Below are 72,089 nucleotides of genomic sequence, written 5' to 3'. Positions count from 1 at the left end.
GATCCTGCGTATTTTCTGAGTCTTAGAAAATACAACTTGGATGTACGTCTTAAGCATATTTCTGGTTACTGGTGCAAAAACAAAATGAAACAACAACAACAAACAACAACTACAGCAAAACCCCCAAAAAACAACCCAATAAACAAAACAGAATGATACCTATACTTAGCAGGCAATTGGTAGAATAAGAGTTTTATTTTTAAAGTCAACCATACTTTAAAACCTAAGGCCATTTTATCAATGCTTTATTATAGATGTAATCAATTCCGTTCAGAGATAAATGCCTAAAGAATTAGATCATAAATGAAGGAAAAACAATGTGGAACAAAACTGTAAGGATGCGAAGCATGACCGATGTCTTGTCCTTTCTGAAATTTGTGATACCCAAGCTCTGTTGTTTTTTGGAGAAGCCATGAACCAGCAGAGATGAAGATAAAACACAAGGGGAACAGCACAGAATCAATCACGAAATGCTGTCTTACCACAATTATTTTTCTAAATACTACCATAATTACACTTAACTGTTATTAGTTATATATCACAGTGATGTTAATGAAAATGACATATCAAAAAGGGAACATTTACATAAAGCTTTCTGTTGGAGGCCCGGGAAAGCTAGCTGCAAAAAAAAAAATAAGTCAAAACTTCAGTTTGGACATTTTCTAATTAGGTAATTGGCAGTGGAATCTTACTTATCTTTTTATCTTGAGAGTTTTTATTTTCAGATCAAAAGCTTTCCCCCTTATTAACGTTAAAGTAATAGGCAAGTGTCTGCCTAAAACTATTATTTTATGGGTAAAATGGTTCCATCTTTATACCAGTATTATGAAATTCTGGATTTAATAATTCAAAGTTATGGGGCTGACATAGAATTTCTTATGAGAAACGCACACAGAAATCCAGGATCTTACAAAATGATTTCTCTTTCATTCATGTTTTAATTCTATTTTTAGTAAAACTTGATTGTTAGTAGATACAAGCTACCGTGAAGCCTTGGTCATTTTGTAATAAATGATTTATCATTAGCTACAGCACTGGACACTCCTCACTTCTTAAAAATGAAAAATGCACGGCAGGCCCCAATTTTTGTCTTTTCTGAAATTGCTAAGCAAATCGGAATTGCCTGAATCCTCTGCGGGGTCACATTGAGCCCATTCTAATCTCCTGCGTGAACTCGGGGCTTGTGCTTTCAGACCCTGGGCGTGGCCTTCTGAGACCCCTGAGGAGCTGCGAGCAGGACATTCTCTGTCAGAAGCTTACCGTACGTATTTTATGCAGCCAAGCTATAGGAGTATCAGATTTACCTCTAACATCTTGGCTTTGTGGTTTTAAAAACCCCAAACAGGAATTCTTCTGAAATAGCTGTTGCAAGAGTCTTAGCTTGGCTGGTCTGACTCCCAAGGGTTATTTGTGGCAGGATAATCTCTCGTAAGGGTGAGAGGTTCTGTCTTATTTCACTTTAGGTTCAAGCTCTTTGCTGGCAACAGATGGTGTGATCATAGCCACTGTGATCTCTTAAAGGAATAGATGGGGTTTAAGACTAGCAGAAGGGCAAACTAAAATATCTAGGTGTGATTCAGAGGGGTAAGAGCATGCCAGTGTATGAAGAATAAGAGTAACATGAATTTAAAAAGTGACACCAACAGCTAGTAACACAAGCGTACGGGCTCCGTCATTACTGATGACCGTGGGGCCACGTTGCTCAGAAGGAGGGGCATGACGGGGCCGCATGAAGGACCCCTGAGGCCCTTGTCATGCTCTTGCCCAATGTCTGTTCAATCAGCACCATCCTTTGAGGATTTCTGTCTGCATGGGGAAGTGGGGGTGGTCAGCTCCCTGCTGCTCTGGAGCTCTCCATCCGCACGTTCCCTGACCATCACTGTCCGGAACAGAGTATAAACCTAGCAGATGAAGGCTTGGTCCATCACTGGTCCACTCACCCAATTCAGGAATTGGTTAAGTATCCTGACAGGGCTGGCAGGGCTGGCGAGGGATGTCCAGGCCTCTCCCTCAGCAGGTGTGAGTGACCCGTCCTTCATCTCTTCCCTGACAGCAGGGCTGCCCAAATACAGACGCTGGGCCACCTCCCTGCTGGAAGGGAGCATCTGGGGAGGTGTCTCGTGGCAGCCTCCAGAGGCTGGGCAAGACTCTCAGGCTTAGCAAACTGGGCTGACGAGATGGTGAAATATTTATTGTGATGCCTCCTCTTTTTTTTTTTTTTTTGAAGTTCAAAAATCCTTGTCATCCTTGGGCTGAAGTCCGTGGACATGAGAGGAATTCATAATCAGAGGTGGCCTGCTTCCACTTACTGATGACCTCAGCTTGCAGCAGGCAGAAGACAAGTGATGGTCTCTGCCTACTTGCTCCATGGAGTGGTTTTTTCCTAATAAAACAGAAAAGTCCGTGAAACAAAAGAAAGCAATCCAAAAAACTTGCCTGTTTGATGGTCTCTCACTAGTTCTCGGTGTGTGAAATATTTTCTCACATGGGTGAGAAAAGGGGCAAATAACTTTGCTATTTTAAAGTAGACATTTTATATGAATCATGTTTAGTCTTAAGGATACTTATTTCTTGGGACTTCCCTGGTGGTCCAGTGGCTAAGACTCTGTGCTCCCACAGCAGGGGGCCCAGGTTTGATCTCTGGTCAGGGAACTAGATCCCACAGGCTGCAACTAAGCATTTGCATGCTACAACTAAAGATCCTGCAAAAAAAAAAAAAAAAAAAAAGAGAGAGAGAGAGAGGGAAAAGATACTTACTTCTTATTTCCCTTGAGTGTCTATAAAAAGCAAAGGAAGGATTGTGGGATTCTTCAGATAATTCAGACCAAAATGCTGATTTTCCTTTAAATATATAGAGAATGGAAGAAAAATCTAGTTACATCTGACATGTGTTGTTTGAGTACTCTTTTGAGTTGGTGGATAAGGCCATGGCCTTACCCTTAAGCCAAGTCGCCTATCAGTGGAAAAATATTACATATTTGTTATAAAAGAGGGCTTCAAGTGTCTGCCAAAAGTGGACAATTGTTTTCATTCAGTGTACACACTAGTGAGTAATTTGGCATTTACCTGTTTCCATCAGCCATACTCTGATTGGTGTATGGATTACGGATTAAGATGCACTGATTACGGAGAAAGATGAAGGCTCCCCATCAGGGTATAAGGGGACTCCTGCTTTGGGTCTCCCTACCTGTCTAGTCCCAGCTCCTGCCATTCCCCAAGGAATCTCTTGCTCCAGGGAAGCCTCCTTGGTGTCCCCAGAGCCGTCCAGATCACCTCCTTCTCTGTGGCTCTACACCTGCTCTGCTCCTGACTCTGCTCTTTGTTTGTTTATTGATTGATTAATTGATAGATTCTTTCACTTATTTGGCTGCGTCAGGTCTTAGTTGCGGCATTTGGGCTCTCCGTTGCAGTGTGTGGGCTTCTCTCTAGTTGTGGTGCCTGGGTTCTGTAGTTTATGGCACGTGGGCTTAGTTGCTCTGCAGCATGTGGGATCTTAGTTCCCCGACCAGGGATCTAACCCACGTCCCCTGCATTGAAAAGTGGATTCTTAACCACTGGACCACCAGGGAAGTCCCTGACTCTGCTCTTTGGACAGCCTCCTCTTTGGTACCTTTCTGACCAATCTGCCTTCCATCCCATCCTCTGCTGAGAAGGGCGTCTCTTCTTTGGCCTCTCATTTTCTCTTCTTCACATCTCTAAAATACCACATTTCTCCTTTCAGCAGCCACAGATATTTACTGAGGGCCTCTCCTGCCATTGGCTCTGCTTGGATGGTGAGAAAACACAGTCCCTGCCCTTGTGGTGCTCACATTCTAGTGGAGAAGAAAGGTAATAAACACGCATATAAAATGACGCCAGGTAGTGTGATGACGAAGATATGCAGAGGCTTTCCTGTCTGACTTTCCCAGCACACTGTGAACCCTGAGAGCAGGTCTTGCGGGATCCAGCACAGAGTATTCACGTGGTGGTAGGTGGTGAATGAATGAACAGTTGAAAGGAGCATTCGTTGGACCTCTAACTATCTTCCCAGTCTTCCCAGCACTGGAGGATGTAAAAGAAATAAGAGCTAATTTTACTTGTTACAGCGGGAAAGTTTTCTCTTCTTGAAGAACATCTCTGTGGTATTTTCAGAGATAAAAAGGAGCCTTCCCTCTGACTAGAAGATCGCTGTTGGTTCATACAGGCAGACACTTCCCTATAAACATCTTCTCCCTGCCGTTAAGTCACTGTTCAAGTAGATTACCCCCCAGACACGTAAAAAATGATGGTTCTGTACTACAGGTTTTCATTCCTATTAAATTCTATGGCATGTGATCTTGAACAAACATTTGTAGTCAATATTTGATAAAAAGTCCGATTCCGTCAAGTAAACAAAGCATTAGAAAAATAATTTCATTCCTTTGCTAAACTAAATCCATTAAGACTCTAACACAAGTAGAACTGGGGCCAAAGGATATTGGAAACAAAACAAAACAAGTGAGACTCATTGCACATTTGCATTTTGAAATTAGTTGCTGCCCCAATTATTTGTCAGTAGAAGCATAAATTAGGCAAATAAAACTTAGAGTAAGCTTTTAGGCACCCACAGGATTCTCTCCTCAAGAGTAAATTGTCATAATGGTTCAGTGTGATGGTTTACTTTTGCTGTCTTTCTGTGATGGAGGAAAGACAGGAAATTGAAATGGAGCCCATGGAAATCAGACTCCAGAGAAAGATAGATGCAGGTGGGTCCTTGTGGTTTCCCCTGTAAGGTGTGGGTAGATAACAACAAATAAACCAAGCATGTTGGGACCAGGAGCTGCTTTGGAAATATTACCTATTAAGTGTGACTTCATGACTCCAACGTGGAACCAAAAGATGAAAGATGCAGTTAGCTTGGAGCTGTTGTTCATCTTGCTGACATAAATAGGATTGAATAATTGGAGTATTTGCTCTATCTGCTTTCCCATACACCACACCATGTCCATGGAGGCTTCTAATACAAATTCTACTAGAATGTAAACATTCTACTACAGCTGGAATGTTTCTTTCTGTTGCATAATTAGGCATACATTGTTGGTGGCCTCTCTCAAAGGCTATGAAACAGCACAATGATGCTAAGTAACAAACAGCTCCAAATCTCAGTGACTTAAATCAACCCCTAGTTTTGCTTGTGCTCCAGGGCTTCGGGTCAGTTGTGGCTCGGCTGATCTGGTCTGGGCTCTGTTGGGTGGCTCTCCTCCAGGTACGTTCCACAGGTGTGCGGGGCAGTTGGGACAACCCTGCGTCAGGCTGCAGGTGGAGCTCAGGTCTGTTTCATCTGCCTCTCATTCTGCAAGGATCGTCAGAGGGCTTAGAACTATCTGGCCCATGATCTTTCCAAGGTGGATGTGGGTGTTCTCAGAGGAGTGAGTGTAAACATGCACGCCTTAGGCCTGGACTCCAAATTGGCACGTGACGTGTCTGCCCACGTTTTATTGGCTAAGGGAAGTCCTGTCATCAAGCTCAACATCCGTGGGATATGAAAGCAAATTCGTCCTATGGAAGTCAGTGTTGTATGTGTTTGGGGCATGGAGTAAATGTTTGTTAAACAATAATTTAATCTACCATGACTACCTATATGTAAAAGAAGACCTTCATTTTCTGACTGGGACCTTTACACATGAATTGTTTAAAGTCTGCTCTTTTTTCCTTTTCTTTTTTTCCCTCTCATGAGTTTGTTAATTATAGATGTGTTAGATTAGCTAGAAAGACCTTCTTTCAATAAAACAGAAAATTTAGAAAGAAACATGGATTAACCTCCAGCAACAATGGCCTGGGGTGACACGGTGGAGTCTTCATCCTGTTGTTGGAAGGAGGGGTCCGTGGGATGTAGGTCTGCAGGTCTTACCTGGCTTCGGGGCCGTGCATGGAGCTGCCGGGTACAGGCCAGCCGGGCAGGAACCCCACCTCTGCAGATGCGTGCATGACTCTCCTGCTCCGATGACAGCACCCCTCTTCCCTGTCACCATTTGGCAACCCCCATGGCAGAGGATGTTTTTCTGATCATTTTGCACTCATTAAATGCAGCTGTCACAACACAGGATGCGAGGATGCATGCAAAACTTTTCTGCCACGTCAAAATAAAGCTGAAAAGCTTTTTAAAAAGGAGCTGAAATCTTTGAAGCTTATTCTCAAGGAATATAGGAAATATCGCCTTTTGTTGTTGACAATTGAAAGTGTTCCCTTGCAGCACAAATTAAATCTTGGCCCAGGCGAAAGAAATATTGTTCATCAAAAATTTGCAGCAGAAACTATTTGGCCAACCAGTTGGGGTTTGATTGTGCTATTCCTGGGGCTGAATGACCTAGAGGCTCCATACCCGTTGGCCTGACTGATCCCTGATAATGGTTCAATGGGGCAGAGTGGCTCCTTGACTCTCAAAGAAACATTATGAGAATGAAATCATCGCACACCTATTGTATACCTCATTAGAGAAGTAAAACAAACGAATGGATTCTGGGGCCATAACACACACCAACTGGACTGGACTCACTGAGTAGAGGTGAGGGCCTTCCAGGATCTTGGCACGGTCATCAGAATCCCTTTCTCCAATCCACGGACCTCCATGGGAACCAGCATAAAGGACTATATTTTCAGTAATGTGCTTACTGATGTAGCTAGTACCTCTTAATTCTTGCTGTTTGCTAAGTGTCACTGTTACCTTTTGACCAACTCAAAAGTTGATCCTGGCTTTTGCTCCTCTGAGAAGCCTTTCCCCTTGAGAAAAGAGGAAGAAAGAGGTCTTGCAAGCTGAAACGGGCCTGACCTCTAACACCTGATGTGATGGGTCCTCTCTAGGCAATTCTTCTCTCTCTACATCATGCTATGCACACAGAAAGGCCTGAAACGTATCCTTGAGGTACAGATTTTTATTTGTAATTTTGAAAGTCTATTTTACTATAAGCTTTCTTCGTGGTTAAAAATTATCATGGTCCTTTGGGAGATTGGGATTGACATATATACACTAATATGTATAAAATAGGTAACTAATAAGAACCTGCTATATAAAAACAAACAAATTAACACAGCTCTTTGTATTTTGAAGTATTCCCCAAAATATGAATATATTTATGCTGACTCTTAACTCCATCATGGCTGGTTCATTTTGTAGAGAAATGAAAAACTACAACCATCCACATGCTTTCAGTGCATTATACAGTGTGACACATATCTATCTTCTGTTTTTTATATGAAACTTTTATTAATAAAATATTTTGGAGCAAAAAAATAAACCTGGGCTGGGTAAGGGGGCCACTGGCCGTGATCCCTCGTCCACCCTGATTATGATCACAGTTGCGATGACTGTGCTCAGGAGTGTCCATCTTGTGTCCACCTGGCGCCCCCACTAGACTGGGATTTTGGGAGGAAGGAGAGTTTATCATCATATGTGTAGCCCTGATGGTGTAATGCAGGGCTGAGTCCAAAAAATGGTGTAGGGCAGAGGGGAGGAAGGAAGGAGCAAGGGGGTTCCTAGGGGTGGCCACACATCTACATCAGGGGACACAGCTACGGATGTTTAGACCCCTCCCCCCCGCCTCCCCCTCTTCTACCTCCAGGCACACACCACAGGTTCCTGGGCACATGGCAGGAATCATCAAATAACTGAGGAGCACTTTTCTCCTGGGGAGGGTCGCAGTCAGGGTCCAGGTAAGAAAATCCACCTCCCTACGCATTTCCTACCTCTCAGGCTCCACATGAGATCCCCTTTGGACAGATTCTAAAGGGAGTGGGAGGATGGATGTGGCTGGCTGAGTCCCAGTCCCACGGCCCTAGAGCAGACAGAGAAGGGCAGGGACACTGGCTTGGTGACCATGAGAGCCAGGGGGACACAAGATGGACACACGTTTAAGTGACCCACAGCCAGATGCAAGAGCTGTGGGTCTGACGGTTGCGTCCGCCTCGCCCTGCATTCTCATGCTTTGGGATGATCCCACGGAGGACCTGGAGGAAGCAAATGCAAGAAATTGAGAGGCTGGCTTCACCGTGATGCCACACTGATGAGAAAACCCAAAACCTGGACAGAAAGGAAGAACGTCAAGGAAGTGTGGGTGAGAACCTAGAATTCTCTAGTGTTTTGGTTGTCATGCTGGGCACTGAGCAGAGATCGGAAAGCAGATGTACGGGAGGAGAGTGGGGGCACAGAGCCTGGGGTGTGGTCCCCTGTCTCGGGTAAGCCTGGGAGGACCATCCTCCTGGAAAGTGAGGAATCCACCTACTGGATGCTTTTGCTTATACACAAGAATATTTTGGCTAGAATTTATCTGCATTCAGTAGAATCGATTAGATTTGAATTGATTAGATCTACTTTATCAACTCTTGGAGAGGCGTTGGTTGTGTCTCCTGCGGATAGGAGACCCCCGCCGGGATTGCCTTCCTCCCCTCTTGCGGTCCCCCTTCTTCCTTCTGGGCCCCTTCCCCCCACCCCGGAAGGCCCCCTCCTCAGGAGCTGTCCTTGGAGAACCAGTCTGAACCATTTTGAAGTTGGTCTCTTCCTCTGCATCAGTTCATATCTTAGGCTCTTGTTATGTTCCCTGCTAACACAAATGATAGTTTGTAGTTAGCTCCCTTCCCCGTTTCATTATTTGTTTGCCTCTTCCAGGAGGACAGGGTGATGCTCTGAAGGTAGAACAGAGTCTGTCACATAACGGAAGCGACACATGAGCAGGACCAAGGAAATATGCACAACGCACCGTGTAAAGCTGAATAAGATCCACGTCTTTTCTCCAAGACTTCAGACTATTGGGAGGAGCCCTATATACAGTCGAGGATCAGGGCATGGCAGAATAGTTCCTATGGTAGTGACACCACAGGGGCGCTAGTGGAAAGGGCTGCCGCCGTCTGGGCAGGTGTGTGGGGAGGGACCGCTCTTCCTCAGGTGAGAAGGGCGAGCAGGAAAGCAGACCGCGTTCGTGGTAGAAACAGGACCCGCCTCCACCGACACCTGAAAGATGCTCTTTGTACTCATGGTGTTCTGACCCACAGTCAGGGTGTGTGTGTGTGTGTGTGTGTGTGTGTGTGTGTGGCCTCAGTCTGGAGCAGCAGGTAACTCTGGTGTCGTGGGCAGGTGCCAGCCTGTTTGCAGTGAGTTGTCCCGCGTATCTTCTTGTCTGTCTCATCTTGTTTCTGTCCTATCAGCTGACTGTGCTGTGTGTCCCCTGTGATGGGGGCCCACGTGCTTGTCATCCCCACGGGGTGACAGTAGCTCACACCCATTCCAGAGGCGACACAGACAGTATTTAATTATACTATTCACGCCTCTCTTAACAGGGCTGTGTATATACCTTTCATTTTAATAAAAAAGGATTCACGATTCGGTATAATTGGGACCATTTTTGAGTATCCCTGAAAACTGTCGAGGATACTTCAGAGGGCTTTGGGGTTTGCTGAAACCAAGACTGGGTCTCTGAGGGTGAACAGCGCTGTCCTGGAAGAGGACCCGAGCACTGCCGCTCCTGGGAAGGACCGGGCTGACCCCAAGAATTAGGGTCGGCCACCACCTAGCATGGGGAAGACCACCCCGGACTTGGGAAGCTTTCGCATTTAGTTTTTCATTAATGAATGCTTCAGAAAGTGCACTGTCCCTAATTCGCTTTTGAAAGATGGAAACTTTAATGTGCAGTTAATTAAATGTTGTGTTGATTTGCAAACGCTGAGCTCTCAGAGGCCTCAGGGAGGTGGAAGCAAGTTTAGAAATCAAACAACGGGAGGACTGGCTGTCCCCATCTGACCACAGAGCGGGCGGCACTGTTTGCTCCAGATGCCCGGGAGGCGATGCATGCGCCCGCCCGGTGGCTGGGACCCGCGGAGAGGAGCAGGCCAAGCCCTGGGGGGAAGGAGGCTGGCCCACCCCTGCCTTTCTCTCCGCTGCTTTGCTTTCAGAAGCATTCTTTTTCCCCCTCCTAGTGCTTCAGCACTTCTTTGTACTGAGCAGAGCTGTGTCACGCTGGAATTCTTTTCACACAAACTAAAGAACCCAGCTGGGGTGCTGGATGCGGCCCGCAGAGCTGCAGGCTTCTTGTGCACCACCGTTGTTTCTGGGGGCAGGTCAGCCGCCCAGGTGGGCTCCCTGCATCCAGTGCAGTGTCAGGGGGCCGGGGGCTGAGGATGCTGCATGCGCGTGGGTAACAGTGGGCTTCTGGGGAAAGGGACTGGGGAGAGGGCTTGCTGGAAATCCAAGCCCTCAGGATAGGAGGCTGCGTGCGGCAGGTCCCCAGAGCCCACCTTCCCTCAGTCCCATCTTATGGATGGGGACATGCAGGCAAGAAATTCAGTAGCTTGATTTCACAGGAGAAAGCATGGTTTGCTCTAAAGAACAAGCACCTGTTAGCAGTGACAAACTTATCATCCTTTTGGCCCTGGCGAAAGGTACAACTTATGTAGTCACCAAATGACAACTTGCAGGGTTATCTGCCATCAGAGCACGCTTTCTTGAACCCCACGCCTGGCAAGAAACAAGCGCCAGGACCCGATGCACAGATGCTTGCCTACCATCTGGGCGTCTGAACTCCTTACCTGCCACCCTCCTGTGTGGTCATCTTGTTTGTGATGCCCCGAAGAGCTGGCCCAGCTTCCGGGACTGACTTTGGAAAGTGTTGGCAATGCAACTATATTCTTATTATGAATAAAAATTTTAAACCCAAGCTGATAAACATATTTTTTTTTCACACTGAATTCATCAGGAATACATTAACATTTTCTAAAAGGTAAAGACAGAAAAAAGAGAAAAAAACCCGAAAGAATTGTAAGGAGAACATTAGGACGTATTTGGCCATTAGGATTCCCGTTGCCATCAGCTCCGCTGCACAAGCCAGACTGTCACCCTGTAGAACTCAACGCCTGGGGAATTAGCCTGTGGAATAATTATCACCCCCGATGAAGAGAGTAAGAGCTTGTTCCCGTGTGCGCAGAGCCATTCATCCTAAGAAAGAAATCTGGAGTGAAAGCTCACAGCATATTTTGCACAGGTCCTGTAAAAGGATCCAGGCAAAACAGGCTTTGCAACATTAGTTATGATCATATATGGAAAAAGCAGTTACTTTCTGTGCTGACATATGGCTGAGTTGGTACCATGCCCAGGAATCTCAATGTCCCCCCCAGGAGGGTGAGCCCAGGCTTCGTCCTTCGCCCCGTTGTCGTCAGGACCCACAGCAGAGGCAGCTTGCAGAGAGATCACCGGCGAAGGCAAATTGCATCCACGTGTGCCAAGACCAGGCTGCTGTGGGCACCGGCAGTGTGGAGGTGCCGCTGTCCCCGACTGTGATGATGACTTTTCCCAAATCAAGGAAATTATGAATGGAGCCCAAACCCATCTGCTTAACATTCAAGCACAGTGACAGGCCCTAGTAAACAAGCACGGCAACAACAATGCAAAAGCACAAAAACGCTTTTACCGTGAGGGTGCTTCCAACCTTAGAGGATGGAAATCTAATCTTGTTCTGATAATATTCTATAACCCTTATTAACTCACTTCCAGAGTGTCTAACGTGGCAAAGCAAACACTTCGAGTTTTGTTATGGACGAGACAGAGGCGTGTGACCACTCGAGGTCGGGGGGTCGTCCATCCGCGCGCGCATTTACCTGACCCCCGCTTGGTTCATTGAAGCCTCCCTGCGCGTGGCTCCGTGCTCGGCCTTGGGGATGCAAAATTGACATTTGTCTTTAAGGAATCAGTCTTGTGGGGGGGGACAGACACAACAAGGCCACCGGGTGACACACGCTCTAGTGGTGGGGACTTCTCAGAGGGAGTGAGGAACATTTTGCAGTTGACCCTAGGAAGGTGGGGAGGACATAAACCTCCTAAGTGACACAGAGTGGAAATGGAGAGGGCAATGCCTTTGGGACAGAGCCCATCTGGCCGAGCCTCCTGGCTGGGCTGCTTCCTAGCTGCCTAAAATAAGGGACCCCTTCCAATCTCGACTTCCTCGCTGCTTGTAAATCCAAGATGGCAATGCTTCTTTCCAGTGGTATTGAAGGGTTTCAGTGGGGAATTTTGTGCAGAGCTGAGCGGGGCCCTGGGTGACGGTGGATGCAGATGGTGGTAATTGGTGTTACCAGGGGAAAGGGGGCCCCCCGGGGCTTTGAGGTCCCGGATGGTCTTCAGCATCGGGCAGACCCTCTGAGGTCTGTGTTTCGTAAGGGACACTTGGGAGGCATTTTGGGATCTGGATTAGGAGAGGGAAACGTGGAAGATGTAAACTGCCGGCTGCAAGAGCAGGAAGGGGTGCTGAGGCCACTGCACACGTGCTCCTGAAGCCGCCCTGTGCCAGGGAGGGGGCAGGGAAGAGATGGATTGGAAACACATTTGGGAAGTAAAACGGGCAGGGATGAGAAAAGAGAGAGAGAGAGAGAGACAGAGAAACAAAAGAGAGAGAGAGAGAGACAGAGAGACAGAGACGGAGTAGGGGAGGTGGGGGAATTTCCAAGAGGAGGTTGATGGTGATGACTCAGACTGAGATGAAGGATAAAGCGAGAAACAGATGGGGTGGGGAGGGCTTGAAAGAAGGGGCCCCTCCCTTTGCCCCAGGCTGGCAGCCACTGCTCCCCGACCCTGCATCCCTCTCAGCTCCCACGCCTTCCTGAGTGTGGCCTCAAAGAAGAGATGGGGTTCTGACATCTGCTGCACAGGCTGGTGCAGACCCTGTAGGAGTGGAAGCCAGTGACCTCCGGAGTCCGCAGCGTGACCTCAGCAGGTGCCCCTTCTGTCCTTTGCAAGCAGCATCCACCGAGCACTTTGGGCAGGGGTTTTTGAACCCTGATCTTTGGTTCTGAGAACGCAACTCGTTATAGTATGGCCTGTTGCCTCTTCCAGGTTTCTTGATTTGCAATGGTTTTCTTTTCCACTCTTGTTGGGCACTTCGGCAAAGGAATAGGAGTTTGGGAGAAGCTCAGTGAAGAAGTGCTGGGTGGAGGGCGGCTGGTGCTAAATTCACGGGCTCTTTGTAAATCAAACGAGCCCTCTTCTCACCGTCAAGGAGCATCCTCCGTGCACCTGGGCCTCTTTCTTCTAAATAATGACGAGCATCATGCAGCCCTCGAGCCACAGCAAGATACTCTCCATCTAGTAATTTCAGGAACAAAAACTTAGCTCAGGTTGTTGAACCCCAGGAACGCACACTCACTCTTTCAATTTGGAGCAGTAGCTGGTCTTCCAGTGGTGCTGACCCCAGCAGCATGGGGCACGGGAATCCACCACCAGCCCTGGGGGAGCTCTGGACGGGGGGCCAACCCAGAGAGGTCACCACACCAAGGCCAGGTGCAGGCAGTGTGTGCCCTAGTTTGGGGTAAAGAGTCAAAGAGATGTAGACCTTTCTCCCTGCTATACACTTCCTCAAGGAAGATGTTCCCTTTTCACTATTTTACAAGTAGTTGGTGAAGAAGGAAACCCCATCTAGAGAGCATTTTGTGACACTTCTGTCCCTGTGCTGTCACACTCCTTGGGATGCTCCTAAATCCCCACCTCAATGATGGGGTCCCTCCGTCTCATCCACTTCCCCAGAAACTAGGAACCAGCCGTGGATCTGTCTTTCGTGTCCCTGCTCTGGAGTTGGGCTCTGGTGCTTATTTATCGCTAATTTGTTTCTTCTTTAATATTTATTGAGTGAGAGGCCATTCCTCTCTAAAATCCTTCTGTCGATCCTCTTTCTTCACTAGTTCTTAGCGCACAAAAATGTATTCAAAACACGGAATTTTTCAGGCTTCCCTGGTGGCGCAGTGGTTGAGAGTCTGCCTGTCGATGCAGGGGACACGGATTCGTGCCCCGGTCCGGGAAGATCCCACATGCCGCGGAGTGGCTGGGCCCGTGAGCCATGGCCGCTGGGCCTGCACCTCTGGAGCCTGTGCTCCGCAACGGGAGAGGCCACAACAGTGAGAGGCCCGCATACCGCAAAAAACAAAACAAAACATGGAATTTTTCAGATTCTGTTTTTCATGCTACTTTTTGCTAAATTTCCCTCCTCCTCCACAAAAGCAGCCAACAAGTCCTTCATGAATGGGGCGATAGTGAAAGAGGGTTTGAGGCTTGAGGATATTTGTAGATTCTGAAAAATGCTGTCTCTATGTGTATGATATATGTAACTCATAAAATATGCAGACCACAAACATTTGTATTTTTCCTGAAGTGTGCTTCATGCAAAAGTACATTATACTTTAATTTCTTAATGACAAGAGTAAGATGAGCTACTGGTGAAGAAAGGTCACTTTGCAAGGCCTCCAGCTCTGGCCAGTTGTACTTGGATCCCAGACAAAATGGCTGGCCTGTGTCTGTGGATTAAGAGGTAGTGGGAAGGCTGTCGCTCCCCCCTGCACTGGGGCTGTGTCCCATGCCTCCTCCAATGGGAGAAGGTTCTTTGACATCTCAGGGTCCTGGGCCTCACGTGGCTGGAAGGCACCAGTGATTGTGACAGCGATGGTCAACAGAGGTGCCGACTTAAAAAAGATGCACAACGTGAGAGCTGTGAGTTAAGTTTTATTTGGGGCAAAATGAGGACTATAGCCCAGGAGACAGCATTTCAGGTAGCTCTGAGGAACTGCTCCAAAGAGGTAGGGGGGAAGGTCAGGGTATGTGTGATTTTGGTGAAGGGGGAGTCCACGCAATCAAGCACGTGTTTTTTGCAGAAGGTTGCTGCTCGTTTCGAGGAGCAGACGTCACCGTGAAGGATTTTAGTGCTTTTCTAGTTACGAGGAGATACAAGAATTGGACTCATAAAATCTTCCCCTGAAAATATCTAACTATCTGAAGGCCTGTCCTGCCCGTTTTCCCCAGAACACGGAGCACCTCATTCCTGATCTCCACCCTGAACTCCTTTCAGGGGTGTTGAAGGTCAGCAGCTGCAGCGGCTCATGATTCAATCCTTGTAGAGGTAGATGGCAAATGCCAATTTGTAGTCGACAGGGGACCCGGAACAGCTTCCTCCTTGGATCCGTCCTCAAGAGGGCCGCGGCTGGGTTCTTCTCCCTTCCTCATCTGCCTTCAGTGAGTTCTCCTCCAGATGTAATCTTAGCTCTGAGATCAGGTCTTTCAGCCGGTGATCAAAGGGGCTGTTGGGAAGAAATGCAGAAAGCGTTCAAAGGGAAGTTGGTGGTGGTCTTGAGGGCTGGTCTCTGCTGTGGGGGGGGGGGTGGTCACATCAGAGTTTACCAGGGAAGCCACGGAGCTCACTCTGCTCCGGCCCCTCAAGGCTCTGCCGGGCCTCTCTGAAGAGAGGGTACCCAGGTACTCGACCCAGGGGGCTGGTGGGGGGACCTCACTGATGCAGTTAGGGTGAAGGGCACGTGGGGGTCTTGGCCCTCAGTGGAGCGGATGGACACTGATTCCACGGCTACCTGGGACTACGGGTCTAGGACACTGTGGTCATTCTTAGAGCCTTGGTCATTCAAGATGGGTGTGTGCTGCTCTGGCCGTTGAATTGCCTATTTGGAGCAGTTAATGCCTTTCTCATATGTGGAAAAAACCTGCAATTCAGACCCAAAAACCTGGACACTTTATTATGGGTTGCTCTGCAGGTTTTTAATCCCCTGGGGTCAGGGATTGTGACCTCCAATCTGGGTGCTTCACACAGCATCCGATAAGGGCCAACACCTACAGGAGGCCCACACTCATGGGCATTTTACGCCTATTTTTCCCTTCACCCTAAGCCTAGGCGGGATGTATGCTATTATGTTTATTGTGAGGCTAAAAAATTGAGACAGAGGGCAATTAAGTGACCCTCCCAAGATTTCACAACTGGCAAAACTGGCAAGAGGCTGAGCTGACCGTGGGCCCTTGAGGGCCCTCCCTTGAGGGCATCTTCCTCCTGGGAAGATGTGGGATGCAGGGACTGGAGGAACTGTCTCCTTGCTTTCCTCTTAAGTGGACTCCTGGGAGAGGATGGCAAGCGTCAGCCCACCCAGAGAGACGAGGATCTGCAGGAATGGTGACACCCTCCCAGGAAGGACAATCTGCCCGCTTTGGCAACCTCCACCAGCGTCCTAACAATTGTCATTGTCGGGCCGCCTTTCTTCCTATTGAACTTAAATCCTTCTCACTCAAGTTTAAGCCACTGGCTTCTCATTCCCTGCTAGATGGTGGTGAAGAATGGCTGGCTACAGTATTCTGTGTGTAAATCCTCAGTTCTTTGAGAGATGAAAACACACACACACACACACACACACACACACCCAAACAATACAATTCCTCTCCATGCCTTCACTGCAACAGTTAAAAGCTCAGGGTTGTGTCTTTAGGATTATTATTTTTTCCCTTTGGAAAACATTCCAAAGAATGTAAAAATTTAACCTTTAATTTCTCAGAAATAATATTTCCTAGCTGATAGATACAATTTCCATATGTATATTTTACCGTGAAATATGGATCCTTAAATTATGGAGTTTCAGAGTCTAGCCAACAAACTTTTGAGATTATGAACTAGAACATCTTCCTATAGAAATACATGCCATAGATACTATGTTTTTGGAAAGAAAGCATCCATGAACTTAAGAGTTATGTGATATTGCCTCCCTGAATCTTAAGGCATCAAGACCTAGGTTTTTAAATTTGGGAAAATGTAGGCCACATTGCAGCTTCTACCACCTAAGAGAATAGGCTTCCATGTTTGTTCTATTTTTATTTCCATTGTGGATTACTTTTGTGCATTTTTATGAGAGTCTATTCAGAAAGAAACCAGGATTCTGCAATAAACAGTTGCTTTCCACCAGGACGACACCCGAAGCAATGGGTCTGGGGTAGGTGGGGCTGAGGATGGGTAGCAAGGCAGGGGCATCACTGGGAATGAAGCAAAACATCCCTGATCCTCCCGGCCACCCCGGCTCCCTTCCACTCTGGGCATTGACCTTGGCCGTCACGACTACCAGCAAAACGCAGGAGCCTGAGGCGGGTGGGAAGACCTCGGAGGGGCCTCTAAGGAGGGCACAGGTTTCTGGGGGCAGGAAATCATTTCTGATTTTGCTCCAGAGGAGAGAGGGTAAGAAGGAGAAAGACAAGGAGAGAGGAGGGGTGGAGAGCAGAGGAGAGGCCGGGGAGGGGCAGAGAGAAAGGGAGACAGAGGCCGGGCCACAGCTCTCAGTTTCTGGGAAAAGCGGCAGAAAATAACAGTGACATCTCAGGGCGGAGAAGCCCCTGGACGGCTAAAACCCTGATGGGTGGACTCAGCCCCTGACCCAGCTGCCCACCCACCCTGCCCTCCCACCTTGCTCTCCCCAGGCCCTGGGGGTGGCGTTCGCAGGGTCACACAGGACACTGCACTCATCGGGGGCCTTCACGTTTCCATTTTCTCCCTCTGTTCCCACCCTGATGGACTAGATCGGGATCTCCTCAGCCCTCCCCCAGCTGGCTCCATGTCAATGCGGCCCTGGGGTCCCTGGGCCCCGGAAGAACCCGACCCCCTGAAACACACAACAGGTGCCCCTGGCCGCCTCCCAGCTGCCTTTCCTGCCATGCTGACCTTGAACCCAGGGCTCTTGCCACCCAGGAGCAACTGTGATCTCCCCGAACACATCAAGCTTTCTCATGGAGTTGCACATGCTGCTTCTTCAATCTGGAATAAGACAAACAAGGCCACAGGTCTCACAGGAGCGCCAGGCACGGGCATGCCTTCGACCCTTGGAGGTGGGCTCTGGGATTGCTTCCACTTTCCAGAGAGGACTGAAGGGACATCTTGCCCATGTGGAAAAGTGTATTCGATAAGGAAAGAGAGAGAAAAAAAAGAAGCACACACATTTGGCACCTACTGTATACCAGGCTGCACCAGGCACAGGTGTGTGTTCCAGATCTAAGATGCTGTGATGTGAATGCCAAGCTGTCATATTTTCTAGAACAGACATTAAAAAAATTTTTATTTGATTTTATTTTTTAATTAATTTTTATGAACAGACTTTTTTTTTTTTTTTTTTTGCGGCACGCGGGCCTCTCACTGTTGTGGTCTCTCCCGTTGCGGAGCACAGGCTCCGGACGCGCAGGCTCAGCGGCCATGGCTCACGGGCCCAGCCGCTCCGCGGCATGTGGGATCCTCCCGGACCGGGGCATGAACCTGTGTCCCCTGCATTGGCAGGCAGACTCTCAACCACTGCGCCACCAGGGAGGCCCTGAACAGACATTTTTGATCAGTGTTTAGTTGGAGGAGAAGCATCCTGTCTCCCGCGGACTGTATTTATTTGTGTTTTCAGCTGCGGTGTTTCTGGTGTGATAAGGTAAAGGGGGGTCCCCTTACCTGTCTCCCCACCAGTGCTGTCCGTTGTTTTTGCTCCTTTGCATGTGGCTCTTGCCTGTCTTTGAGTCACGCAGATCCACCTGCAGGAAGAGCTCCAGAAAATTTGGGAAGAAAGGAGAGAGGAGAGATGAAAGGTACATTTTTTTCCCCAAGAAGCAGGAAAACAGAAGGAAAATAAAGGTCTTCTCAAGTGTGTCCCCTGCAGCCCCGTCAGGCGAGTTATGTTTCCTTGGATGCTTTGTTCCCTCGTGCCTCGCTGGTGCCTCCTCATTTTTTAGCATCTCTTGGGGAGAAGGCCATGAACGTGAACCGCAGGTCAGAGTCCGGAGTAGGGTTCTGGGTCCTTTGTCTGGTGGCCTCACTCCGCCTTTGTGTCTGAGCCTTTTCTGGGGGCAGGTGAGGCAGACTCGTCATTGCGGTCACATCGTCTGCTCCTGGATGAGACAGCATTGCGTCTTCCTCCATCCATTTACATTTCAAACTGACGCCTGCCTGCTCTGGATTCATTATTCAGGAATGCTGGTCACTTGCTCCTATTTCACGTAAAAAGTCCAATCCTTTTTTATCCGAATCTTCTCTCCCCGAGTCCTTGTGTAGTTTTCTAAATGAAATGCTGTGAATTCCCTCTGAGCCCCTGGAAGCGCTGCATCACTTCCTCGTTTGCAGAGCATGCCTGCCTGGACGATCCATTCCCAGGAGTGGAAGCCACCTGCCTCTAACCTTGGCCGGCACCGCTTGTGGGAGCTCCACTTAGAGAATGGACTTGAGGATATGGGGAGGGGGGAAGGGTAAGCTGTGACAAAGCGAGAGAGTGGCATGGACATATATGCACTACCAAACGTAAAATAGATAGCTAGTGGGAAGCAGCCGCATAGCACAGGGAGATCAGCTCCGTGCTTTGTGACCACCTAGAGGGGTGGGATAGGGAGGGTGGGAGGGAGGGAGACGCAAGAGGGAAGAGATATGGGAACATACATATAAGTATAACTGATTCACTTTGTTATAAAGCAGAAACTAACACACCATTGTAAAGCAATTATACTCCAATAAAGATGTTAAGAAAAAAAGTAAATAAAGGGGCTTGGAAGACTGCAGGGTCTTTTCTCTCCTTATGGATGGAATCATGAGACATAGTAGAAGGACACGGGCTTTGGAATTTAAGAGAATTTGGGGCACCTCCCCTGGCTCCGGCACTTACTTGCTGATTTGTGTGAGACACGGCATGAGTTATGGACTCTGTGAGCTCGACTTTCCTCGTCTCTACAATGGGTATGAATGTGGACAGGCGGCAGGGTGTTGGGGGGGTGCATGAGGAAGACCTCCACTAACACGATCTGAGTGTGGACGGTGAGGTCCCAGGTGCATCAAGGATTTAGTCTGGACCGTCAGTGCAAATAAGGCAGCTGGCACCGAATCAACCCTCAAGAACAGTTAGAAGGTTTTTTATGCTGTTACCTTTACCCTGCATAAGATTCTTCCCAATACTGACATGCGCCATAGGAGGACTAAAAAAAGCCCCAGCTCTCGGAGATGCTGACCTCGGCTTTGTCCTTCCAACTTTTGAATTCCAGATCTAACGCTTATGAGTTGTGTGATTTTAGAAAAATTATTTCATTTTTCCGGGCCTCAGTTTTCTCATCTGCAAAATGGTCCCAATTAAACCCACCTCAGGGGGAGTGAAGCAAAAAAATTAAATGCTAACGTAGTAAATTCCCAGCACTTAGTGGGCATCCAACAAACAATTCTGCTTTCTTAACATCATGATATGAATGTCTGTTCATAAATAAGCTCTGATCAATTCTCTCTAAAAAGAAACAAGGAAGATTCAGATTTTTCTATTTTGTTACCCAAAGTATTATTAGACTTTAAAAAAAACAGGGCATAGCCTTCATCCCATAAGACTGAATTGACTGTTTTTTTGGCAAGAAAAAAGGCATAAACACAACTGACATCAATTTTCTGTGCATATTGCATCTTGTCTCCTTGCTTTACAGTTTTCGAAAACCGGAAGTCCATCTGTCTCTAAAGACCTTTCTAGTTTCTAGAAGAGAAAACACTGCCTAGATGTGGTCATGCCGCTTAATCTGGCTGACTTAAAGGCGCCTCGCACGTTCTCCTTCTGCTGGCATGTGTGGCCGGGATGCTGATTTATGGATGCCTCTGCCCTGGCAGGTTAACCCCAACATGGGTCCCCTGCTCTGTTCATTTTATCACGATCTGTCCCCTGGCTCTTCAGCGCTGAAATCACAGCAGAGGCAAGCCTGCAGTTTGGTGCACGTTGCTTGTTTATGCCCACGTGGAAAGAACAGCCAGGATGTCCCGGACACCAGAGCACTTCCCTCTGCAGCGTTCATACAATCCTGCATCAGACTGTATTCCTTGATGGAGAGTCTTTTGTCTGAAAACAGTAAAATCTTGACTTATTTTTCCAGTCCTGGCTTTCTTGGTCCCCCTTTTCTCTTTATTTATTTATTTTTTTACATCTTTATTGGAGTATAATTGCTTTACAATGGTGTGTTAGTTTCTGCTTTATAACAAAGTGAATCAGTTATACTTATATGTATGTTCCCATATCTCTTCCCTCTTGCGTCTCCCTCCCTCCCACCCTCCCTATCCCACCCCTCTAGGTGGTCACAAAGCACAGAGCTGATCTCCCTGTGCTATGTGGCTGCTTCCCACTAGCTATCTATTTTACGTTTGGTAGTGTATATATGTCCATGCCACTCTCTCGCTTTGTCACAGCTTACCCTTCCCCCTCCCCATATCCTCAAGTCCATTCTCTAGTAGGTCTGTGTCTTTATTCTTGTCTTACTCCTAGGTTCTTCATGACATTTTTTTTCTTAAATTCCATATATATGTGTTAGCATACGGTATTTGTCTTTCTTCCCTTTTCTCTTTAGTTCTAAACAATACACTTCCTATTTCAGTGCAAATGTCCCCTTATTCGGGGAGAGGCAGACTCCCATACTTTTTGGCCATTTGTAGCATCTACCACTTGGACCGTAGAAAAAGAACAGAAGAAGAAATTGCATCTATTTCCCATCTTGAATGAACAAGCCATCGAATTACCAAAGTAAGACAGATCTAATTTGAATTTCAAGGAATTTCTGGGTCCACAGAGGGGCAGGAATGTGATGTGTCAGCCAGGGGTCTTGTCTTGGGTGGGGTTAGCTCTTCCTGTGGGAGCTTGGCCTCCAGCCCTGAGCCTCCACCCTGAGGTCAGCAGGCTTGAGGCAGGAGGCAGGTAGAGTGGAGGGGGCACCCTGGGAAACCCCTGCAGGCCTCTTCCCCCCGGGGGTGCATTGCAGCTCCCCAAGCTGGGCCGGGTCTCAGGTGCAGCCCCAATCTCCGTACACACGTCGGGTGATTTCCTTATAGAAGTGTGGTTGGCGGCTTTCCTTCAATTGAAACACCAAGAACGATATCTTCCATGGCTACTTCTACAAAGCGTTATGAAGAGTAAAATGCAATAGTACCTGTTAAGGCTGGTGAAAGAAGAAAACAGCATAAAGGTATAGGTGTTAAAAAATTCCTGCCAACTAAATAAGAGATGAGTTGGAATCCCTGGGCCAAACTCTGGGTGCTGGGCAGCGGTAGTCACAGAGGTAGGGGGCTGACCCCTGTCAGGTGACCTCCCTTCAGTCCCGGAGGATAACGGCCTCTGGACCAGCTGTGTGCTGAGTGCCACCTGCCTGGAGCTGTTCCCTGCCCTCCCCCCCATTCTCCTTTACTAGCCCAGGTGGCAGCATCCTTTGGGTCAGCTGTCCTATCTCCCAGCCCCGGTGTCTGGGGCGGAGCAGCATGTGACTGTGCAGGCTGGGTCCTTTCCCCCCTCCCGACCCCCGGCCCGCATCTCTCTGGATGGCTACAGAGAAGTAAATCTGTACCTTCGGGTGAGAGAGAGGGTGTGATGCCCCTGGAGGCTGGTGATGAGAAAGCCCTGCCTCCCACCCCCACTGTGGGCCTCGGGGTCTTGGTGAGCTCACTGTCCCCAAAGCAGTGGGACACACATCTTCAGCTGTGGCTATTGCTAACAAATTTGAAGACGGTTGTAATGAAAACACCTCTCCATACTGTACACCTCTGGTGTACACTTCCACCATTGGTGGAAGCTGAAGAGATGCTCAGTCAGTGCTTTCCACATCTGGTCTTCCCTCCTTCCTGAGCACAGGGCAAGACTCAAGCAGCCCTGAAAGTAGTTGGTGGCCATATGACTGGCACTGCCCAGTGGGCTCTGTGTGAAGAGATGGGACATTTTTGGTCAGAGGCAGTTAAGGGCTTTGCATGCTCTCTCTTCCCTGGGAGCCATGTCTTGACATCATAGCATCGAACGATGGGAGGAGCCTGGATCCCGGGGACACCAGGTGGGCGAGCACCCTGCTGACCTGCATCGGACTTTGCAGACACAAGATATAAACTTCTGTTAGGTGACAGGTACTGAATAGAATAGAAACACCAAGAGACAGAATAGCCCCTGCTATTTTGGCCTTTATTTGTTACAGTAGCAGAATATAGTATGTCCCAACAAACACAGATAATATGGAATTTATAGAGATTTTGCTCAGCTCTGCCACTGAGATGCTCCTGGGTGTCAAATAGATTCCAAAAGTTGGACAGTCAGGAATTAGAAGAAAGCAAGGCTTTTCTGTATCCATTATGTATTTTTTTTTTCTTAAGTGGCCATCATTTCAAAAGAAACTAGGTGATCAGGTGACAGTACCGAATAGAAACACAAACAGACAGAATTGGAGAGAAGACTTTGGAAGGATGGTTTCCAAACCCCATTCTCCCGCCAAGACTCTGCTTGCCTAATTGATATGCTGTTCTGGAACAATTCTGTCCACCTGACACGGGTGTCCTGGAGGTTAGTGGAAAGGAGAGTGTGATGCTGAATCCATGGCTACCACCCACCTTTCTCAGCAGAAGAGAGTCCAGGCTCTGCTTCCAGCAGTAATCGCCCAACAAACCAATTAAACACTTACTGCAGCAACAAGGAGACCCCTGGTCACCATGCGTCCATTCTGGTCAGGTCTGCGATCTGCTCTGAGTGTTGGCAAAGCAGGACTGCTGGTTGCAGAGGCAGGAGAGGGCAAGGCAGCCCCAAGGATGTCAGGGTAGCAGAGAATTCATGTATTTGCTCTTGGAAGCTTAAAGAGTGCCTAATACAGCACCTGATAAAGCGCTAAGTGAATATTTATTGATTAAACTGTGACTATGAGTTAAGAATGGACATGCCAATTGGTAGTGGCTATTGCTCTTTAGAAGCTCCTGCTGGCTATGGAGAAAAAGCATGTGCATCCTTGTGAACACTGTCTTCTCAGCACACGTCACCCCCTGGCACCAAGAACACCAAGGTCTGGGACGGCTCAACCTACATACCTTGCATGGGACTCCCCAGGGTGACCCACATTGAATTCTCTATCCTATATTCTCTGATGTTATTCCTGTGGACAGGAACTTTCTAGCCACAGAGGAGCAGCTGGCTGCATCTGAAGGCCTTCACTCTAGTGATGAATCTAAACTGCTGGTGAAAATGCATGTGGGCATCCTGCTCACGTGTACCATCTGTGCTGCTTCTAGAAAACCCCTTGGCTACCCAAGACTGAGGAACGGCGGGATGGAAGAGGATGTACTTCGTTAACAAGGAAACCGCTTTCTAACTGCCGGACAAAGAGCCGAGGGTTCTGTCTAACTAAATGCCACCTTTCTAAGCTGACTTTTGGCATTTCCTCTTCAAAGAAGGAGAGGACCATCCAGAGCTGACACCTCTCAGGGAGGGAAAGGCTTGCTTTGACCCCTCGACCAGGAGCTTCAGGCTCTGTCCGTGGGTCCGGTGACCTCGTCTTTAGCAGAAGAACGCTCACGGGACCTTGGGGCTATGACACCAGTTTTCCAGGGGGGTGGGCTGGAGATAAGACATTTACTTGTCTTATTGAGAAAGGAGAGAGCAAATAAAGTCGTTCCCGTTTTTCCTTCCTGGGAAGATCCGCAGTAGCTTGACTCTGAAAAGCAGCAGCCTTTGCGTGAGTCTGTGACCCCTGAGAATTTCCTCTTCCTCTGTCGTATCTTGTGACGGCCATATTTGCCGCTTGTGTGACTTCCTATCAGCTCTTTTTTTTTTTATTAGTTTCTGCTTTATAACAAAGTGAATCAGTTATACATATACATATGTTCCCATATCCCCTCCCTCTTGCATCTCCCTCCCTCCCACCCTCCCTATCCCACTCCTCCAGGAGGTCACAAAGCACCGAGCTGATCTCCCTGTGCTATGTGGCTGCTTCCCACTATCTATCTACCTTATGTTTGGTACTGTATATATGTCCATGCCTCTCTCTCGCTTTGTCACAGCTTACCCTCCCCCCTTCCCATATCCTCAAGTCCATTCTCAAGTAGGTCTGTGTCTTTATTCCTATCAGCTTTTGAAATGGTTGACTAGAAACTAAAGTTATTCTGGCATTGACTGTGTGGTCTCAGGCGTCCCACAGCGTGTTTTCCTCCAGATGTATATTGGGAGGAGATTGGCAACAAGCTCTATGGTGAGGAAGGAGCCCTGGAGTCCAAAGAGGTCGTAGGCTGGGGCGAGCCCTCCACCCCTCTGAACTTCATTCTCATTGACTACAGAGAAAATGCTCCTAACGGCTGGGTCCCAGAAGTCCTAAGAGACGGTGTTCTAGAAGAGAAAAACGTGCATTTGTCCACTCTTCCGCCATGCTTTTGTAGACTAGCTTGAGAGAGTTCTGAATTCACCCAGTAATTGCACTATCTTCATTTCATATGAAGACACAGCTTCAATAACTTGACTGTAAGACCTGCACACTGGCTGGCTTCCAGCCTTCTCCTAGCAAAGTAGATGAATTAATCCAGAAAATTACTGTCAAGCCTCCGTATCACAAAGCAAAGGAGCAAGGTTGGAAATTCTCTGAGAAATCCGGTTTTTGTACAACAAATATGGTTAATTTGAGAGGCCTCAGTGGAATATTTTCATTAAGGATTTCAGTAACTATTATATTTAGATAGTGCTGGTTGGGTAGAAATCTATTAAAATTATAAAGTGTTTGTCAATTTACCAATGGGAAAGACAAGCATCATTCTAGGCTTTTTTTTTTTTTTTTCTTGCTAGACCCATAGCAATTAGAGGAATCATATCATGACGCTGGGCCTATAAAATCAGCCAATTTCAGCCCAGAAGTAGTTGAGAATCAAACCATTAAAAACGTCCCCAAATCAAACAGAGGCTTACTGGAATGTAATCTGTTAATACAGCACATTTATGAAATAAAATAGACAGGATATAAAATTTCCATGTACAAAATCCCTCAGCAAGGACTCTTTTCTATATATGTCTCCATTACCTTGATAAAACTGAGAGGTGACCAGCAGCTTGCTGAATTTAGAACTAATAGAGACAATTAGGTCCCGAGGCTACATTCTCGTAACTCCTTTACTCAGTTTAGATTCACAATTTTAGATTTTTCTTTTAGATGTCCACGTTTATGGTCCTTAGGGGAGGCTGAGTACTGCCTTTTGACAGAGGAATCTGAAGGAACTACAATTCTAGATTCTATAAATTTTTCTTGACCAGACACGTGTCTTAGTTTTACCTTTGATCAGTGTTTCATTGGTCAACCTCTTTGGATGGAATACACATTTTATTGAAAGGTCAATCTCCCAAATTTGTGTTATTGAGGTATTTTTCATATGTTCAAATTATGGATGGCTTAGTTTATATACTTTATCCCCAGATGAAAATTCTGGCATTCTCATTATCCTGCTCACAAAGCAAGCCTTTATAGCTTCCCTAGCACATGTGAAAACCAAATTTTATGAGGATCCAAGACCAGCCAGGAAACTTTAACAAAGACTAGATTTTAGAACAGCAAACTTTAGTTGTGCAAAGGACATTGGGTTGGAAGGTATCCTGATCTACCTAATTCTATTTATGAAACTGCATATGTGCTTTGAAACTCCATTTAGATCCAGCTCCTTCAGCTGGAGATGGAAACCATATGTGTGTCTAAGGCCCGTATGTTTGGGCTTGGAGAGCCTCAGATTTTGTTTGGATTTCCAACTCAGCATCATTTGCAGATTTGGAGGCATCCTGGGTACATCCTCGACCCTCTGTGTCATGCAGCAATATTTTTATTATCCAATATTCTTCTTCTGAGATGAATTCCATTTCCATATGTTTAGAATGGCGCAGTCTTTTGTTCTTGAAAGGTTGTTGTAAGTGAAACAAAGATTTGCGGTACATAGGTGGAAAATTCAGGCTCACGATCTTATACTTGGGTAAAATAGCATGTTGTTTACTGTTTATTTGAATTCATGAGGTCTTCTTTCCTTGATTTCTTGTTTCTTTTGTGTAGGGTGGACTTCTGCTTCACATTCTTATACCCAAGAATTGTGGGTGTTCCCTGGTGTGAAGGTGATTGGCCACCCACTAAATCTATTTTCCCATTCTTTCATGGTGATAATCTAGTTGTAGGCGCTTGTGTGGTCTCTCGGCACAGGGCTGTATTTCAAGCCTCAGGCCTGTGTTTAAGTTCTTGCCAATGAAATGTGAGCAGAAGTGACAGGAGACATTTCTAGGTCGGTGTCCTAACACATAGCCTTTCTCTTTGGTTAGTACTAAAACACAGAATAGCCTACAATCCGCTCTGAATTCGCAGGTGATGGCAATGTCCCAGGGGATGGGGAAGGAACCGAAGTCCCCTAATATCTGCAAGGAGCAGAGACGCCTGCCAGATCACCTCAGACTGCTGGATTGGGAAAAGAATATTAAAACAAAGACTGTATACTTATGTATAACCGAGTCACTTTGCTGTACAGCAGAGATTGGACCAACATTGTAAATCAACTATACTTCAGGTAAAAAAATATATACCTGGGACTTCCCCGGTGGTCCAGTGGTAAAGAATCCATCTTCCAATGCAAAGGGACATGGGTTTGATTCCTGGCTGGGGAAATAAGATCCCACATGCCATGGGGCAACTAAGCCCACGTGCCACAACTACTGAGCCCGCACTCCTCAACTAGAGAGAGAGAAAACCCACATGCCACAACTAGAGAGAAGCCTGCACACTGCATCTAGACAGAGAACGGAAAATCCCGCATGCCACAACGAAGATTCCACATGCTGGGGCGAAGTGAGAGAGTACCACTGACATATAGACACTATCAAATGTAAAATGGATGGCTAATGGGAAGCTGCTGCATAACACAGGGAGATCAGCTCGGTGCTTTGTGACCACCTAGAGGGGTGGGATAGGTGGGAGGGAGATGCAAGAGGGAGCTGATATGGGGACATATGTGTGCATATAGCTGATTCACTTTGTTGTACAGCAGAAACTAAAATAACATGGTAAAGCAATTATACTCCAATAAAGATGTAAAAAAAAAAAAAAGCAGCCTAAAGAGACATGAGAAATGCAAAAAAGAAAAATCCCACATGCCACAACAAAGATTCCACATGCCACAACTAAGACCAAATGCAGCCAAATATATATATATATATATATATATATATATATATATATATATATATATGAAAAAAAGCTTCTTTGTCCGTAAAATTAAGTTTTTACCCTAAAATAATGTGTAGGTGTCAGGGCTTGTTCACCATAATGAAAGGAAAAGAAATCCTTCTCTGCGTAGAACCAAGAGAGACTCGTGGGTTGTGCTGACACAGATGCAACAGGAAATCAAATATATTGATTCATTCAGGAAAAAATGGCCACTCTGGTTATTTGGCTTCACTGTATTAGAGTCAGAAGGAATGTTTATTCAAAACAGGAAGTCTTTTTTCTTCTCCGTGTTGGTGGTGGTTTAAAACTTTACTCGATGAAAGTAAAAAATGTGAGATTAATGATGGAGGTCATAGTTGTTTAAAAGCATCTTTTTAGTGAAAGTGTGAATAGGTACGAATGCAAAGCGAAGCACGTCAGATCTTCCTGCGAGAAGACGGTCAGGAGCTGCTCTCTCTGGACGCCTCTCTGGGGGGACAGGCACTGGGGGGCAGCCCCTGGGCTCTGGCAGGGGAAATCTCAGGGGTCCTGGGTCTGTGCTTTCACCTGGCCCAGCCTCAGTTCCCTAAACTGTAAAATGGCAATGGTGATACCCACCTCATGCATTTTCATGCTTGACGGCTCAAGTGAAATAGCATCTGTGTGTTATCTGACACAGCACTTGCTCCAGAAACAGGACTACGTTCTGAGGTTGATGGCACCTTCTCATAGGTTCCCTCTGGGGATCGAGGTTCCCTGGTGAGGGCTGTGGAAGCAGAGTCAAGATCATGACTCCGAGAATGAAGGAGATGCAACTGGACTTTGAGGTTATCCCTCTGATTTTTTTTTTTTTTTTTTTTTTTTTTTTGCGGTACGCGGGCCTCTCACTGTTGTGGCCTCTTCCATTGCGCAGCACAGGCTCCGGACGCACAGGCTCAGCGGCCATGGCTCACGGGCCCAGCCGCTCCGCGGCATGTGGGATCTTCCCGGACCGGGGCACGAACCCGTCTCCCCTGCATCGGCAGGCGGACTCCCAACCACTGTACCACCAGGAAAGCCCCTATCCCTCTGATTTATCCAAGATTGGGGAGAACCAAGATGTGCTAAAGCTCTGAAAAATCTCAGAAAGTTAAGTTGTCTTTAAGCATAAAAGAAAAAAAAATGCTATCCTGGCATTTTTCACCTTATTATTTCAGGATTTTTATTTGACTCTGTGCATCATATTTGATTGACATGATGTAGTCCAAGGAAACATTTGAATAAACAAATGCATTGTTCAGTAGGACTGTCCATGTGGTATTGAATATTGCAAAAAAAAAGCACTGTTTGGGTGTTTTATAGACAGATTCCAGATGTCTTTTTTTCATATTGTGGAGTTTAATAAAATGGAGCAGTGGAGGACTTTATGCAAAGCCTGGGAAGTAGTTAGAAACAATAAATCATGTAAACTATGATGGTCAAGACAGTGATGGCTGTGATGAAATTTCTAGTTTCTAGTCCACGTACTTTGATTTTGAAGACAAATGATCATGACTAGACTTATATCTGTCTTAGAGCTGCCTTAGGTGTGGTTTTCAATCACAGTCTCTAGTCCACCTGAAAATTCGGGAATCACACATCTGGCCTGAATGATGTCAGGTGTGGTTTTAGGAGACCAGTTGATCAAGAAGATTTGGCAGTAGTTGAAATGAGCGTCCTCAGAACATAGTGGGCTCAATAATTGATTTTGGCAGTTAAATGATCAAGGTGGAAAAGTACATGATTGACTTACTACAGTGATCAGACTCAATTAAAAACTCAAAGAGAGGCATGGACATATATACACTACCAAACGTAAGGTAGATAGATAGTGGGAAGCAGCCGCAGAGCACAGGGAGATCAGCTTGGTGCTTTGTGACCGCCTGGAGGGGTGGGATGGGGAGGGTGGGAGGGAGGGAGATGCATGAGGGAAGGGATGTGGGAACAGATGTATATGTATGACTGATTCACTTTGTTATAAAGCAGAAACTAAAACAAAAAACAAAAAACAAAAAACCTCAAACGAAATGAATGGATGGCAGCAGGGCCCAGGGTGTTGGTTGTAGGAAGGCATTTTTACTTCTGTGGCTTGTTGTCTTCGTGAATATATATATATATATGTGAAATGGTTGTGTTTGTGTACAAAAATAAATAGCTGAAGCAATTATTCATAGAAGCCAAATTCCCACTCTTTACCTATCGCCTGAGTAATTTATATTAATATTCAGATTATTAAATAAAAATTGAACTGAATTATCTGAGTACAGAAATGAGTATATGAATTTGCAAATCTGTAAGTATGTACAGTCTAGCCTGAGGTGGATTTATTCATTTGATAGGACTAAGTTAAGCTTTGTAGATTTATTATCCATGGAGCAATTTGTTTCTGTGGCTCTGTGGCCACCAACTGTATCCAAAACTTGACCAACCATCTATGTACACGTCATTTGGCTGCAAGGAAGAACGGGAGAGAGGGAGAGAGAAAGGTGACATCAGCGATAGCATCTCTGTTATCATTCTGGTTAAGACCACCCAAGTTATATGCCCTTCTGATGCAGATCAAGATGCCGTGATCGTATTTGAAAGATACACCTCTCAGGTTTTCTCCTACATTTCAGGCTGCCTCTTCTGAGTCTCTTAGTCTTTGAAATGTGGGATTTCCTCATGATATCTTTGGGGCCATGACAGTTTTTTTTTTTTTTTTTTCTTTTTGCGGTATGCGGGCCTCTCACTGTTGTGGCCTCTCCCGTTGCGGAGCACAGGCTCCGGATGCGCAGGCCCAGCGGCCATGGCTCACGGGCCCAGCCGCTCCGCGGCATATGGGATCCTCCCAGACCGGGGCACGAACCCGTATCCCCTGCATCGGCAGGCGGACTCTCAACCACTGCGCCACCAGGGAGGCCCCATGACAGTTTTTTCACTAGACTCCTGTCCTAGGAAATCTCATCCATTCCTGTGGTTTTTGTTTCACTTATATTCCAGATCTGCCCCTTTCAGTGCAGAGCTTTCTGGTAAAATTCAGATGCATCTTCAGATTCCTTTATTTATTAAGATCTCCATTTGATTGTCTCATGTTCCCTCAAATCCAAAATCTGTCTTTATCACTTCATCTTCTTCTCTCTCTTCTAAATCCACACTTTCGACCATGCTCCCTCTCTGTCCCTTTTCTCAACTCCCCACACTAACTCACTCACTCACTCAATTGGTCACGTGTCAGTCAGATCCCCATCTCCCCTGAGATCACTTTATTTCAGGCCACCGTCATTTCCCACTTGGCCTTTCCTTCAGATTTCCCATGTCTCCTCTTGCGGGAGGATTCATGCAGTTCCCCTGCCCATACTTTTCCTCCGTAGTATTTATCTTAGTTTGTAATCGTAAACTTGGGTGACTAAGTGGCGCTTATCTCTTTCCATGAGAGCAGTCACTGGGTTCATTTTGGTTTTCATCATCTGGTTATCTGGTGTAGAATAGAAGGTAAGTTCATAGTTGCTGAAGGAATAATTGAATCAATCTGGCTTCTTGCTACAGCTTAATCACCATCTCTCTCTTGGGTCTTGCTCTTCTTGACCCCATTTGGCATTTTGCAAAACAGAATGAACTTTGAAAGCGCATCTAAGCTTGCCCTGTCCCTACGAATCATCCTTCAATGAATGATAGAGTCTGAACCTCTCCTGGTTGGGTCCCCACCAGTGTCTCCAGTTTCACTTTTATTTTTGCTGCCTGCCTCTTTCCCATGTAACCCTCCTAGTTTTGCTAACTTCTCGGCATCCTCCAGATCTCAACTGAAGTGTCACCTGCCAGGAGTCTTTTTGTGAATTTCCAGATGCTTCACGACCTGTTTTGTGCCTCTACCATAATTTGCATGTATCCCAGCACATTGAAGGATAACCCTGATTTGTTACATGTCTTTCTCCCCACTGGAAGCTTGAGGGTAGAGTCCAGTGCCCGGGGAAAAAGTAGATAGATGGATGTCTGGCTCATAGCGACGGGATGCACAGTGCTTGGGTGGCCCAGGGCTCTGTCTCAGAGGGATGCTGAGTTAGGCTAGTGTAGACTTGTGACTGCCTTGGGTCAGTGGGTCCTGGAAAGGTTCTCTCAACCTAACTGGATTCTCCTTATCCTGCTAGGACCCCCACTTAATAATTAATAAGACAGGGTGAGGAGTGAGGGAAAGTAATCAGTGCACAAAGAGGAAGGCGAGTGAGGGTGGAGCCCAGATAAAAATATACAGCAACAGTGCAGGAGACTGTGATAAAGACGCAGGTGAGTTATCACCTATTAGAGTCTGGGTGATTTGTGACCCAAACTGTCTCACAGTGAGAGCACTGCCGTGTGACAGAGTTCCCCAACTTTGTGTTACGGGGATGTGATTGTGATACGGAAGTGGCAAAATTCTTTGGTACATTTCGGAATATGGATCTTGATTCCATTATTTTAATTCTTAATTCTAATTCTGGCAAATCACAGAATGGCTCATTTCCTCTGTTCCTTCTTTTTCTCAGATGGGCTTAATTAGACTTGGGTTTGCGGCAATAACTTGCCCTTTTGGTTCTCAGGTTAATTTTTAGAAAAGCTCAAGCTTAGTTAATGTTTAAAAATTTAAAGTTACAGGCAGCAGAACTCCTGTTTTCATTTCTTCGTAACTTATGGAAAATTGTGCCACTTAAATGACACTTCCATGCTTAGTCACAGACCAAACTAAAACAGTTCTTTGGAAATTAAGAATTCGCTCATTTCAGAGACTTCTCAGTTACATTGAAGAGAGATAGTGTGTGATTTATGAATAACATTTCAGGGTTTTTCTGGTTATTAGTGAATCAAAACACCAAAATCTAAAAGCCCAGAGGGGACTTCCCTGGGGGTCTAGTGGGTAAGACTCTGCTCTCCCAATGAAGGGGGACTGGGTTCGATCCCTGGTCAGGGAACTAGATCTCATATGCATGCTGCAATGAAGAAATCCACACGCTGCAACTAAGAAACCTGCATGCCACAACTAAGACCTGGTGCAGCCTAAATAAATAAATAAATAAATAAATATATATTTTTTAAAGAAGACGTTGGGGGTAGGAGTTTTTATTAATTAATTAATTTATTTTTGCTGTGTTGCGTCTTCATTTCTGTGCGAGGGCTTTCTCTAGTTGTGGCAAGCGGGGGCCACTCTTCATCGCGGTGCGCGGGCCTCTCACTATCGCAGCCTCTTGTTGCGGAGCACAGGCTCCAGACGCGCAGGCTCAGTAGTCGTGGCTCACGGGCCCAGTCGCTCCGCAGCATGTGGGATCCTCCCAGACCAGGGCTCGAACCCGTGTCCCCTGCATTAGCAGGCAGACTCTCAACCACTGCGCCACCAGGGAAGCCCCAAATATATTTTTTAAAAGCCTGGAAATATGTAGTTATAAAGGTAAGAGGTTTTAAAGACAAAGACAAATAAAAAAGAAGAAAACAGTGTTAATCTACCACTTGATAATTACTGAGTAAATCTTAATTTCCTATGTACTGTAGACCCATATTCCTCCCCAGTGAGGCTAGATCAATATTTAATTTTAAGGAGTACACTGAAACCAATAAAAGATAGTGTAAAGTTATGTTCACTTTAGTTCAAGTCAACAGACATTTCTTTTAAAAATAGGTGTATTATATTTTAAAATAAATATGGTACACATTTAAGGTATACAACATGGTAATTTGGTTTACGTAGTGAAATGATGACTGCAGTCAAGTATCAGCTTACATAGTTACAATTTTTTGTGGATGTATGTGATGGAGCCCCTGAAATCTACTCTGTTAGCAAATTTCCAGCATTTAATACAGTATTGACTGTAGTCATCATGCTGCATGTCAGATCTCTAGCCTTCCTCATCCTACATACACTACAGCTTTATACCCTTTGACCAGCATCTCCCCTCACCTCCCCGCCCCTGAACCATGGTTCTACTTTCTACCTCTATGTATTTGACTTTTTAAGATTTCATATACAAATGAGATTGTGAAGTTTTTTCTTTCTGTGTATGGCTTATTTCAATCAGCATTATGTCTTTTGGGTGCATTCATGTTGGTGCAAATGACAGAATCTTCTTTTTCAAGGCTGAATAATATTCCATTGTATAGCTATTCCACAATTTCTTTATCCACTCATCTGTCAACGGACTTTTGGGTTGTTCCCATGTCTTGGCTATTGTGAATAATGCTGCCATGAATATGGGGGTGCAGATCTTTCTTTGAGGTACTGATTTCATTTCCTTTGGGTTTATTCCCAGAAGAGGGATTTCTGGATCATATGGCAGTTCTGTTTCTAGTTTTTTGAGGAACCTCCATAGTGGCTGCACCATATTACATTCCCACCCACAATATACAAGGATTCTCTGTATGTTGTATCTTCCTCCACAGCCTCACAAACAATTTTTATCTTTTTTTTTATAATAGCCATACTAATATGTGTGAGGTGATATCTCATTATGGTTTTGATTTAGTTCAGCAGACATTTCTGGAGCTCCTACTCTCTGCCAGATACTGAGATAGTTACCAGGGATGAAAATGTGGCCATAATTTTTTTTTTTTTTTCAGTACTCGGGCCTCTCACTGTTGTGGCCTCTCCCGTTGAGGAGCACAGGCTCCGGACGCGCAGGCTCAGCAGCCATGGCTCACGGGCCCAGCCGCTCCGTGGCATGTGGGATCTTCCCGGACCGGGGCACGAACCTGTGTCCCCTGCATCGGCAGGCGGACTCTCAACTACTGCGCCACCAGGGAAGCCCCCATGATGAGTTTTAAAGAGGTCCTATAAATGCGGGTGTGCCTCGAATTAAGAAAGCCAGACATTGAAATAGTTGACCTCACAGAGCACGTAAATTAGAGGGTAATTACATAAATGTTCTTCAGTTTGTGAAAGGATTTACAACAGGGTTTCTCTAAATAGCTAACTCTCTAGTGAATTTAAATTACTGGTGTGTGTGTGTTTTAAAATTAACCCCTTTTTCTTTTTGTAAAGAAACACACATGTTGCATCAAACAAGGTGTGTCAGAATTAAGAAAAGCTGAAGGGTTTGTCACACACATTTGTAGGCTGAGTTATAACTCATATTTACTAGGCTTCCTCTGGGAGAGGAGGGATTTTTCAGCAATAAACTGTAAAGGTAAGGCCGAGCTCACTTTGGCTCTGGCTTCTTGGAATCAGGGGTGCGGGGCCTCTAGGTACCTATGGGTTGGGTCACTGCCCTGGTTTCCATTTGGGGACTGGGGGTGTGAACGTCTGTGGAGCCCAGGGCTGCCCCGGCTGAGCCTTTCTGTCCTGGGGTGGGAGTGGGAATGGGGGTGGGCATGATCCCAGATGGTGAAGATCAAGAGGAGGAGAAACCATTGACCTTGACTGGATCTGACTCTGTGACCTGGAGCAGAAGTGTAACCCCTGCTGGCCTTAGTTACACCACCCTTCAAAAGGACATGGAAATTCAGCCAAGATGAGACATTCTTCCCTTTAAGACTGGGTTTCTCAATATCTGCACTTATAATAGATGTGTGTTCCATCTAAAGACCAAGTCTCATGAACGTTAGTCCTCAGCCTTGGCATATTCCTGCCCTTGCTACCTTGCAGATGGCTCCTGCCTGTGCCTGTACTGAAACATGTCTCTAACTTGAGGCTCTGCAAGACCATGGATTTGGTCCACCATGTGTGCATTCAGCTGGACAAGTGCTGCTCTTTTGGGTGGAAAGAATGACTTCAGGTTGAGGTCCAAGGTCATTGTTTTGAGCTTGGTCTGTTGCTAGTTACCGACCCAAGGTAAATTGTTCATCATTCATTAATCCAAGGAATGTTTTCTATGTCTCCTAGTTTATGTTCATGATGGTAGTTGCCACTGGGTATCTGGCAGTCAGTGGGACATGGAATGCCTGTCCTACCTGGGGGAGTAGGCAATGGTAAATAAAGCAAGCAGACATAGAGTTGTTCTTAGCAAAATTAAACAGAGAAGGAGAATATAGCATGTTTTTCATACAGTTGTATGCATTTAAGGTGAAATACTGCTTACATATCATATTATACTTCTCTTAATATTTTAGAATTAGAGTTCCATCTGTATTCATGAAACAATCGTGATATCAGATAGTGATAAAACATTTAGCAAATGAAAATTTGGTGTGCTTGCCAGGCCCCAGCATTGCCCCTGATGCTTCTCACCTTGTGGTGTCCCCAGGCTTGTAGAGGGTTTGTGTCAGGGTGGGTCCATGTGAACAATAGACCCTCGCAGAGTGATGGTGGCCAATTCTGAGACTAGGTTCTAGGACATTTCAGTTTCCATCACGGTCAACGGCTCTTTCTCGGATCTTTGCATGGGGTGAAATCGGCTGCCCTGTTGCCACCAGTCCTGTAGGGAAGGCCGGGCAGTGCAGCACTGAGGCCTCTGTGAACAGCCAGGGGATGACTCAGGCCCACAGCCAACAGCACCCGGCTGAGCATGGGAGCAGATTCTCTGTCCAGTCAAGCCTTCAGTGGACTGCAGCCCCCGTGGACACAGCAACTGTGTCCTCATGAGACATCAGGAGCCAGAACCACCCAGCTGACTCACTCCCGGACCCCTGAGCCTCAGAAACTGTGAGATGCTTAATGTTTGTGGGACAAACCGTAATTCAAAAAGATACATGCACCCTTATGTTCATAGCCGCACTATTTGCAGTAGCTACGGCATGGAAGCAGCCTAACTGTCCATTGACAGAAGGATGGATACAGAAGATGTGGTATATTTATACAATGGAATACTGCTCAGCCATTAAAAAGAATGAAATAATGCCATTTGCAGCAACATGGATGGACACAGAGATTGCCATACTGAGTGAAGTCAGACAGAGAAAGACAAATATCATGTGATATTGCTTATATGTGGTATCTAAAATATGACACAAATGAACTCATCTATGAAACAGACGCACAGACATAGAGAACAGACTTGTGGTTGCCAAGGGGGAGAGGGTGGGGGAGGGATGGAGTGGGAGTTTGGGGTTAATAGATGCAAACTCTTATGTAAAAAATGAATAAACAACAAGGTCCTACTGTATAGCACAGGAAACTACATTCAGTATCCTGTGATAAACCATAATGGAAAAGAATATAAAAAAGAATGTATATATATGTATAACTAAATCACTTTACTGTACAGCAGAAATTAACACCACATTGTAAATCAGCTATACTTCAATAAAAAAAAATAATGTTTGTCTTTTAAGCCACTACATTTTGGGGCAGTTTGTTATGCAGCCATAGCTGACAGATACAATTGGAACCTAACTGCTGAATTGTTTTCAAATAATGAAAATGCAAAAGTGTAACAACTGCTGTTCCTTATGAAAATAAAGTCTCTTTGCAAAGAAATGTGGGCAAAATTATACTTCTTTGTATGGTACTGTTGATTATTCTGTGTTTACAAGTGTCCCTAGCACATGGTAGGGTTACTGCTGTTCCAACACATTGTACATAATTATCCGTTGGCTATAACTTCAGTGTGGTTGCATCTCTTGCCTGAAATATCATCCTATCTCCCTTTCCTTTATCCAGATCCTTTTGGGTCACAAATAGTGCATTTAACAGCTGTTACTACGTGGATGAATAGCAGAATGGATTGGGAGTTTGGGATTAGCAAATGTAAGCTATTATATACAGAACAGATAAACAACAAGGTCCTAATGTAGAGCACAGGGAACTATATTCAATATCCTGTAATAAACCATCATGGAAAAGAATGTAAAAAAGAATGTATATGTATGTCTAATGGAATCACTTTGCTGAACAGCAGAAATGAACACAACATTGTAAACCAACTATACTTCAGTAAAAAATAAAAGAAGAGAAGGAGATTTACTGAGAGGGTCTTAGAATAATCAAGATAAGGAAGGTGGAAGCAAGGGGCTTGAGGAGGGGCAGACAGGTCATGTGAACAGGTTAGTATTCTCAACTCCTGCTCTTGAGGTTGAGCTAACAAACCCACAGAACACATACAGGTGTGGTCTGCACACCTGCAGTCTCACACAATGAAGAGGACAATAAGCACAAGATTTATTAGTATTATTATGATTTGGCCGTGAGGCACTGATGCGTACGGTGTGGGTTGGGGAGCCGGGTTTCAATGTCTGGCCCCACTCCTTCCTTGGACAATTTACTGAACCCTTCTGTCCCTCGGTTTTCTCATCTGTGCAATGGGATGGTGAAATCAGGGCTGTAACGTGGACTACGGCACTGGGTCCATACAACTCTTGATATTATTATTCTGTAGTGTGTGGGGCTAAGGAGAAGGTGAGTCATAGTTTCCATCAATTTTGTTCCCCCGCCTGGCTCCACCCAGTGTGTAATCAGGATTACATAGGACTCTTTACACCAAAAGAAGTGACGCTGAATTCTTTTAAATTTTTTTGAGAAATTTCATAATTTGAGATCTGAGTTTTACTAGTGTTCAGATGCTGAACGTACGAATTTTGTGATGAAGTAACAGGTGATTTTATTCATTTAATTTTTTAAGCGTTATCATAGAAGTCTTTTTATACTTGTCCAGCTTTCATTCAACATGTGTTTATTGGGTGCCTATTATGTGTCAGGCCCTGTTCTAGATGCTTGGGAGACAAAGGTTCCTGCCCTCCTAAAAGATATCTGACAACCAAACAAAAAATTGGCCCTTTACACTTTTTATAAGCAATTTATCAGACATTGGGGCTTATACTGTAAAGAAAGATTCTGGGGAAACAAAGGATTGACACATATACACTCCTGATACTATGTATAAAATAGATAACTAATGAGAACCTGCTGTATAGCACAGGGAACTCTACTCCGTGCTCTGTGGTGACCTAAATGGGAAGGAAATCCAAAGAAAGAGGGGATATATGTATACATAGAGCTGATTCACTTTGTTGTACAGCAGAAATTAACACAACATTGTAAAGCAACGATATTCCAAAAAAATTATTTAAAAAATCATCATAAAATAAAAGATATGATGCAAACCCCAAAAATTTGCTCTCCTAAATAACATGATGGTATGTAATGAATAAAAACAAATCTTCACATGGTACTCTGTGTCATAAAAGTTATCCTGTTCTATAGATTATTACCAGATACTAAGATTTAGGACCTATCACTGTGGAAATGAAAGCACAGAAAAGGAGGTGAATGAAAATAAATACGGCAAAAAAATAATCCTGAAAGAATTAGTCCTGAAAGAATAATTCAACCCAATAGTTGAAAAATACAAAAGACTTACAATTCACGACAAATAAAAATAAAACATTTTAATGAAGTCCCAGTTTCCTGATTTCTCAATTTCAAAATCAGAGATTACAATCACTGTAAATCAGGAGAAAAGAAAAAAAAATTAAACCACGTGTAGAATTTATAATCTTCTAAGCACTGTCCATGTTCAACCTCATTTAATCTTTACTTTCAACTCTAGGGTGAATTTTATTATCTTCACTTAAGAGGAGAGAACAGAGGACTTGGAAAGGTGAGAAACTTTTCCTGGATGATGGAGTTAGAATGTGCTGGAAAGGGCACTTGAATTTTCCCTATTTGCTTCCAAAGGCTAAACATGTTTTTAACAAATGACATTCATTCCCATGGGGCTGTCCCAAAATTATATTTGGCTCTTAAAATGATTCATTCTCAATTGATCATAGTTTTGTCTTCTTGGTGCAGTGGTCTAGCAAAACGAAAATTTCCCCTGAACTTATCAAAAGTGGACATGCTCAGGTTCAGAGATCCATAGAGCTACTGCCAGTTGGGACAGAAACACAATTGGTTCGACTCAACCCCAAATTGTTAGAACGTTATAAGTCAAAGCCATCAACTTAGACTATGGGGCAGCCAATTTTTTTGGCATATGCTGCTCTAACAACAAAGCTTGTCTAAAGGTATTGAAACAATATTTAGTTGTGAATTGATATATTTCTATGTAATCAGGACACCAAGTAATATCTAGAACGGTTCAATTAGATAATTAAGTGTAGCTACTATTAGATTATTGTTCTAAGATCATGTTTTTTCTGGAAGATTAGTCCTTTGCACCTGCCATTCTGTTTTTCTTTTTAATTTAATTTTTAATTATGTTAACCTCTATATTAAGCATTTAAGATCATCCATAGGATTCCAAGTCACATGTCACAGTGTGCTAGTCAAAATAAACATGACAGGATATGTTATATCTATGTAAAATATATTTAGAAATGTCCATGTGCCTTAAGTAAAGCTATATGCTATGAACACTTTCTATAGGGTGTAAAGACTTTATTAAAAGAAACTTCTGAAGCACAGAAAACTCAGTTGTGTCAATTTCTGAGATCTTAAATTTCATTGAAATCAAATCTGACACAATTTGTTCAGGTCAGGTTTGTTATCAACATCATCTCGTGCCCTGGGACAGTCTGTCTAGTTAAGGGGCTTTCCTTATTAGTTACCCTGCATTCAGAGAATCAAATCCAAGTCTGTGGACTAAAAGTAATTAGATATTTTAAGCAGTGATAAGAACATCACAAATAATCAATTTCTATGGCATTACTAGGTACTTCCTCAGGAAAAAGTCCATAAACACAAGAATTTATTACTGAATATCAGCCAGTCTAGTGGGCATTGATTCCTCAGTATGCATAGACTGCTGGGTGTAAAGGGAGGTCTGTAATGATGCTCACCTTTCATTTTCTCCCTCAGATACAAAGAAGGCAAGTTGCCCATAAAGCCTTCAGTATAAGCAAATGAGTGTCTTTATGGCTGTAAAGATGTATTGTGAGACTTTTCACAAAGATAGGAAACCAGCAAACTGCTTGGGAGTAATTAGACGTAATCTGATGTGTGCCACCTCCTAAAGAGGCAGAGCTAATTACAATGACAATACACCATGCTTAGAAACATATTTATTATGCTTATTGCACAGATGTTTAGTTCACCTGAAAGAAAAGGACTACAAAGGCATTTCCATGTAATCAAAACAGCGATCATCTTCTTTTACTGACCATACTTATTTCAATTTCTCAAGCTCATGGCAGACAGCATTTTTATCCACTTTAACCTTTGGGCTTCTTACATGTTTAAAACGAACATAGCTTAAGAAAAAGTTCACATATTCACCCTCAGCTCCCTCCTCCCCCGCACTGGAGACAGAATGAAAGACAATAATTTGACACAATAACTTAGCCAGAGTTTCCTTGGGAAAGGAATTCAACACTTATATATTCATTAAAAGATGAAACACGCAGTTAATCCTCAAAACTGAAATGAACCGCAAAGATCCAATAGAACTCCCCTAGCACACTTTCATACATGCTGCCCTCATAATGAAACATGGAATATTCATTACTGTTATTAAAATAACACCAATTGGAACCAAAATGTAAGTTGTGACTTAAAGTGGGAAAGTGGAGATGGATTAATAATATTCCCATTATTTGGGTTGACTTTGACCTATTAAGATGCAATATAAAGCAAAAACCTTCCATCCTATACCTCAAGTTAATTTTCTTTTCATTCTATCCGGAATGTGACTTCTGTGTTATATAGGAGATACCTGAAATTAAAGTTTAAGTAGAAGAAGAAGGATATTAAAAGAATTAAGGGGATAATTGCAACTTTATAAGAATGCGGTGGTGATGCATTTCTTTTCAGGGCATGGTGTGCTGAGGCTGGAAGCTGGGTGGGAGCTGAGTGGTAGTGGTTACCATTCTGCCCAGGGAAGAAGGGATGTGTGCTCACAGGCAGGCACATGTAGGTAGGTCTCTCGTGGTCCCTGGTGGTCCCTGGCACTCTGATCCCAGGATGTGTGGGGTTCTTTGTACAGTTAGGAGGAGAGCTCTGTAGCAAAATACTCTGGGGCCATCTTCTGATCCCATGTGGCCTTTTCTGTGATGTAGCCTCTGTACTAGCAGCGTCCTGAATTAAAATCTGCTCCCTGGAAAGGGCAAATCAGTGAAGATATATTTAGTCTAAAAACGCAGCTTTTAAAAAATGTAGTTTTGGAATATGCTAAGCTATTTCCTTACACTGGAACCTCTCCTTTGCCCCAGAGATTTGTCAGACCGAATTGAGTGCATACACATGAGCATGCACATTATTGCCAGAGTATGATAATTCCACGTATCCTTCTGCATTTTGGAGAAAATACTAGCAATGGCGAAAGATGCCGACCAAGAGTTCTGACTACATTACTACTCCAGGGTTTTTCCCATGGAAGATTTAAATTTGGAACTCATTGAATTAACATTTTTAGTTTAAGGCATGATTGAAAGGCAAACAGTGTCTCATTGGTAGCTGGGATGTGATTGGATAATCTCTCTCAAGTTTATCAGTTACTGAACAAAAGGATGCATACAGTTTCTCCAAGTTTTGATTCTTAAAGATTTAAGTTGACAGACATATTTTCATAACAAAGAGCTACAATAAAGCTTTGGTTGAGTTTACAACAATGTCAAGACATGCAACAAAGACCCTTTGCAAAATATCACAAGCCTTGTTAAAATCTCAGCCAAAATTTTTTTGGGTGATTCTTTGGTTTTCTTCAACATTTACATTCTAAAAATGTGGAAATCATAGAAGCCACTTTGACAGTAGCACTGACTAGTGAGAAAAATGGAGATTTCTATAAAGCACCGGCACCATCTAAATCTGCTTTAGGTCAACACTGAAGACTTTGCAATAAATCGGAATTCAAAGAGCCAGGCTGCACCAGGGAAGGTCCAGGCTGGCTGGGAAGATCATGCTCCCCGCCTGGCGAAGCAGAGCTGCTGTGAGCACATCAGACAGAGAGTCAGATGTGACCACTGACACCAAAAGCCACATAAATGGGAGGCACTCTAATGACACACACGATTCCGGCCCCTCTCTGCATGTTCTCACGGGGAAAATAGCACACATAAACACGACAACCTGAAGAGAGCATAAACTACTGGGAAACAAGACCTTCTGTGCTACGCAGGCGTCATGAGTTTCCACTAGCTGCCTGGATCTGTCCAGGCATGTTCCATTGCTCATCCCATTATGACTGGCAATTAAACAGAGGGTTCCAGCTAGGAGATGCTAAATTTGATTCCATAATCTCCTCATCTTCGCATTACCCAATTTGACTTTTTTCTACTAAAAACCTTCACACGTTCATATAGCTGTCTACGTGTGTGTAGGTGTATTCCTAATGCACCTGAACAAATGTGACAGCCCTGTGATAATAGAATATGGATTCTCTACCATGAAAGAAAAGGAATGTTACAAAAGTACAAAGTCTCCATGGTTATTTTAAACACCCATGTGTTTAAAAATACACCCACTTTGATACTGTCTTTGAACTCTGTCCTGTCTACATATGTTGGCACAAGAAGTTCCAAGTTGGTTAACCCTTAAATGTACAGAGAGATGGAATGTGAGCTTTAAAAGGCTCAAAAGAATAATAATCCAAACACAACTTGGTAAACATGGAAGTCTTGGGAGGCTACAATATGTTACAAAGAGGAAATATACGAAAGACCTGCGAAGTGTGACCAAAGTATGAAGAGAATCTTGAGAAGGAGCACATTGTGCATTTATTTAAGACAACTCTGTTTGCTGGAATGAAAAATGCATTTTAGCGAGAGCCTGGTGGGATCTGCAGATTGTCAGGGGAGCAAGAATGACCACCGTTAAGAGACCTGGTGACGCGTGACATCTTCCCTTAAAAACAAACCCTCAAATGGGAAAAAAGAACAATACCTTAATAAAAAATTACTCACCAATCGGCAACTCAGATTTTGCTTTATTAGTATGGACAAGCCAATTTTATGTGATCGTTTGTTGTATTTAAAGACAGTGTAAAACCCTCATCGCAAACAGTTGTTTACAGTGCGTTTTCCAGCGCTGAGCTGTCTTAAAGCTCAATTGTGCATTTTGCAGATAAAGTGGGAAAACTAACTGAAGGCTGTATTGTAAGCAGTGGTTGCCGTGGAAACCCCAGTTTCAAGAGCTGGTTCTCCATTACCACTTAATTTAGGCTTCCTAATTGCATTCCACTAAATCGGTAGCGACAATATCTGCAGAGCAAAACTGCATGCCCAGTCTAGCGCAAACCTCTTTGAAACAGGCTTTTTGAAAGCCAGGAGCTATAAAAACTCAGCAGGACGCAGACCATATGAGAAACCTGCAGTTCAAATGTACTCCTGTCTGCTTTCTCATCCTTGGTAACTTCAACGCGTTCCACACCAATCTATTAGTTCAGTCTACCTTAAAGATCATAAAGCTCTACCATGTGGAAAGTCATCTGTCCAGCCACACATTGGTGCAAAATAGATTTAATTGTCCTCCCAACCCGGTATCACGTCCATCTTATTTTACTCCACACCAGCAGGTAGCCACGCACAGGCTCACTTTCCTTGAACTGCTCTTGTTCCACAATGCGAGGAGAACCATCCTTTCTCAGTTGAAATGATCGGCCGCTGGTGGGCTGAGCGGAGAGCCAGACCGCCCATAGGCGACTGTGAGAGAGGCTTGTCAGAACCGCAAAACATAAAAGCATCCCAATTATCGACCACACCGCTTTAAGAGAGGAGGGAACTAATATGATTGTGTAAGTGATGCTCCGGCTAGGAGCTCTCCGTCACTGTCAGATTAACACTTGAGTTAAACTCTTGTAAATCAGTCACATTATGCTGCTGCAGGAGAAATGCACATGGACCTATTAGGCTCCGGATTCCAGAGGGCTCTCTCCTCCCGAGGAGTGATGCCGGATGCCCTATTAATCTGAATTTTGTCATGTTTATTATTTTGCAATTACTCATGTGGGCAACGTTGGAAAAGATGGAAGTTGCCTGGGATGAGATTCTAAAACGGAGGCGTGTGCCTTGGGTGGCAGAGGGGGAGGCCAGCCTGCCTGGGAGCGCGCGGTGGGCACCCAGGGTAACGCCCAGTGGGAGAGGCAGCCGGCTCACCCTTGACCGACAACCGAATCCCACAATCCCCGTCTTCTCTCTAAACAGCAAGTGCTTTCAGGCAGAATGCCTTGCTGTCTTGCAGTACAGGGCTTTGTGCCCATCCTGGGCGAAGCTCATCATTTCCTAGCGCGGGTCACAAGGATTTGGCATCTCTGTTCTAGGCGAAGAGATGCTTTTGCTCCAGAGAGACCAGTAAACAACCGCAGCGTTTAACCTCTCCCTGGCGTTGGCACACGTTGCTAAAGCAGCCCGGGGGCGGCTGCCAAGACTGCGCTATTGTCCCCCATCTCCCAAGGTTTTTAATGCCCTTGCTCACCCAGCTGCGGGGCTTCGGCGGGAATGAATGAGGCATTTCCCAGGACAAGACGTTATGAATGAGACAGACTGTTGTATTACAAGGCACGAGGCTCCGTGCATTCCCCAGATTAAGAAAGCGAATATTAAGGCAGGCTTGCCTCTCTGTTCTAGTAGGACAGTGGAGGGAAGGGAAAGAACTTCCCTGATGCGACTTTGCCAGGAAGTCTCTCCACTGAGTCACGCTAGACAAAGGGCAGGCATCTGAGAGCCCTGGTCCTGGTGGATTCTGATATGTGAACACATGCTGGTCCAAGGTAGCCAGGAGGTATCACGCTGTTGGACCATTTCAAGCTGCGGGAGAACAAGGCCATTGTGTGAGTGTGGCCGACTGCTCGGTGGTGCAGACTTGCAAGTTATCTTTGCATTGAATACACTGACAGGCTTCGGTGAACCTGTTGTCGTGGAGACTAAGTTCCTGCAAAATTATGAGTTACAGTCCTGGCGTTTCAGTTATCCTGTCGTGCAGACCTAATCAGTGCGTTCATGTCCGATCCCCTAGAGCTTCCTGAAGCTTCTTAGGCATGCACTTTGAGCGGTAAACACACCTCTCTAATTCTGCTGCACCCCAACTCTGGGTGCTTCAATATCCGTCCACATCCATTTCTGTTCATTTTTTTCCTCTCCGTAGATGGAGAAAAGTAAATGAGCATGTTTTGTGTCACCACCTTGATGTTGCCATCCTTCAACTAAGCAAGGAAAGCCAACCCTCTCCCCCAACCTTGCTCCCAGCCCCCAGCCTCGTGTCCTTGCCTGCAAAGCACTCAGCAGCAGCTCCCAGAGGAGCCAGCAGCCTAGAAATCAAGGAAAAGTAGAGGCAACTTTGTTCAAGCATCAGGTTCCTGCTAATTTCCTCTCACGCTGCCCTCATGGAAACGTCTCTGATTTTATCTGCATTCTCTCACTTTGCCACTGCTTATCTCTGATCCATCTCATGAAACTCATAAAATAAAAGACTAATGTTTCCTTCTCAACCTTAACAATGACGTCTAATTCTAAAACTTCTTTGATCGCTTCTCTATTTTCCTAAAATGAAACCCCAAATCTTTGGATGTAAAAATCAAGCCTTGTTCCGGGATACAGCCTGGGTACTCCATGGAAAGAAAATCACAGCAGCCACAGGGAAGATAACTGTTGAATTACAAATCATGGAGAGTTGCATAAATAGTTATGAGGGAAAGCTGTGAGCTAATGCTGCTGATAGGATCAATAGCATCCTTGATAGTAACATACCCAGGGGTTCTATATATTATCTATCCACCGAAATGTCAATATAATAAAACTTAGAGGAATTTATATCAAGATCCATTCTCTGTTAATTCCCAAGTGAATAATAACTCAAATTGGATATCTTAAAGATCTTCTCTAATCGACTTAAGAAATTGGTTGAATTGGTCATCACACTGTTTCAACTAATCGCTGTTCGGAAGGCTTTCTCTCTCTTTTAAAATTTATACACCGTTTTAGCATATTGCCCAGGATAGCACTGAAAAAAAAAAAGGACCCTTTATATATTCTGTAAGTCATTAGGACCCACGCAATTATATTTACTAGAAAATATTTTACATTGATATTATTTCTTTCTGAATCCCAGTGCTTAGTTAGGGGCCCAGAACATATAAAATGCTTTTGGAATGAGCAAATATGCATCGACTGGGCTTTTTAAAATCTTTAGCTGTCACTGCTCATTTTCTCTTTTTTTCCCTTGCTATCTTTAAATTAGTTACTCTGTGAATTTTCAAATGTTAGATAGCAACCTATATACATTTTTGGAGAAAAATTAAAGATGCATTAAGAGGAAGCCTTTTATGATCCTAGGATGACACCACAGTCAGACTTCTATAGGTCTCCCTGTCATATCAGGCAGCTTTGAAAGTGGCAAGGATGCGTCCAGCTCACTGGGGGGGTGGCTGATTAAATCTTATTAACACAAACATGGCTTTCATATATATCTCTCTACAGAAAAAAAAAGATTTTAGAGCTCCATATCATGGTCTACATATTAATTAATATTCAGTTTAATAAGATTCCAGGAAAATAAACATCTTCCTTTTTTCTTTTCTTTTTTTTTGTTTTTTTAAACCAACCCTGAATTAGGTTTGTTTGTTTTTAAAAGGTATTTGGCCTGATTCAAACGACAAAGCAGCTATTTCCTACATGTTTCAGGCACTAAAGAATGTTATCAAAGGGGGTCACCAGCTACCCATCTGCACATGGCCCAGTACTGGGGGCTAAATCTGGTGAAGCAGCCAGAGCTCCCTGGGGCAGGTGTCATGGTTTTCAGTAAATCTGGCCATTGTCTTTATTTTTATTTCTTTATTTTTGGCTGCGTTGGGTCTTCGTTGCTGCGCGCAGGCTTTCTCTAGTTGCGGCGAGCGGGGGCTACTCTTCGTTGCGGTGCACGGGCTTCTCATTGCAGTGGCTTCTCTTTGTTGTGGAGCACGAGCTCTAGCACAGGCTCAGTAGTTGTGGCGCACGGGTTTAGTTGCTCCCCGGCATGTGGGATCTTTCCGGTCCGGGGCTCGAACCCGTGTCCCCTGCATTGGCAGGCGGATTCTAAACCACTGTGCCACCAGGGAAGCCCCCATTGTCTTTACATAGAACCTAAATTATCCATTCCATTTGAAACGAAAGATGTCCAAGAAATTTTGCTTCCAAACGTCTTGATTTGCTACTTTGATTCTTAGGAGAGAAAACGTGTAGTGTGGATGGTCTGGTTCTGCGGTTGGCGTTGGTGCAAAATGAAATGTAGCGTCTTGTTTTCAAAAATGAAGTATCTCAAAAGGGAAACAGCAGAGCACTGAACCAAGCATGGGCCCTTCTAAGCACGGGCCCGTGTGTCCACAGGCGAGGCTGTCCGTGGGCTGCCTGGGTCTGGATTCCAGGTGGCTCTGTGCTCCGAAGCAAGTTATACTCTCTTAGCCTCGGTGTTTTGGTCTTTCCCGTGTGTCCTTTACACACACCTTCCCTCACACTTATCTGGTTGGTGTGAGCAAAATGTGAAAGTGCTTCGTGAATTTTAAAACATAGTATGAAACTGTGTCTTGTGATTTCATTATTATTTTTAAGTTGTGGGATCGTGCATCGGGCTGGGAACGGACAAGATTGTGACAGTCGTATATACCACGCTGTTTCCTTCTCTGACCTTGGAGTGATGCCTGGATGTTCCTCTCAGTCTCCCTGGGTTCCAGGTCACATGACTACGACATCCTATTTTTCTGTGAAACAGAAAGGACAACCCACCTTCTGTCCATTGTCTCAGCGCTCTTTTCCCACTAGTCACTGGTCACCAAGAATTTATCGTACGGAACTGACTGTGCGCCTGGGAATATAAAATAACAAAGTCCCCGTGAGCCACTTTTCTGAGCCCTGATAGCATAAACATAAATACTCCAGTGAGCCTGCATGATGTCAGAATGTAACATTGGATCTGTTTCTTTTATAGCACGGAGATGGGGAGGAGGTGAGGAAGTAAAGTAAAAAGGCCATGAGTTTTGCAAATATCCCCTGGAACGGCCAGCCTTGGGGAGGGGATGTGTTCCTTTCTTCTTTCTTGCAGCCATTCGCAGGTGGACAGGGTCCGGATGCCTTCCTGAACAAAGGCACTTTGGTTTAACCTTCAGGCAGAGGGACAGGGTTCCCCGAGGCAGGCCATTGTGTATAGACAGTCTCCTTTCAGTGAACAAAGGCAGCGGAAAGCGAAGTTGAAAGTAAAAGAAACAGATCCAACATGTAGTCAAGATTTGGCTTTTCCCTGTTACAAAAAGAACATGGTTCTCACTCAGACCCCGGCAGGGAAAAGGCCAGGGCACATGAACATATTTCTCCTCTTGGAAACCACAGCCGACTCTCCCATTTGAGAGGAGTAGCTCCTAGTAGGAGTCGGGGCATCTCAGAAGGCCCCAGCCTGCTTCTGAAGGTCTCTGAAGCAGCCCCCCGGCTGGAGGGCTCCCTGAGAATAGAAGTTTCCATTGCATCTAAGGCAGAGGTGTTACCGAACCAGGTTCGTTTTGCCAGATGCTCAGCAAGACAAAAGAATGAGGCCCAGAGGTTTGCAGCAAAGAGAGGGTTTATTCGCCTGGCAGCCAAAAGAGGAGATGGGAGAACAAGTCTCAGATTGGCCTCCCGGAAGGCGAGGGGCTCAGGGTATTTATGAGATAAAGAATAAAGCAGCAGGGTGGTCTGAGGCGGGGGCATCGTGCGGAAAGGTGATTGGAAAAAAGTGTGGTCACCGTCGTTCTGAGCAGATGGAACTAAGCCACAGGTCTCTGTACATTAAAAAGTGGAAGCACTTAACATGATCTGAGGGTGGGGTTTTCTGACTTCTGATGTCAAAAGGTCACTGAGTGCCCAGTTGAGGGCCGGTGGTCCTATCCAGCCTCAACTGGCTCAGCTCGAACTAGACACAGCTGACTCCAAGTTCCTGGAAAACAACTCAGGGAAATACCTTTTTTTGCGGGGGAGGCATACTTATTTAAAAAATTTTTTTAAAATTGAAGTATAATTGATTTACAATGTTGTGTTAATTTCTGCTGTACAGCAAAGTGAATCAGTTACATATATATATATATATATATATATATATATATTCTTTTTCATATTCTTTTCCATTATGGTTTATCACAGGAATTGAATATAGTTAGTTCCCTGTGATCTACAGTAGGACCTTGTTGTTTCTCCCTCCTATATGTGATAGTTTGCATCTGCTAACCCCAAACCCCCAATCCTTCCCTCCCCCCCTCCCCCTTGGCAACCACAGGTCTGTTCTCTGTGTCTGTGAATCTGTTTCTGTTTTGTACATAAGTTCATTTGTGTCATATTTTAGATTCCACATATAAGTGGTATCATATGGTATTTATTTTTGTCTGGTTTACTTCACTTCTTGTGATAATCTCTAGGTCCATCCATGTTGCTGCAAATGGCATCATTTCACTCTTTTTTGTGGCTGAGTAATATTCCATTGTGTATAATGTACCACATTTTCTTTATCCACTCATCTGTCAATGGACACTTAAGTTGTTTCCATGTCTTGGCTATTGTGAATAGTGCTGCTATGAACATTGGGGTGCATGTATTTTTTGAATTAGAGTTTTCTCTGGATATATGCCCAGGAGTGGGATTGCTGGATCATATGACAACTCTATTTTTAGTTTTTTGAGGAACCTCCATACTGTTTTGCATAGTGGCTGCACCAACTTACATTCCCACCAACACTGTAGGAGGGTTCTTAGGCAAACATCTTATTGTTTAGGCACCCTGCTGCTTCGAGGACACTCAAGTCCCTTGCAGGGACAGTGAAAATGACCTTGACTAGTGAAGGCAGGTGAAATGGATTTGACTCATGATCACCCACTGTTTCAAAGGGACCAGATGTAGCTCTCTTTCCTCCAAGACACTTCTGACTGGATTGGCTTATGTAGTGGGGAATCCGTGAGGTTTAGAGCTGGGCCTGATTGTCAGCTGCAGTAGGTTAACCGAGTCTGAGTAGCAGCTTCTCCGGCTTTTCCCCAGAACCTCATTGGTGTGCAGGCTTGGCCGGAGGAGGCCTGGTAACCAAGGGATGTCTTCACAGCACAACACAACATCTCAAAAACCCACGTGGGCAGAAACCGCCACACACAAATTCCAAATCAAACAAGGCCAACTTGTATCCTAAGCAGCTAATACCGTTAATAACAAAGAACTCCTAAAATTTGAGATGAAAAAGATGAACAGTCTGATGGCAAAGAGGGCAAAGTTGTTCAGCAGGCAGTGGACAGAAAAGATGAAAGGATCCTTAAACACATGAAAAGGTGATCAACCTCCTTCATGGTGAAAGAAAGGCAAATTCAGAGTACATTTAGACACAACTGGCAAAAAACTCCTATGTGTCAGTATAATTTGTGGGTGAGGCTGTGAGGAACCAGGCTCTATCATATATCGATGGTAAAGGTGTAAAATGGTACAACCTCTAGAGAGGGAAATTAGGAAATGTCTAGAAAAATTATACGATTTTACCCCTTAATCCAGAAATCTCACTTCTAGGAATCTATCCCATAGATACACTACCAAAGCCACAATAAGGCAGATGCACAAAATTGTTCATTGCAACAGATTAGTATCAGCAAAAGGTTGAACACAATCCAGGTGGACTTCCCTGGCTGTCCAGTGGATAAGACTCGGCCCTTCCACTGCAAGGCGTGTGGGTTCGATACCTGGCCTGAGAACTAAGATCCCACATGCCTCACAGCTTGGCCAAAACAAACAAACAAACAAAACCCCAAACCAAAAAACAAACAAAAAAACCACCCCAGGTGTCTCCATTAACAAGGGGCTGTGGGGATAGTGTCCATACAAAGTAAATCTACATGCCTCCCCGCCCCCCAAAAAAAGGAAATGAGAAAGATCTTTATACATCATGGAGAGAAAAGAGCAAAATGTAAAACACAAACCTTTGGCATGAGAGACATATAAATATATTTACTTATTTGTTTATATCTTCAAAAAGCAACACTGGAGAGATACCAAAAATAAGTATTGGATTGGCCAAAAAGTTCATTCGGGTCTTTCCGTAAGATGGTTTGGAAAAACCCAAATGAACTTTTTGGCCAGCCCAATACAAATCATTACCTCAAGGAGCAGACAGAGGGGACAAATGAAAATGACACGTCTCTGAATTATGTCAATATTTGGCAGATTCAAAAAAATATACAAAAATATACAATGAAAATTTTAAGACACAGGAAATGGGTGAGCCTACTCTATATCAATTTGGTGACATAATCACACAGAGAAAAGAATAATTTCAAGTAACTTTAGTAACATTATTTAACCCATACATCCATAGACGTGTATTTTGTAGGGGGAAATCGGGCTGTAACACAGTATTAAACGTCACTGAGCAATTTTATTTTTAGTAATGATATTGGTAATATTACTTTGCGGTTATTTTACGTATTTTGCAGCATAAAGCAAATGAGTAATTTGGAGCCAAAATTTTCAGAGTAAGGGAAAGAAATACAAGTATAAAATCAAAGAAGACAAGCAAAATCCTTGCAATGTGAATTGAAAATTTCAGTGTTAACTGATGTTTTAAAAAATTACGAGCAGGGCGGTGGGGAGATAAAATTGATGATGTTTAAAGGTCCAAACCTGCATGAGTAGTTAATAAGCCATAGTGATCTAATGTACAGTAGAATAACTAGAGACAACAGTATTGTACTATGATTATGTTATGTGATAAATACTGATACAATGGCAATCATGTTACAATATACAAATGTAAATATCAAAGTAACATGGTGTGCACCTTAAATTTATACAATGTTATAGGTCAAATATATTCAATTAGAAAAAAGAAAAAAAAAAAGACTAACCCTGCCTAGAAGCAGAGGCATCTCTAAATAGTGGTCTCTAAGTGCGATTTCCCATTGAAAAGAACCAGTTCTGGGACAGAAAATACACCAATGAGCCAGGACATTTTGGTGTGTCAGAAAGGAAGGAAGCTTTCAAGACTAGTGGACTCATGTCAAAACGACACACTGGACAATGTGAGGGGCACCACTGACCTAAGATAGAGCAATTGGAGCATCAAAAATGATTACTAATTAATTTAAATACAGGAAATATGAAAATACATAAACTGTCAGTGATACTAAATGCGGGGGGTGGGTGAAAACGAAAACAAAACAAAAGAAAGCACACAGGTGCAGACAAAACAAAACAATTTGTTGGTAACCATTACAGGTAAGCAGGATGTCAAGTCCTCTGTCTGAGCACTGACAACTAAAGAAAAAGAATTGGGCTTGTAGCCATTTTTTATGTACAAAAGTAGTAGCTTTCGTTGATGAAGGAAAATTCTTTACAAGAAGAGTGGAAAATTTGGCTGAATTAGAAGGACGTCATTTGACAACGTAAAATGGATGATGTGACTCAAGCCCAGGCCATCCATGGAGGAAACCATTAGATCAAAGTGTGATGGGAACTTTATGGGGGAAAGATGAGGCTGTCACCACTTAATCCACCCACACAAAACTGTAATTGATTGTGCTTCCAAGGGTGGCCCCAATGACATCTCCCAGCCTCTTTTGCAGTGTGGCCTTGTGGGAGAATCTCTTTCCAATCCTTTTGATCTAGGCTGGCCCTGTGACTGGTTCTGACCCATGGATGAGGTGGCAGTCATGCTATGTGTCTTCTAAGGCTGGCCCTTCAGAGACCTGCAGCTTCTGTCTGTCACTTGGGACCCTCCCTCTTTAAAACCAGTTGTCTCATAAGACTCCCCAGAGACCAGGGTGCTATAAGGAAGCCTGAGCTAAGCATGTGGAAGGAGAGACCGCGTGGATAAGAGCTGGGACCTCCCACTGTGTTGAACTCCCCAGCACAGCCCAGCTGAACCCAGTAGGATGAATGATCGCACCTAATGCCACATGGATGATCAGGAAAAACTGCCAGACTGAGCTCGTCCAAACTGTCAACTCCTGAAGTGTGAGCAAATAAAATGGTTATGGTTGTTAAGCCATAAAGTTTGGGGTAGTTTGTTATGTAGTAGCAATAACACAATTAGCAAGTCATTGTTTTGTGGTCTATCGTGAAGTATCCAATTCAGGCACAGATTATCAAGGAGGAAACCAATACATGAAAGTTGGGCAGAGATTTTTACTCTGGAGAGAGCAGACTGTCGCCATCTGGGCATCACTGAGTGGGGGACAACCAGGTGTGAGGCAACCAGGAGTAAACAATCCATAAAACGTTATCGTGAAAAATGAAAAACATAAAAGATTCGGAGTTGAACCTGATGGATTCTTTGGAGCGAAATTCCAACTTAGGGAAAATACAGCCCTGGAATCGCGAGTTCAAAGATGCAGAGAAGAAGCCAAGAGATGAATTCGGGGACAGAGGTTTCTACAGCACACAGACCTGGCTGATCTTCATAGAGCCAACCACAGAGAAAGAGGGGGTGGGCAGCTCTAGATTAAAAGAGACTGGAAGGATTCTCAGCCACGCTGTGTACCGATCTTCTGGGAAGCCCGATTCCCACAGGCCACGTGGTAAAATACACACTGAGACTCTCAGGGAAATCGGAATATGGGTTGTTCCATGACACCAAGAAATTATTTTTAATTTTTGAGGCTGTGATAATGGCATAGTAGTTACGTAAGATGTGCCTGTTTTTCTTTTTTTAAATGAGATATATGCTAACTATGTAGAAGTGAAATGACATGAGGGTTGAAATTTATTTTGAAATTTTCTACCAATTAAAAAAAAGAAGAAAAGGAGTCAGGAAAGGAGGAAGAGAGAGAGAAAGGAATAAATGATAAAAACATCTTGATAATAGTTGAATCTGGTGAGGAGATACAGGGACTTATGATATTAAAAGTCTCTCTACTTTTGCTTATGTTTGAAATTTTTCACAGTATAATTTATGCAATGAATATTTACAAAATATGAAATCTGTGTAACTTTTTACATTCTGGCTTGAATCATGTCAGTACACTTTCTAATCTAGAAGTGTGACTTTGCCAATGAAATAACCTAGAGTTTCTTCCCAAATATTTGAGTGAAATTGAGCTTCCAGAAAGACCTGCCGCCATTTACATTCAGGCTAAGAAGCCGAGGCTTTACTTCTCAGCACAGTCTTCTATTCATTGGCTGTTGCTCATTCTTGTTTTAATAGTTTTCAGTGTTATGTGTTAGCTATTTAATTAGTTAATTGTAAATGATTGTTGGCTATTGTTAGGGTATGAAGAAAGAAATTTAATGTCACCCTGACAGTGTTTGACAACCTTGCTGTGCTTGCTTTTATTAACTGGATTCAGGCACAAACTGATGCCTGATGTGAGCTCTGGATTCCATCAATGCTGGAATCTTTCTTTTTTCTTTCTTTTTTTTTTCACTGCGGTAAAATATACATAACATAAAGTTGACCATCTTAACCATTTTTAAGTGTACAGTTCAATAGAATTAAATATATTCACATTGCTGTGCAATCATCACCATCCACCTCCAGAATGCTTGCATCTCCCCAGACTGAAGCTCTGTCCCCATTAAACACTCACTCCCCAGTCCCCCTGCCCCATTTCCTGATAACCACCCTTAAACTTTCTGTCTCTATGGATTTGACCCCTCTAGGGACCTCCTTTAAGTAGAATTCTACAGCGTTTGTCTTTTTGTGACTGGCTTATTTCACAGAGTAGAATGTCTTCGAGGTTCATTTGTGTTGCACCATGTGTCAGAATTTAATTCTTTTTTAAGACTGAGTGATATTCTAAATGATGAAATCTTGATCTGATGGTAAGTCTGAGGGGTGGGGACTTAGGTGAGTGTGGGTTGGTATCTCTTTGGGGAAAGGATATTTTCTTGGAGGTTCACAAATTACACTGTGGAATTAGTTGCCTATTTTGCTGCTCTCTGAAGCCAATGCAGGCTTAGTTTTCAGAATAAAGAGTTTGTAGAATTTATGAGCTATGGAAAATGGAAGAATTTACAAGGGGTCATTGAAACAAGCATAGATTGAGAACCACTGTGTTCAGAGTTCATTCCAGGCTGCTTAAGGGCAGCAGAGAGTGAAGCCAGCTTCCTGATGTCACACTTGCCCCTGACATCATGGCTTTTCAGAGCATGCCCATGCTTTTTGGCACTCAATGTGCTTACATAAATTTCAAGACAATTTTTGGTCATGAGAGCAAATATTTGCTGGGTTATTAGCCAAATGAAAGGAAAACAAAACATGACCTTCTAGGGCTCAGCCCATATCTAGGATGTGAATTTAAAGGAACATCAATTCCTCCACATTTAAGTCTGAATCATTTGGGTACAGGCTTGAACTGATCAATTCTGTGGGGATTTTACCATCCCTCCCTGCATTGTTAATATTCAAGAAAAACAATGATGAGTGTGGAAACCAAATGAGATTAAACTAAAACCCAGAATAAATAAGGATTTTGATATCATCCTTTCCTGACTCATGTCTTGCATGTTTTAAATTCTCCTGGTCCAATAAACACATTACAACTAATTATGGCTGAAGCTCAGAAGGCTTGGGGGTTGAGTACATAGTGGATTCCAAGGCATGAAAACCTAGCTCAATTTCTCCATGTTGGCAAAAGGGCCAAAAACACAGGGGAGGTAGTGAAATCGTTTGCTGCCAAAGGCAGGGGAGGAGGGAAGAGAAATAGAAATCAATCATCCCTCACCGCTTGGGGTTTTGGTTTTCCTCTAGTTTGTCCATTTATTGTAACAGCTGGAAGGGTGAGCTCAGCTGACTTAAAGATATTTTGTGGCACTAACATATTTGGTGACAACTCAGCCTTTGGACCTTTGACAAAAGCGGGGAGAGTCAAATCATAGCTAGAGGTTTGAGAATTCTCTGACATCATAGAGAAGAGATAGAAGTTTTTCTTCTTTGAGTTTATATACGGCATGAGTGTGATCAGTTACCAGTCTTGAGGACTGAAACGCAACAGCAGAGAGCAGCAGGGAACGGGGTGAGAGCAGGTGACTTGTGGAGGCGAGGCCCTGTTACCCCACCAGGCAAATGGTGATGGGGAGTGGGGGAGGGGAGCAGTGCCTATGGTCCACGAGGCTTTCAGGGGCTCACAAAAATGGTTTCAAGTTCAGAAGAAAAAATAAACTTTCGAGTCAAGTAAAGTGTTTTAATATATAATATTAACATATTTATTTTTATATTAACACGGTTAGAAAGTAACAGTTTTTAATCTTATTTTCATGGAGGAAAGGTCCCAGGAAAGCAAAGCGTCTGGGTCCCATGAAGGCCATGATGAGGTTCCGTGGGCTGCTATTGGCATCCCCCCCTCCCTGCCCCAAGCCTCTGTTGACATCTCCATCTTGGAAGCAGCCCCGGTGGGTTGGTCAGTCTCCCCTGGCCGTATGGCTGTTTGCATGTACCTACTGAGTCCACGTAGATTTATATGGAACAAAAGGGATTTGGATTTCGACCATTTCCCTTTGAGATTCAGGTATTACGAACCTAGGTGGAGCTTCTTTCCTGTCTGAAGCCAGTGTCCTTCTTTTCACCAGACTCTTTGGCTGGGTGGGGATAGCAGACCCTCTTTCCTGAGAGAGAGGTCATGGGATTCCCAGCCCCTGGGAACCTGACAGCGAATTTCCCCAGGGGCCTGAAGCGGTGACTAGGCTGTGACTCCTGAGCTGCATCCGGTCGTGCAGGAGCCGGGAGGGGACAGGGGTACTAAAGGACAAACCCGGCCACATGCGCTCTGAGTCTAAACCCACCCCCTGAGCACAGGTGGGCCTTCTGAGCTCTGTACAATGACAGGTCAGGTCCGTCCAGGTCACCTTCTGTGGTCGTTACTGAAATCAGATAAAGTAACAATTGTGAACGTGTTTTGTGAACTTGGAGAATTTTCTCCAATGTCAGGATCTGTGTCATTTCACATGTTATGCCTCAGTTTCTTTACGGGTAAAATGGGGAGGATGATCCTGGTGTCCAGGTGTCCCCACGTTGGGTGTCATTCCTAAACTGGTTAATCTGACCTGCATGTCATCGTGCAGACTCTCTCACTGGGACCCCGGAAATGTTGTATGTTGTATCTAGAAAAACCTATTCCAGAGCAGAACCTCCGCGTTCAGCCCGGCGGAGGCACGGTTTTCACTTCCTGCGGTGGTGATGCATCCACACACCTGCTTCCACACGCCAGGCCCTGCTGGCTCCCTGTGCGCTGTGCCCATGCCCGGCCCTTCCCCACTGCATCTCTCCCCCACCGCGGGCAGGTGCGGATTGGGAAAGGGCCTGAACTTGGTCTTGGCAGTTCCCTTCCTCTCTGGCCCAGCCTTTGACGTGCTGCCCAGGAACCACTGGAGGGAAAGCAGCTCCCGCCTGTCGCAAGGGCTCGGCCTCCCCAGGAGAAGACACAAGGCTTCTGCACCCGAGGGAGGGAGCGGTCCACAGGGATTGCTCTCAGCTCCAGAGGGAGGGGCGAGAGGGAAGAGCATCAGGTGGAAGGCAGGTGGGGTCTACCCCGGCGGGGTCTTGTGTAACACACACATGTGTTCCCAGAGCGCAAGCTGTGCCCTGATTGCCTGGCCACGTGCGTGGTCTTTCCGGGAGACGCAGGTCCCCGAGCAGCGATCACACTGGACGTCAGACCTGAGCCTTCACTCCTGTTCCCAACAGCTATTTACCGAGTTCCAATTGAGCCCGGCTGGGCGCCTGGGGGGCCAGGGGCGGGACTCTGGAAAGGCAGTGTGGCTCCTCGGCTATAACATCCTCACGGGGCCGAAGACAGAACATACATCCACAGAGCAACATCCCAACCCCTGCGAACCGTGGGGAGAGGAGGAGGACACCGTCCTTCCTCTGGACCCCAGCCCACCTCCTTGCGCCCCGCCCCCTTCACGCTAACTGATGACCTCATCCATGGCTCGCTGGTAGCCAGCGGACTCCACCTGCAGCCTCGTCCACCACCCTTACACACCTGCCTGCGTTTGTGTCTCCTTCCTTTTTCCTCCCGTTTTGACAGCCAAGCTCCCCCAGGCGCCAGCTGCAGACGTTGCTCTTTCTAAGGGGCTCCGTCCACAGCTGCAGTGCCCCTCACTCCCCCCCGCTACAGCCCATCACTTCCATAGCCATACAGACACACGACCTGTCTCACCCTAAAAAAGGACCAACTCCGACCTTAAACCTCGCGCCAGTTTCGGTCCCACTTCTCTGCTCCTTCTCGGTTAAACTTCATAAGGGTCTTGCGTTCACGCGGGCTGGCTGCCTACAATGGCAGGACCCAGCGTAAAGTGAAATCCAGCGGGTGGGGAGGCCCCTGTCCTCAGCGCTGGGGGAAGAGAGACCCGCGGGGTCGCAGCCTGGAGGCTGGGATGCGCTGCGCGGCCCGGATGCAGGTGGGCCACTGAGGCTCCCACACCTAATGCTCCCTGGGGTGGACGGCCGTCACCAGCCCTGCCCCGAGAAGCCGCAGGGCATGTGACTGACGCCCCAGCCACACGCCCTCGCCCAGGTCCCTCCGGTGGGATGGAGGCTGGCAGCCGTGGGGCGAAGGGCGGATGGGGGAGGGGTGCGGTGGGTGGTGTGTCCTGGAGGTCCCGACCTTGACCCCAGACCCCGGCCCCCACCCCAGGGGAGGCTGGAGGAGGCCGGACTGCGTGGAGCCAGGCGCCAAGCCTCTAGTGATGCTGGATCCTCTACTGTCTGTGTGTACCAGCAGATACCACTTACCAAACCAAATTCAAAAATAAAGTTAATAATTTCAAGACGGTGACCACAGGGCATTAATTCCCGGAGCGACTGCACTGGCCGCTTGCTGTGCTGTCTCACTTCTTCCTGCGGGGTCCTCTGCCCTGGCGGGGGGCTCCTGTTCCCCGCGTTCTTGTCAAGCTGCCAGATGCAGGGGTTGCTCACCCTCAGCCCCACCTCACTCAGCCTGGCAGCCCCAGACGCTCCCCCCTGGATGGAGGATTTGAGACAGCCCCCCTCACTCTTACCTTGCTCACCCTGGCTGCTCTGGGCAAACCCCAGCTCCCTGGGGCCCCATCCTATCCATCTATCTATCTGCACAACATATATGTTTATAAAAATTTTCGTATTAAATTAGTTGGCCCACCGTATCTGCGGGTTCTTCATTCGGGGATTCAACCAACCCGGGATCTTGTATAGTGTTTACAATCCACCCGCAGTTCGTTGAATCCACAGATGCAGAACTCGCGAATACTGCCGGTGGACTGTGTGCCGTGAACGAGGTGGAGTTTGGTGTCTGCCGCCAGTCCTAGAACCAATGCCCTGCAGCTATTGGCAGACAGATGTAGCTGTTTTGTGTGCTTGAGGGTTGCTCTCACTATTCGGCATATACACTTTGAGAAAAAATAAGCTTTGAGAAGAATGGTATGAACTCTATTCCTTTCTTCCTTCAATAAATATATACTGAGCAGGATACAGGATTCAGGATACAGGAATATGAGATAGTCTTCACATTTAGGGAGCATAAAATCTGGTAAGAACACACAATACTTCTATGTAGCCACGTGACTTTTTTGTCTTGAAAATTTCAAATGTCAGAAGCAAATTTCTCTGCAAACTAAAAGACAGTTTCTGATGAGTGTTCAGGCGTTTTGTCTTGAATTCATATTATCAACTTGATGTCTCTGCTGTGTTAGGAGAGATAGTCATGAGACAGCTGAAAGGGATAATATTAAAATAGATTAGGTGATTGTATTCAGTGTCTATAAAAAGCTATCATCTAAAGGCCTAGAAAGTTTATTTCTATAACTACTAAAATGTAAATGGACATTCAAATGTGGCATTCATATTTTTAGCCAAACATGGCTTTTCTCACATATAAACAAACAAGTAATCCAAGATTGTCAAAGAAGTTGTTAGAAATATAAAATGACTAATTAAAATAAGAAATACCGGTCTTATTACCCCGCAGTGGTCTGGAACAGAATTGAATGCTGTTTGATTTAGGAATTATAGCAATTCATATCTTAAGGGCTCTGGAGTCTTCATCAAACCATGGAAAATATGGTACATTAACTCTGGAGACCATACAGAGAGATGCTAAGCTAACGAACATTCTAACCAATGGGAATTCCTAGGGGGGAGCCAGCTCCTTTTCTGCATTCCATTTTCCATCTGCTTAGTTCTGTGTAACCTTTGTTCAACCCTCACCATTTTAGTCAAGTTCTTTTTCGGGATTGGGAGCAAATACTCTTATTTTCCAGAGGTCATCTATTCAATAGACATATTTCCTTGTTCCTCCCTATAGGATTTTTGTGGACCTGAAAATGAACAAGGTGATGAGAAACTTGCAAAACTGGACACAAGGGTAGTATAAGAAGCTCAACCCCACCTGCGGGAGTAGAGAGGTCAAATTACAAATGTTAGAAAACCAAGCTGGGTTATGAGAAATACTTTGAGATCAACAACAACAGAAGGACAGTGTTTCTGCTTCAACTTAAAGATTTACACTGGGGTCTTGGAAGGGATTTCTCTCTGCTTGTCCCCACTCTAGAATGTGATGTGTTAAGGTCTAAGTGCAATTTTAAATAACCCGTCTTGCATTGATAAAGAGGTTCTGAAATTCTTCGGGTGGATTTGAATTAACATGGGATGAAAGTTTCTCGTAGTTTTTCCATTATATTGGCCAAGACAAATAAAAAAAATGAAGACAAAGTGTAGCACGTATTTACACAGTCAACATACTCAGGACGGCTTCCTTCCTTCTCAGCTGCTGCTTCCTTTTCTCTGTTGCTTCTTTTCCTCTTTGTTTTCCATTTCCCTCCCTCCCTCCCTCCCTCCCTCCCTCCCTCCTTTCCTTCCTTCCTTCCTTCCTTCTTTTATATTTATATTAATGGAGAAATACTTCACTTGTAATTTTTAAATTTTTTTACCTTAAGAGAATTGTCATTCTGCCTCTTCTTTCTGAAATAAATCAGAATTTAGATATTTTTGGGTTAAATGGACCATTTCAAAAGTACGTCATTACCTATTAGAAGTTTTCTCCTGGGCTGAAATTGTAGGCTTGTATTGCCAAGAGCAACTCCCCAAATCTCTAAAATTTGATATATTTATAGTTATACTGATGAATAATCCATAATAGGTAACAATTTTGGAAAATAGAAGAAAAAATTAATCTCTTAGAAAGACATTTAAAAACATTTCCCTTGCAGTCTGTGGGTAATAATTCCTATAGGAAATACTTCTTTCCATGTATTCAACTTGGGATTTGCTTATCAAGTCAATTCAGTTTCTCCAGTTTGTATTGTGTCTACTATGTGAAAAGTACAACGTGTCCAGATGAAATACTTTGGTATACCATTACAGGATACGGTGCATGCCTTACTACTGACAGTAACCTAGGGCCATTTAAAAAATGTTAAACTCTGCAGTTGTAGAAGTGGTTCTTTTAGAGGGAGCGCTGGTATGGTTTTTATAGGGCACATCTGGTGTCACTGCAAGAAGCTTATGAAAGATGGCACTAGGACACCTCCGTGGGCTGAAGGGCCGTAGAGTTCAATCTCTTAGTCTTTGCCACTTATACCTAACCCTACCACACGATTTGCTCTCTACCTACTTTATCCATTTATTACTGGATAAAACCAGAAACCCAGAATCAATATACCTCAAGAGATAGCTGATCACATTTGGTTAACACTACTCTGAGTTTTATCCGTGGAGAGGATTCTTGGAAATGTTATCTTTGATTTCAAATTTAGCAGATAGCACATTTAAAAACTTACTTCACTTCTTCTCCGATTTTTTCTTGATTGATTCACAGGTGAAGTTTTATATTTTTAATTCTTGTGGTATTCGGAAGTATCTACAGATGTTAAAATTTTCCTGGCAGCCAGGATTCAGTCAGAAATCAAATATAAGCAGATATGTGTGATAAGAATGTAGCTGTTGAAAAGTTCAATTTGTAGGGTCCAGCTGCTTGTGTCTGTATCTTGGTTCTTTCACTCACCAGCTGGGCAATGCTAGGCAAGTTACTGACCCTCTCTGTGCTTCTGCAAGATGAGGTTGGTGATAGAGCTTACTCACAGGGTTATGCGGATGAATATCTGGAAAGCATTTAAAGTCATTCCTGGGACATAGCTAGTGCTCAATAAATGTTTACTATAATTATATTTAAGGGTAAAATGTAATGTTTTCTATTATATATTAAAAGGTATAGATAAATTTAAATCTTAATGAATATAGTCAAATTCAGTTTCACAGGCACACATCTTTTGAGAAGAGAATGTATTGTGTGTGGGGAAAATGACAGGGGCTGAATTCAGCATTACCAACTGCAAAGGAAATTTAAATACGGACACTTAGCAGACAGCAACAGAGGGAGGGCAAGAGTTTTGTCTTGATTTCCACTATCTCACTGGAATTTTTTCTCACTGTGCAGATACTTGGTGACCCTCTGAGGTCCTGGATCTTAAAGGAAGCTTTTCTCTCCTTATTTTCAGTATCTGATTTTTCCATCAACTTTGCATCTCTTTTGGGATCTAAATTGGTCTCCGCCTCACTCCTTCTGGTTCCTTAGGGTCATCCCCTCTTTCTTACAGCCCTTTGCCACTGTCCACCACCCCACGCTCTCCCCATGGGATGCAGCGAGGAGCCCGTGGAGCTGCAGGTGCTCAGTCACGGAGCCTGGGGCCCAGCTGCCTTGCTTGTGATGACTGTCCATGCCTGAACACCAATTCTGCTACTAAGCCTGCATCAAACTGTTGAGATGTAGGACACCACCACGTGGACAACTGGAACTGAAGAAGCATTTTTTTTTTTTTGAGGTACGCGGGCCTCTCACTGTTGTGGCCTCTCCCATTGAGGAGCACAGGCTCCGGACACGCAGGCTCAGTAGTTGTGGCTCACGGGTCCAGCCGCTCCGCGGCATGTGGGATCTTCCCGGACCGGGGCACGAACCTGTGTCCCCTGCATTGGCGGGCAGACTCTCAACCACTGCGCCACCAGGGAAGCCCTGAAGAAACATTTAATCCCAGTTTTCTGAATTCTAACTCAGAGGTTCCCATACTGTTTCTCATTAGTTCTCGCAGCTCTTTGGACTGAGCGTTGCCTGCGACTTGGCTCTTAGGTTTTGCCCCGTCAAATCAAAATTACTTACCGGCAAACACGGGTACCTTAAGGCAACCACAGAAAAGTGAAGCAAACTCGAGGATGGTGTATGGTTACAAATCCTAGTGAAACCTTGCTTATCTCTCCAGAGCCTCTCCGTTAAATCCCTGCCCTGAACTGAGCTATGTCTCTATCTGCGTCTACAAGATTTGTACCTCGGTGAGGAAAAACCATTTTGTTCTTTATTTGATGAACTTCATAAAGGCTAGAATTTCCTCTCTTTACAATGTTTACATCTTTTAAAAAACGCTTACATTCTATATACAAGCCACTTTATAAATATTAACAATTTCAATTCTGTAGTTAGCACAATATTAAAAATTATATTTTAATGGATTCTGCCCATCTGAAAAGACATACTGTTGGAGAGAGTTGACTGAAGGTCACTTTTGAGAACACCAAAGCCATAGGGTCAATGCCTACAGTTTCTACTGCTCTTTTCCCAAAGCTTAGAGGAAGGTTCAAAACCTCATTTATGCTCAGTGGCACTCAATGCAATGGCATGAATGTTGTACTGACAATAATTAGAATTCGATCCATTATAGGGACAGAGGAAAGCCTTCCTGAGATGAATTTGGAAAGAGAATGAGGACACACAAATTTACCAAACTCAGCACCCCAAAACTGAAAGCGAACCTGCTCCCAGAAACCAGCTGCCGGCGGAAGCGTACAAATCTCCAAGTGGTAAACACATGTCCAGAATTTTCCATAAGCACTTTCTGGAAAAAAGTACTGTGAAAGCTTTGGTGCTCAAAGCATACCAAAACCAAACCCAAACTCAAACACTAAAACTGGATCGATACTGTGAGAGTAAAACTAGATGTTGAGGCATGAATACTCTGCCGGAAAAGCTGATTAAAATGATATTACCAAAGCCGTGTATTTTTTCAAGATCTCTATCTTCTGCCAATGTCACAGTCTGCTGGCAGGTGGGAGAAAGAATGGCAATTCTACCAAGACTGGAAAGGAAGAAACCAGTTTTATGGTAACTGTTTGGTAATTAGTTTACTGAAACCTGAATTGGAACATGTAGACACGAAGTACATTGAAAAGATTTTTAGCTTTCGGGAAAGGAAATCCATTGCAATAAAAATGTCAAACGGTCTCTTCAATTGACAGCCAGAATTCCTTTCAGTTTTCTATGTGTGAACAAAATCCCGTCACATCAAATTATCCAACTAGTTAATAAAAACAAATTCCCCTGAAACTGCACATTGTTTAAGTCCTCCAAATTAGAGGCAGTCAGCTCAATCTGTGCTCTGGGGTTCCCGGGTGGGAACTATGGACCCGTCACCCAGTCTGGCTCTGCTGCAGGCTACCTGGATGACCCCAGGGAGGCTCAGCTTCAGTGACTGCCCTCCTGAGTGGCCAGGGCTGTCGCTTCTCCCACACCACGATGGTTAGAGCTTCTTTGAGCCTTCCCACGCCTCAACCACAAGCCCAGTTCAAATGCTTCCCTGAGTTTCTAGATGTTCCTCTATCTCCTATGCCATTGTCCTGGAACCAGAGTTTTCATCTACAATTTCCCCCTCAAAACACAGAGGGGACAAGGCCCCTTGTTGGTTCTTGCTGGGGAAACCATTTACTTACCTCCTTACTTTGTACTGTACAGGGAAGCAACCAAAAATGTGTTTTCTGTTTATTGGTAATGGGTCCTGTTGGATTAAATGACTGAAGAATGTGTCTATTGCAACTGAAAGAGGTATCATGTTTACTGTAACATTTTAAAGTTTGGTTACTCTGGGAGCATCAGTTTACATGAGAGTAAATAGGCGGTAATGAATACGATGAAGGATTCTTCATTAAAGGTGTAGCTCTCTAGAAAATGTTGGTGTGTTTGAATAGCCTCCCCAGGAGAGCTGCAGGACGGTGGAACCCAGCACTCAAGGTTGCATTTCTTTTTTTCTTTTTTTCTTTTTTTTGCGATATGCGGGCCTCTCACTGTTGTGGCCTCTCCTGTTGAGGAGCACAGGCTCCAGACACGCAGGCTCAGCGGCCATGGCTCACCGGCCCAGCAGCTCCGCGGCATGTGGGCTCTTCCCGGACCGGGGCACGAACCCATGTCCCCTGCATTGGCAGGTGGACTCTCAACCACTGCACCACCAGGGAAGCCCAAGGTTGCATTTCTAGATGCCTTAAGGAGTAGGGAACAAAAAATGCTCCATGAAATTTTCCCACGTGAAATCTTCACGAAGGTATTGGCAACAGGTTGCTTACGATCTGATTGTGGAGAAAGCAGATTAGGAAGTAGTTGTGGGAAAATAAAACTAGTATTTGGATTTAAGTGGTTTTGCCAGAAATTCTGATTGAAGTCATAGTGCTCAGGAGAGGAGGACTCTGGGTCAATGGCACATTCCATCCGGTGTCCTGGGACCCCTCTTGACGGGCTGTTGTCTGTCCTGTGTTGATCTAGGGCCCGGGGTCCACGGCATTTCCTTCCCTCTCTTCTCGGTGACTGGTTGTCCCCTAAGACACTGCAGGAGTGGCTCCCTTCTGCCTCTTGTTCACTGTCACCTCACTTTGCTTGTCTTGCTGTTCCCTCCCCAACCCTGGCCTGTCCTCTGGAATCTCTAGGCTTCCCAGTGGGCAGAGCCTACACACTGGAAACACAATTTTCATCCTCCTGCAAATCCTTATCACAACTGGGCTCTTTCTCCAAAGACACTTTCTTTCCCATTCATTATCCTGTGGAGGTCATACCTTCCACACCCAAGAGCACAGGAGGCATGTCAGAACCCGCCTATCCCTTGCCTTTGCTTCCCTGGCATCCCCAGCATAGGCTCTGAGATTCCTGGTCACTTCTGCTGCACTGCCCCTTGGCTACCACGCCCCTTACCCAACACATGCCCCTTGAGAGGCTCTTCTGTCATGCGTCACAGTCTTTGTAGCCAAAAACACATGGCTGCCCAGCTGATGCTCTGATGAGCATCTTGTCAAGTTCAGCCAGACGACCCATTTCCACTTCCCAGGCATGGCACACACACCCCAGCTTTCCAGGAGTGGAAGCCTGGAATCAGAGCATCCTCTCCAGTGGCTCTCTTGACTGCTTAGAGCTAGTAGTTGCCTCATCAGAGTGGCTGGACACAACGCCCTCTTTTCTGGTACCCAATTCAGCATGGCCTTCTCCCTGCTCATTTATCCTTTGCCATCATTATTAATAATGATGACATTCCATCCTTTATTTACTCCTAATTGGCTCAAACCACGGCAGCTATTTCAGGTCTTTCACTCTCCTTAACTCCAATTTTCACCCCTGTTCAACTTCACTGAGCAGCTTACTTACCTTCTATTAAGAAGATGGAAAACACCTAGAAAGATCTCTTTTTGTAATTTTACCCATCCTTTAACATATCCCTGGGTCAACGCTTCTCTCCTGCTTCAGAAGAAGCCATATTAAACACAAAAGTGCCAACCTATATAGAAGACAAAACAGGTGGTTCATTTTCAAAATCTAAATAATTATCAAATGATTAAAATAAAACTGACTTCAGCTTTTAACCAATAAAAAATACCCAGTTCATTTCAGTAAGAATATGATAGTTTAATTTCAATCATTATGTCAATTACTCTCCTGCGCAGCATTAAAAATATTTTAGGGCTTCCCTGATGGCGCAGTGGTTGAGAGTCCACCTGCCGATGCAGGGGACACAGGTTTGTGCCCCAGTCCAGGAGGATCCCACATGCCGCGGAGCGGCTGGGCCCGTGAGCCATGGCCGCTGAGTCTGCGCATCCGGAGCCTGTGCTCTGCAACGGGAGAGGCCACAACAGTGAGAGGCCCATGTACCGCAAAAACAAACAAACAAAAAAAACAAAACAAAAAAAGCGTAAAATCTGGTTACAAAAGTAAGATGTTTATTGAGAAAATCTGGACAAATACAAAAATAATAGGGGGGAAAATAATCCATAGAACAAAGGGTGGAGGGTGTTATGTAGGACCTAGATTGTCTAGGATTAAACACTGGCTGCTCATTAACGGAATGATTTTACACAATTGAATCTCTATTTGGTAGTTTCATCATTGTTGAAATAAAAATCAAAAAGCATCCCTTCTGTGAATTATTTCGATGACTAAATGAAATAATTCATTCAGTTTTATCACATTCCCTGGCACTTAGGAAACCTCAATCAATGTTGTTTTTATGCTTTCTTCCATTTTTTACATGTGCATATTACATATCATATACATGTGTAAGTATTTACAAAACTGAGGTCACATTGCAGTGAATGTGCTATGGCCTGCTTTTTCACTCAGCATTGTCTTGTCAGCATTTCCCTGAGCTATTTCGTATTCTTTGAACATGTGTTTTTTAACGGTGGAATAGCATTCTATTCCATGGATTTACTATAATTTACTTAATCTCTATTGTTGGTTAATTAGGCAGTGACGATCTTTTGCTATTATAAATAGCATCGCAGTGAACATCCTTGTACATAATTCTTTGTTTCTCTGATAATTTCCTTGGGATAAATTCCAAGAAGTGTAGTTATTAGGTCAAAGGATCAGAACATTTGAAAAAATCTTAATCCCTGTGCCAATCTGAGCTCCAGGAAGTTTGTCCTAATTTGTATTCTCTGTATCAAGAAGGACTTTTTATTTCATCACACCTTGACTATTGATGAGTAATGCACAGAATCTCATTTTGGAGGCTGCTAGCCTCTTAGTAACAGGAGACCCAACAGCATCTTCTATTTGTCAGGTTTGGTTCTAGGAGTGAGTTTTGGGTGATGTTAGGAGAATAGACCTTCAGGACAGGTTTCCTTTAGGCAATTACTCCGGGGTACTAAAATGAACTTGAAAATCTTTACTATATAAGTATGGAAAATTAAATGCAGCTCTCAACAAGCATTTTGCAGACAAATATTATTCTTATTTTTAAAATGTTTATAAAACAAGTATTGTCTATTTGGTGATTAATCTGCACTGCTTCACCCCAGCAGTTTCACCTTCCCTGTCACTTGCAGGATGACAGTGTGTCCCCAGGAACTAGGGAGGCATGGTTTCTCCCACACGGAGACCCCCTTTTAATGTCTCTCATGCTTGGGCACCAACTCTGGGCCCATGCCATTGGTTTTGCTTAAGAATTTGCTCTTGACATTTAAATAGGAATCAAAAGGAAGCCTTTTTTTTTTTTTAAACTTACACTACTTCCCAAGAATCCATGGCGGAGAAAAGAGCTGGGAATAGGATTAGATGAGATAACTGAATCCAGGAAAGCTGTCCCCATCAGAAGATACTGGACTTGCTGCTTCCAGATAGCCTGATACCCTTGACCACCTGTTTTGTAACTGATAAGACTAATATGAAAAGTTATATCCACCATTGCGATGGTGCATTTTATATGAATATGTATATGAATTGTGTGTGCATGTTTCAGCCAAGGTTTTTGTTTGTTAGCTTGAAAGAGTGCATACTGTTTTTTTTTCAAAGTTAATTGTTGATGTATATTTTTTAAAGCTATTCAACACATATTCTAAAGCTGAAGAAAGGGAAAATCTTTACTTTCCCAGTCCCTGGTACACAGTAGATGCAGGCAAATGTATGTTAAGTTATTGTTAAAATTTCCTTATATCTTTCTTTTTTAAAATGTTTATTAGAGTAGAGTTGACTTACAATGTTGTGTTAGTTTCAGGTGTACGGCACAGTGACATCAGTTTTCCATAAACATATATCCATTCTTTTTCAGACTCTTTTCCCATATAGAGAATATTGAGCGGAGTTCCCTGTGCTGTACAGTAGGTCCTTGTTAGTTATCTATTTTGCATATAATACTGTGTGTATGTTAATCGCAATCTCCTAAGAGTGTGCACTGTTTCAAAGAGGCATGACTTACACTTGACTGTGAGATGGAGGTTTGTGTTGAATCTAGGTCTGTGTGTGGAGTAGGGTAAAAAAAGAAAGTCCTTCATTTTGCCTCTGAGTGTGACGGCAATTAACACGTTTGTCTGAACAGACGAGAAACAGTTTCTCTGTGCCGTGGGGAAGTGATGAGAACCTTGCCTACTCAAGAGTGGAGAGCGGATGGGGGAGGGGGCAGTTTGGCGTGAGGGCTGCCAACACTCGTGTGGGACCAGACAGCTGAGGGGAGCCTGGGCTGGAAAGTAAATCATTCAGGAGGGTGAAAACGCACGAATCAACTCATCGCTGAGACGCTGAGGAAAAGGCAGAGCATAAACAGAGCTCAGGGATAGATTGGTTTAACAAAATGCAAATTAGATTTCACTGGTTTTTTTCCTCATTTGCTTAACTTGTGTATCATGTTGTTTTAGTCACAAGTTTAAGTTTCTTCGGTCTACATATTTTTATGAAAATAAAGTCCCCAGTTAGATATTGTCTGTTATACCAACAGGGATGGATTTTAAATTAGATCTTTTGGTGCGGGGCATGCTGCACCTGTAAAGCACAATCATTGTTTTCCTGTCACACTGTCATCACTGAGGTATGAGGAGAGACTAGATTAACACCGCAATTTCTCTATGTCTTTGGTAGCTTTGTCAAGCAAACCTTCTAGAAGATGTGATGCTTGGCCAAACCCCTTCTTTGATTTTGGTGTAGACTGAGCTTTCATTCAACGGCTGCTTGGGACTGTTGTCCCTGTCGGCACGTGGTGTGTCACCAAGGCCGTGAGAGCACAGACACAGGGCTCTGTCACGGGGAGAATTCTAGTGACTTGGTTCAGGCTGGGACTCAGGACTCTGATTTCCTCACTCAGCCTTGAATTTTTGCTTTTCGCACGTGAATCCTTCTTGATTCTTATCTCAGTCTGTAAATAGCACAGAAATTGCACATGGAAAAATGGAACAAATCATACTTTCTTTCAAAGGGCAAATTAAACATTCCATAGAATAAGGGAAGAGTTGTTAGCAGGAAAAAAAATGCACCCTCGCTAGTGCCAGTGTGAAAAAAGAACGAAGTCAATTGGACTCAAACTCAACCTTCAAGAAAGTTTTGAGCATTTGCACTTTTTTCTTTAACCACCCCTCTTAGCCCTCCTGCCAAATCTCAAATCCTGAGTTTTCCAAAGGTTTGAAAATATTCTCATTAATTTTTTTCTCTCCTAGCCCTGTATTTACCAGGGCTTGAAATGGAAATACTGAAACCTAGTAATAAAGGGCACTGTGGTATTCCCGGTCTGTCTGAGGCCAAGCACTCCTGGCAAAACTCTCAGGAAGTCCCATTCCTACCAGGCTACAGTGGAGTTTTCAGTTATGGACTGTTTTGAAAAATTCAGGTAAATTTAGAAGAAGCAGTTTACTTAAAGAAATGAAGTGAGCTATTTCTTTGACTAAAAATTAAATACATCTGTGGAGGAAATTCAGAAACTATCTTCTTGAAAGGAGAGAGGAGATGAACCTTCTGTGAGATTGACCATGGAATTATAGCATCTTCTCCTTCTTGGACAGGAGACACTGAGTATGTCACCTGTGATTTGGCCAGAGTTCATGAGCACACAGGGCTTGTTTCTCACCTGTGGAGTTGGAGAATGCCACGATCTTATTTGACTCATCATGCCTTCACCAGGCAGCCGTTACGTGAGCGCTCCAGAAGAGGGGGTCTTCTGGCCACTGCACATCCTTGGTACCCGGCACCATGCACAATCCACAGAGGATGTTTGGTGACCATTGTTCAATGGATGACTAGATGAGTGGATGCAGAAAGAGAATGTCTGGCTCTAGCATTGAAGAAGCTGCCATGCGGCTACGTCTTGACCAAGTTCCCATAGCTGGTTAGTGGTCTAGTTAGTCCTGGAGTCCAAATGCTGCCCGTTAATCGACAACCATTCACCAACCACGCCAGCTCAAGTCTTTCCCAAAGATACAGCCGGCTCCACTGCACAGCACTCCTCTCATCCTGACCCTTCATTTTATCCCCATCTGCCCTCATGGTCCATTGGTAACAACAACTCAAGTCACACCTGCCCCCCCTGCATCTCTCAGCTTCCCCTGAGCCACATTTCTTAAGCATCCTCACTCTGTGCCTCTAAGCAGAGCCTCTTCACCCATCTGCCCTTTCTCTCTGGGAGGAGCATCCCTGTTCCTCTCTGGGTGGATGCCTTCAGCGAGGGTCTCAGCCCCACCCTTTTCCACCCTTCCAGGGCGACGGCCCTGTCTCCCTCTAGTCCCGTTGGGCCCCGAGCCATTCTCTAGGCAGGTAGGACCCCAGCACAAGGCTGGGGCTTCTCAGACCTCGACTCCTCTGCATGGGGAAACTCTCTAGAGTTTCCTTCCTCTTTTTTGCTTGTCTATGATTTTGTGGACATTTGCTCTTAATATGTAAATTTACATATTTAGCAAAAGCTCATCTTAGAAAATATGGGAAACACATCATGCAATAAAGCAAAAATCACCATAGTCTTGTCTGACTGTTCTCTGTGCGTTTAGTCATTGTGCAACATTTACTAACGTCAGTGACTGAGGTGCAGTGGAATCACAAAAGTCACAAAGGCCAAATAACAATGAAGATGCTGCTTATTGTTATACGGGTAGGTTATGCAGGCTCTG

The sequence above is a fragment of the Mesoplodon mirus genome (assembly GCF_964341445.2).
Source record: "Mesoplodon mirus genome assembly, chromosome: 14".
In the NCBI taxonomy this organism is placed as follows: Eukaryota; Metazoa; Chordata; class Mammalia; order Artiodactyla; family Ziphiidae; genus Mesoplodon; species Mesoplodon mirus.
The sequence above is the reverse complement of the archived record's forward strand: the minus strand, read 5'-3'. Positions refer to the sequence as shown.